The 72,089-nt window shown below is 36.3% G+C and overlaps 5 protein-coding genes across 5 annotated transcripts; 2 read left to right on the forward strand and 3 right to left on the reverse strand.

Annotated features, from left to right (window-relative positions):
* The first annotated feature begins 18,301 nt into the window (after window positions 1–18,301).
* On the forward strand, window positions 18,302–24,221 carry LOC107828285 (beta-galactosidase 3). The gene is made up of 18 exons (XM_016655567.2): window positions 18,302–18,838; window positions 18,917–19,012; window positions 19,126–19,238; window positions 19,356–19,422; window positions 19,660–19,752; window positions 19,962–20,105; window positions 20,321–20,409; window positions 20,497–20,602; window positions 21,099–21,186; window positions 21,284–21,402; window positions 21,763–21,927; window positions 22,307–22,485; window positions 22,561–22,670; window positions 22,772–22,881; window positions 23,106–23,216; window positions 23,292–23,405; window positions 23,560–23,762; window positions 23,856–24,221. The coding sequence occupies exons 1-18, from the start codon at window positions 18,683–18,685 to the stop codon at window positions 23,971–23,973; spliced, it is 2,181 nt and encodes a 726-aa protein (XP_016511053.1). The 5' UTR covers window positions 18,302–18,682; the 3' UTR covers window positions 23,974–24,221.
* A 1,142-nt stretch (window positions 24,222–25,363) lies between these two features.
* Window positions 25,364–32,624, forward strand: LOC107828284 (chromatin remodeling protein SHL-like). Its single transcript, XM_016655566.2, has 5 exons — window positions 25,364–25,563; window positions 25,661–26,006; window positions 26,603–26,671; window positions 31,497–31,632; window positions 32,224–32,624. Exons 1-5 carry the CDS (start codon window positions 25,491–25,493, stop codon window positions 32,248–32,250), a joined length of 651 nt encoding a protein of 216 aa, XP_016511052.2. The 5' UTR covers window positions 25,364–25,490; the 3' UTR covers window positions 32,251–32,624.
* A 230-nt stretch (window positions 32,625–32,854) lies between these two features.
* Window positions 32,855–40,882, reverse strand: LOC107828283 (uncharacterized). Its single transcript, XM_016655565.2, has 12 exons — window positions 40,455–40,882; window positions 40,011–40,120; window positions 38,792–38,861; window positions 38,290–38,446; window positions 38,071–38,208; window positions 36,114–36,253; window positions 35,667–35,714; window positions 34,491–34,601; window positions 34,220–34,401; window positions 34,006–34,127; window positions 33,272–33,348; window positions 32,855–33,194 (listed from the first exon to the last, which is right to left on the reverse strand). Exons 1-12 carry the CDS (start codon window positions 40,662–40,664, stop codon window positions 33,084–33,086), a joined length of 1,476 nt encoding a protein of 491 aa, XP_016511051.1. The 5' UTR covers window positions 40,665–40,882; the 3' UTR covers window positions 32,855–33,083.
* A 2,657-nt stretch (window positions 40,883–43,539) lies between these two features.
* Window positions 43,540–48,124, reverse strand: LOC107828282 (purple acid phosphatase 2-like; the record flags this gene model as incomplete). Its single annotated transcript, NM_001326197.1, is given in 8 exon segments — window positions 43,540–43,954; window positions 44,050–44,171; window positions 44,303–44,523; window positions 44,919–45,057; window positions 45,793–46,022; window positions 46,593–46,704; window positions 46,843–47,043; window positions 47,657–48,124. Coding segments are annotated over 8 exon segments (1,413 nt in total). The 3' UTR covers window positions 43,540–43,755.
* A 7,728-nt stretch (window positions 48,125–55,852) lies between these two features.
* Window positions 55,853–57,571, reverse strand: LOC107810864 (uncharacterized). Its single transcript, XM_075218793.1, has 4 exons — window positions 57,283–57,571; window positions 57,019–57,108; window positions 56,500–56,846; window positions 55,853–56,296 (listed from the first exon to the last, which is right to left on the reverse strand). Exons 1-4 carry the CDS (start codon window positions 57,569–57,571, stop codon window positions 55,853–55,855), a joined length of 1,170 nt encoding a protein of 389 aa, XP_075074894.1.
* Between the last annotated feature and the right edge of the window lie 14,518 nt (window positions 57,572–72,089).

Here is a 72,089-nt window from a genome sequence, read left to right on the forward strand (position 1 = left end):
ATTACTTAAAACATTTCTTAACTCCCTTTGCTGCTATTTTAGAATTTTTCTTGCATTAACGGGGTTGATTATATAATAAACTGTATAATTTTCCGGCAAAGGATTCAATTGGCCACACGATGCCATCGTCCTCGGGATGTGGCATTTCGAAATATCTATCTCGAAAATGTGAGGGCCAAAAATCAATTGAGCGTTTTGCATTGGACAATGTACATATGATTGAGGACATGAGCTATCACTTCCATGTGGTCAGAATAATGGGCACACAAATATCGTTAATAACATAACAACCTCATCTACTATTTTCTGGTTATCCTTATTTCGACGTTGTTGTATAATGACAGTTAGCTTATCCAATTCTCTCTTTGCTTTTTGTTCTGAAAACTTATCCATGAATCAATTGAAACTTGTAACGATAATTAGAGGTGGAGCCAGGATTTGAAGGGTAAATTTTATATTTGTCATTGAACCAATAATTTCATTTGGTTACTTAATTCACAATTAAATATTTATATTTTTTTATTAAATTTTATGATATAAATATAAAATTTAAGTAAAAGCTATAATGTTCGGCCAAACCCGTCTAATATTATAGAACAACTGAGGATAATCAAGCCACGTCAGAAGTAATAGCTTCTCAATAGCTCTATCCAAACGTTTTTCATATCAATTTGTCATCTTTTTCTGTCTTTATGAGACATATTGATGTTATATGATCATATTTAAAATGATGATGATAGCATTTAATATGTTCTTCAATTCCTTTCAATATATATAAGATATTATTTTTCCTCCACGTAATCCTTATCCTCCTTTTTCCAGCTGAAAACAATAAATTCTACAAAAACGAAGAAACAGAAAAATGAAGATAGTTTATTACGACACTCTATAGCTTTTCTTAGATAAATTTTCATGATAATTATGCATTATAATTATGACAATGACAATGGGGTGGGCTAGCTAGGCTAGAGGGTGGCTATCTTGTTAGATCTCATCTCGTACTGCTTTATATGATTTTTTTTTTCTCCACTTACAATCTGTTCTATCTGTCCTATTATATTAAATTAAATTTTTCTTAATTAATATCAAATCAAACTTTTTTCTTCTTCTTACCTGCTTATAACTCGTTGCATCTGATCATACTATGTTAGAATTTAGATCTTCATCTATTTTTATTAGCTTAATTATTTATTAAGTAATCTGTTTCCTTAACTCTTTTAGGACTTGACCCACCCACATGCACCTAAAGATTCCCCCAAGCCAACCCCAGCCCTGCCCCATTGCCACTGGCATATGAATTCCACTACTCGAGAGAAATATGTCACATCGATCTTTACCAAAAAAAAAAAAAAAAAAAAAAAAGAGATCACATTATGCTGTAATTTCGTTGTTATATTATCAATTTGCTCAATAAGATTAAATCTCCATTAAACTAGCAAAAACAAAATTGTTTTGCCACAATACCCTTTGCTTGTCCTAAAAAATTCCCTTCTTTTTTGGATTATGCATACATGATAAATGGATTCACTTTCAATTGATGTTCACGTATAATAAAAAATTAACTATGATCCCAAACTAGAGCTGATTTACTCAAATAAGGCTAAACAAGCTAAGATTTAGCTATTGGTCGTGTTAAAGTTTTTATATGGCCTTATCTATTGATGAGGTTAATAAATTTTACGTGTTTATCGTAACTTAATCAATTTTAGTAGGTTACACATTCTTTTTTAAAGTTATCTACTCATGTTTAATCAGAGGCGGAGCTATGATTTGAAGCTTATATATATAAGTTTTGAATTCGTTACCGAACTCATAACTCGTCTTAGTTATTCGGTTCACAATTTTTGCACACATATATTATGAATTTTTTAATACAGATACATAATTTAAGCAAAAATTATTAGATTCGAACGAACTTATAGTTAATGCTCTCTCTCTGCCCTGTGCTTAATGTATGTACAGTTCGACAACTAACTTTAGATGACATGATTATTGATACGATAAGTAGATAAAACTTAAGAGCTTGATTAAGATGTTTAAGTACTTGCTTGGGGTGAAGAGTGTACGCAAATGAAACGCAACAAACAAAAGAATTCCATCATTCTATCAAGAAAGAGAAGTACTTTAACCATTTTGCAACTACCCTACAAATTATTTTACGAACAGTCACATGCAATACTAACAGTGTTTCACGGAGCTGCCAAGTTGCCAAAGGCAACCGACAATTATACGATCTATTGTCGTTCCTTTCCTTTCTTTATTCCCCTTTTTACATTGTTTTTTTTAGCTTTTCCCATTGTGTGTAAGGAGACTATTGTCTACTCGAAAATTGTAATGTCTGAAACATTTTAACTGTCGAATTGGTATTAGAGTCATATGAAAGTGCAAGGAAAGTTCTCATTTTAATAATTAGAATAGATGCTAAGGTCTTTAATCTTATCATCCTAAACCTAATATCTCAGTATATAAAGGTGGATGTAAGCCCCCCCCCCCAATATGATAAGGAATTTAATATAATTAAATAAATTCATGTACTAATGACCACATTAGTTGATAGAATAAAACATTGTTTCCCTATTTGATACTCCCTCAGTTCACTTTTAGTTATCAAGTATTTTAAAAATAAATTTTCATTTTTACTTGTTGATGTTTTATACTTTAATACCACACAAGAGGTGAGTGATTTGTGTGATGTCCAATTTTTCGCTTAACCTGATTATTGAAGGACCTGGTTCTTCTATGTGTTCCAACTACTATTGTTGCGGAATAATAAGTACAGAAATTAAAGAACACAAAGATTTTACGTGGAAAACCCCTGACTCAAAAGATGAAAAAATCACGACCTACTTCCCAGTAGGATTTTCCCAAACTCTCTACTAAATCACTGAGCCAAAAACTGCATTTACAAAAACACTTTTGTAAACTTAAGATTAACTCTAATCCCGTTTTAGCACACAGCCTCAACTGTTGCAACAACTTCAAGTTAATTCTAACTTGAAAAACACTGAGTACCTAATACAATTGCTTCTAGATAAAGCTGAAAGGTACATTATGAAAATACCTACTACATTTGAACTAGAATAAACGACAAACACTTGGAACTGGTTCTTCTATCTGGTTCAAGTAGCTTCAGGTTTGCACGCTTGAATCACACACAAATTGCTTGCAAAATTGCCTTGCTATTTTGCTCTCAATTCACGTTTAACTTCTGCTTATGTGTGTTACCTGTAAAAGAGAACAACACTGATATTTATATAGTTAGTAAATAGAGATTGACTAGAATTCTGATGTTATACTAGAATTCTGATGCTACTCTTCCTTGGTGGAAGAGTTCTAGTTGATCTCAACCTCTAACTCTATCCTTCTCTTAAACCGTGTTCTCTTTGAGTAAGGAGTCATTCTCCTTCTCCAATATGCAACCTTTTCGATCAGGATCAGGATATATTACTTCTTTCAAGATAAGTTTATCTCCTTCACATGCATCTCACATGCTTAAGTCTGTCCATATCTGTGCTCGGATGGACCTGGTTCATATCTGAGTTCCTTTGTCAGTCTTTAAAACTAGCCTTTACTTGGGCAAATAAATTCTCCTTTTTTAATGATGACAAACTCTGTGCTTTTCATACAATTAGGCCCTGCCAGAACTCACCTCAACATCAATGCAAAGTTAGAAATTTTTTACTTATCATCAAGGACCAGGTTCATTAGGTTATAAACATCACTATTCAGAATATAAAATACAATATATTTTCCCCTTTTTGGCGTCATCAAAAAGTTGCATAAATATAGTGTGATTCCTAGATATAAAAAATTACTCATGGTCACTGGGGCAACTGCAAATGCATTCATGGATTAATCATCAGTAATCAACTACACATATTCAAACTATCAAGGAAAAATAAACAGTCAACAAGAGCAAAAGCAGCAAACTTCATTGATAGAGAATATGATTCTGCCACAATTCACAAAAAGAAATAAAAAAAGTTAAAACATGAGCAAAACAAGAAAAAAAACTCTAATCTGGGTCACTGAAGGGTCTAGACAAGGTTTAGGAAATGAAGGCTTGGAAGGACTAGAGAGTTGGGTTTTGACATGGAGAAGGTGCAACATGTCTTGAAGAATGACATCATTCTTCTCCTTTTCCTTTGTGAGCTCAGTTCTAAGAGCATCTCTCTCAGATTCTACTTCAGCCAAGCGAGTCTTCATCCTAGCTATCTCAGCATCCTTAGCCCCACTCTCCTGCAACAGAGCTCCGACCTTGCTATTGATAGGTGTCTTTATAGATGAACCAAGTTCATTTGAAATGTCATTGACCTTATAATCACAAGTAATTAGCGTATTGATTCCAAAATGGTTTTTGCTTGTGGCCATCTCCCACTTCTTCAGTGGCACCTTAAAACGAGCAAGAACAATAGTGAGAATAAACCATAAGGAGTGGCATGGGCCTTGGAGCCATTGATAACCCTATCAAGTAGCTTGATCATAAATGCAGGCCAGTTGATCTGCCGCCCGCTTTCAAGACACTCAATCAAAACCAAATCCATGTAGTTAGCAATATGTCTTCTTTCCTACCTAGGCAGTAAACACATGTTGACAAATTCAAACAGGATTTCGTGGCATGACTTCATTTCACTCTTATACACAACCTTGGGCTCATTCACTTCTGTGACATCACAGAACTACCTAGTAATGGCAAGGGCAGTAGGAAGGGAGTCCATACTTGGCCATTTTTGCCTCGTGTAGTCATCATACCCTTAAGAAGGAATGTCAAGGATTTCACCTAGCTCTTTTGCATCAAAAGTCACTTGAACCCCTTTCACCTGGCTGGTAACTCTGCCATCCTTGACCTCTGCATTGGCCAAGAACTCAATAATCTCATTTCTCGCTAGCCTGCCATCCAACTGAAGGACCATGTCCTTCCATCCATAAATAGTTAGAGCATCAACTAGTCGAACCATCTTTGGTTCCTCCAAATCCTTCAAAAGTCTACCCTTCAAGATGATTCATTTTCCAAACTTAGCCAGCTTATCTTGTTCATTGTCAAATTCACCCTCTTCTTCACCACTCCAATCTTCTTTCTCAGTAATCTTGACTTGTTTGGCTTTCACAACAGACCTTGTTCTTTTATCCAAAGAAGAGGGGTCGGCAAACTTGGATACATATGAAGACTTCTTTGAGGAAGTCTTGGTCTTCTTGGGCTTAGGGTTCTGAACCTCCACCTCCACAGTCACATGTTCACCTTGATGGACTAGGTCCATCTCATCCACATCAACATCCTCAACAGGCTCTGTCACTTTAGCTTTCCCTTTGTCCATTCTTTTCTTCTTACTTTCTTCCATAGCTTTTTGCAACTCATCCTCGCTCTGCTTAAAATTATTTCTTGTGGCGCTTCCTTTTGGTAGAGGAATATCAGTAGTTGTTAGAGAAGTAGCCTTCCTTTTCTTAGAGATTCTTGCAGTGCTAAGAACTTTTGGTGTTGGAGTTCTCCTTTTCTTGGTGCTATAACTTGCACACACCTTCTTCAGAAGATCTGCTAGGGTTTCCTCAATAGATGAACTAGGTTCATCTGTATGTGAAACTAAGATTGACAATCCCTTCAGCAGCTTCCCCTGAACCATTTCCCTCTGTTTTTTTGCTACTCTCTATCACCTTTTCTGGCTCAGCTCTACCGATAGCCAGTTTAACCACTTTAGAGGTGGGTGAAGAATCAACCACTTCTTTCCCTTTTGCCCTCACATCACTACAAACACCCTCACTCTCAGTTTATTTTCCTCTTTTATTTTTTTCTCCTCTCCTTCTTGACTCAGTCGTTTTCACATCTACAACAGACCCAACCAAAATAAAACGGTTCTCCAAATTTTCAACTAGAACAGAACGTACCTCATAAGAAGGATTTTGCACAGATGTTTCCTGCTTAGAATCAGAAGACCCAGTTCCTTTTCCCTCACTCTCAGACTCGAAAGAATCATCAGAATTTTTAGAATCTTGGGCTTGACTAGCCTTTAAGTTTGCATTTAGTTTTCTTGAAAGCGCACATGTAGCCACAGTTTTGCGAGCAAGCATCTTCACTCGCCTTCTCCTAGGTTGGGAGATTGTGCTGGGTTGAGGAGTAGTAAAGGAATCTAAGGGGGTAGGTGGTGGAGGTGTACCAGGGTTATCTTGGGGTTTGGTCATCTTCGTTAATTCAGGGAGAAAATTTTGATTAGAGTGTTAGAAGAGAGAGGAGTAGAGAACAAGAATTTTTTTGATGGTTTTGAGAATTATGGGAGTGGCAGTGATGATGATGATGGATTTTAAAGGGATAATGTTAATTAATGTCCAACGACCATTTTAGTCAATTAGAAATCCAATCACTCTGAAATTTTAGGTTGAATAGGCGGTTAATCTTCCCTAAAATCTAGGCATTTTAATATGATGAGGAATCTAATTGAAACAGAACTGGTTCAAACTCAAAAGGATAGGTTTTTGAAGTTTTTGAACATAGGTAGGACTCTGCTCATGAATTAAATATTAATATTTCTAATTGTGCAGAGTGTATAAAATATACCTCATTATTCAGATGAACCAGGTTCTTTACTACGAATCCTCTTGATCATGCCTCAATTTGCCAAAATAGAAGAAATTTTGTTAGAGATCAGTGAGTCATATCTATACATGGCACATGAGTATACTATTTACAGTATGAGAATGAGAAAAGATTAATCTAGATATTTACACAAGTTCTAGATTTCCTAACCAATTTTTTTTCCATTTTGTTATTGTGCATTCTGAACTGGTTCCATTAGGTGATCTTAATTATCCCTAGTTCTAACATGTTCCTTTCAAAGCTTTCTTTACTCAGTACTTTTGTAAAGATGTCAGCAATCTGTTTATCAGTAGCATAAAATTCTATAGTGATCAGTCCTTTCTCATAGTTGTCCCTCAAAAAATGGTGTCTAACATCTATGTGCTTAGTTCTCTTATGATGAACCGGGTTCTTAGTCATACTAATAGCACTAGTGTTATCACAGAAAATAGGGATGCAGCCAACTTCAATACCAAAATCCATCAATTGTTGTTTGATCCACAGCAATTGAGTACAACATGAAACATCATTAACATACTCAGCTTCAGCAGTAGATAAGGCCATTGAATTTTGCTTTTTAGTAGCCCATGACACAAGACATGAACCAAGGAAGTGTGTCATACCTGAGGTGCTCTTCCTATCCACAAGGAAACTTGCATAGTCAGCATCAACATATCCCACTAGGTTTAAGTTACTACCTTTTGGATACCAAAGGCAAAGGTCAGTAGTGCCTTTCAAGTATTTCAATTTTCTCTTGACAACAGTCAAGTGGGATTCCTTTGGATTTGCTTGAAATCGGGCACAAAGCCCTACACTAAAAACAATGTCAGGTCTGCTAGCAGTAAGATACAAAAGTGAACCAATCATACCCCGATACAATTTCTGATCAACAGATGAACCAGGTTCATCTATATCCAATTTTGTGGTTGTTGCAATAGGAGTGTCTATTTCATTTGATTCTTCCATTTTAAACTTCTTCATCAACTTTTTTGTGTATTTCTGCTGATGGATCATGGTTCCATTTAAGTTTTGTTTAATTTATAAGCCTAAGAAGAAATTAAGCTCACCCATCACACTCATTTCAAATTCACTCCTTATAAGTTTGGCAAATTCCTTACTTAGTTTTTCAGTGGTTGCCCCAAAAATTATGTCATCAACATATATTTGTACTACAAGAAGATCCTTACATTTTTCTCTCAAAAACAGAGTGCTATCAATTTTACCTCTCTTGTAGCCATGTTCAAGCAGGAATTTGGATAGTCGTTCATACCATGCTCTAGGAGCTGCTTGAGTCAATATAGTGTCTTGTCTAGTTTGTATACATGATCCGGACACTCATTGCTTTCAAACCCTGGAGGTTGTTTGACAAACATTTCCTTTAAGTAGCCATTTAGGAAGGCACTCTTGACGTCCATCTAGTGAAGAGTAAATTCCATGTATGCAGCAAAGGCTATGAGGAGTCTTATTGCTTCCAACCTTGCAACTGGAGCAAAGGTCTCATTATAGTCTATGCCTTCCTCTTGGCTATAACCTTGAACCACGAGCCTTGCCTTGTTTCTTGTAACAGTTCCATCTTCATTAAGTTTGTTTCTGAAGACCCATTTAGTGCTAATTACTAATCTGTTCTTGGGTCTTGGAACCAGAAGCCAAACTTGACTCCTTTCAAACTGATTGAGTTCATTTTGCATTGTATTTACCCAGTTTGCATCCTGCAAAGCCTCACCAACATTTTTAGGTTCAATAAGAGTTAGGAAAGCATCAAAAGCACACAGATTCTTTAATTGAGATCTAGTTTTAATTTCAGAAGTTGGATCAGTAATAATGTTCTCAATGAGATGAGAACTTTGATACTTGTAAGGTTTCACAACCAACTGGTTTCTGTTTGATGTTTCTCCCATGTTCTATTGCTAAGGAATAGGCTCATGGATAGGTTCCATTTGGGAATTAAATTCAGTTCTTCTTTGTTCAGTTCCCTCTGTTAGGTTGCCCTGGATGGAAGAACCTGTTCCATCACCTGTTCCTTCTTCTGGTGTAGCTTCAGCTTGGGCTGTGACTTTATTTAAACCTTTTTCCAGCCCAATAGCTTCATCTTCATGTTCTTGTCTCTCAGAAAGAATGTTAGTTTTATCAAAAACTAGATGTACACTTTCTTCTACACACATAGTTCTTTTGTTGTACACTTTATAGGCTTTGCTATGTGAAGAATATCCCAAGAATACTCCCTCATCACTTTTGGGATCAAACTTACCTAGGGAGTCCTTTCCATTATTGTGCACAAAGCACTTGCATCTAAATGCCCTAAGATGGGATATATTTGGTTTTCTCCTTTTAAGTAACTCATAGGGAGTATTCTCTACAAGAAGTCTAGTCATGCACCTATTAATGATGTAACATGCAGTGTTTACAGCTTCTGTCCAGAAGATATGGGACAGTTTAGTAGAAAGAAGCATAGTCCTAGCCATATCTTCAAGTGTCCTATTCTTTCTTTCAACTACTCCATTTTATTGTGGAGTTCTAGGGGCAAAAAAATTATGATCTATGCCACGCTCATCACAAAATTCAGCAAACGTTGCATTTTCAAATTCAGTTCCATGATCAGACCTAATTGATGCAAGTTGATTACCTAGTTGTTTCTAAGTTTTTCTAACAAAAGAAGTAAACATATCAAATGGTTTATCCTTAGATGTTAAAAATAATGTCCAAGTAAACTTAGAGTAATCATCAACAAGCACCATCACATATTTTTTACCATCTCTGCTTAATGTTCTCATTGGACTACAGAGATACATATGAACTAGTTCCATCGACCTGGTCGTGCTTACCACTTTCTTGTATTTAAAAGAGGATCTTACCTGCTTCTCCCTTGCACAAGCCTCATAAACTTTGTCTTCCTTAAACTTGATGTTAGACAGCCATATCACCAGGTCCTTGGAGACTAATATATTGAGTTGACTTAGACTTGCATGTCCGTCTTTTGTGCCAAAGGAAGGGATCATTGTCCAACACACTTAAGCAAGTGAGTTCATTTTCTGAAAGAGTGGGCATATCTACAATGTATATACTGTTTACTCTTTTTTCTTGCAAAACAATCTTGTCTGTGGTAAGATTTATCACAAACATTTGGTAGATGTGAATGCTACCAAGTTACCTCTGTCATACAGTTGTGATACACTGATTAGGTTATATTTCAAGCCATCCATCAAATAGACATTCTCAATGGAATGTGAGTCTGTCTTATCTACCTTTCCAACCCCAATGATCTCACTTTTCTTACCATTTTCAAAGGAGACATTACCACCTTTAGGTCCTCAAGTGAAAGGAACTGGTTCTTACTTCCAGTCATATGCTTTGAACGGCCACTATTCATGTACCATATTTGGATGCTCCCCTTCACTTAGACTTGCAAAAGGAAATCAGGGGTTAGTTTTAGGAACCCAAACTAGTTTGGGTCCCTTTCTATAGGCAAAAAGGTGAATTAAATTCTTTTTAGCCCATACTGGCAGCCTATTTTTTCCTTGAACAAAAGTTTTGTTCTTTTGAGTGGCCTTTTCTTTTGTATTACATTCACTTTTGTAGTGACCAGTCTTACCACAGTGTGTACAGATTTTGTTCTCAAGAAGTGTATGTACTTGCTTTTGGGATCCCACTTAGGTGCAGGGATCCCATAGCCAAGTCCTCTCTTATTGCTACTGTGGTGTTCTTGTAGCCATGATAGTGCATCAGAGGACTATTTCCATTTACAAGTTCTGTCTAGTTCATGCTTAACCTTGCTTAGATCTTCTTTTAGGACTCTTATCTGCTCATCCTTTTTGTACAACTCATCCTTCATTTTTCCTAGATTTTCTTGTAAGGTGAGATATGTGTGATCAGCTTTCTTTTTACCTATTCCTAATTTCGGTTTTAAATTTTCAGATCTAAGCTCTTGCATAGTGGAATCGAGTTCAAGAACCTGGTTCTTCAACTCAGCATTTTTGCTATCACTTTCACCAGCCCAGAGTTCCAAATTTTTGCACTTAGCTTCCAAGATTACACATTTCTTAGACATCGGTTCCTTTTCATTGTTTATGACCTTAGATTCATCAATGAAATCTAGTAGTACCTCAGATAGACTTTTTTTAGACAAAAATTTAATTTTGTCTTTGAGAAGAATCACACTTACATTTGATTCCTCATCAGATTCTCTAATGGTTGTAAGTGCTTGTCCATCTCCATCTTCATCTTCTGAATCCTCATCTGAGCTCTCTCCCCAAGCAGCAACCATAGACTTTGTTGATCCTTTGTTCTTCTTGGGACGAACCTGTTCCTTCTTCCTGTTTCTTCGTTCAGCCCTTTCCTTCTTCCATTCAATTTCCCATTGAGGATAGTTTTTGATCATGTGGTCAGTCTTACCACATTTGTAATAGCCCTCGTTGGTCTGTTTTTCAAGGGCCCTTGGTTTGTTGTAAGTTGCACCTCTTGAGGAACCATTTCCTCTCATTAGATACTTCTTGAAATCACTCATGATCATAGCCATTTCATTCTCCTCTAGATCTGCACCTTCAGCGATTCTAAGAGCCAGGCTTTTTTCCTTCTTGGGTGCATCTATCTTCATGGTTTACCTTCTAATTTTATAGGCAGTGAGATTTTCAATTAACTCGTCCAACTTGAGAGTGGCAATGTTCTTTAATTCCTGAATAGCAGTAATTTTGCTTTCCCAAGTAACTGGCAAAACCCTTGTCAGAATTTTCTTAACCTTGTCTTCTTCAAGGATAATCCTTCCAAGAGACTTAAGTTCATTTGTTAGTGTTGTGAAACTTATATACATCTCTTGGATGATTTCTCCTTCCTTCATGGTGAAATTCTCATATTGAGAGTACATCAGTGTTCCTCTTGATCTCTTCACTTGAGGAGTTCCTTCGTGAGCCATTTGCAAAGAGTCCCAAATTTTCTTAGCAGTAGTACAACTTTGAATTATGTTGTACTCATCTGGACCAAGACCACACACAAGCCATTTCTTGGCCTTAGTATTCTTTTCCCACTTCTTCAAGTCCTCAGCATTGCAGTCAGCTCTAGTCTTTGGCATATCCACTCATTCAGCATTCTTCTTCATAGTAGCCAAGGGACCATCAGTAAAAATGTTCCATAGTTCATAATGCTCTCCTATGATGTGATCTCTCATCCTATTTTTTCACCAGGAGTAGTACTGGCTATTGAAGAGTGGAGGCCTAGCAGTGGATTATCCTTTCCAGTTTTCAAGTGGTGCACTCATCCTGATCTATTCCTAAGATGTTAGTCTCTTTAAGGATAACCTGCTTTGATACCAATTGATGGTTTATACTTCAATACCACACAAGAGGGGGGGGGGATAATTTGTGTGGTGTCCAATTTTTCGCTTAACCTGATTATAGAAGGACCCGGTTCTTCTATGTATTCCAACTACTACTGTTGCGGAATAATAAGTACAGAAATTAAAGAATACAAAGATTTTATGTGGAAAACACCTGGCTCAAAAGGTGAAAAAACCACGACCTACTTCCCAGTAGGATTTTTCAAACTCTCCACTAAATCACTGAGCTAAAAACTGCATTTACAAAAATACTTTTGTAAACCTAGGATTAACTCTAATCTCGTTGTAGCACACAACCTCAACTGTTACAATAACTTCAAGTTAACTCTAACTTGAAAAACTCTGAGTACCTAATACAATTGCTTCTAGATAAAGCTGAAAGGTACAATATGAAAATACCTACTACAATTGAAATAGAATAAACGACAGACACTTGGAACTGATTCTTCTATCTGGTTCAAGTAGCTTCAGGTTTGCATGCTTGAATCATACAGAAATTGCTTGAAAGATTGTCTTGCTATTTTGCTCTCAATTCACGTTTAACTTCTGCTTATGTGCTTTACCTGTAAAAGAGAACCACACTGATATTTATGGAGTGAGTAAATAGAGATTGACTAGAATTCTGATGCTACTCTTCCTTGGTGGAAGAGTTCTAGTTGATCTCAACCCCTAACTCCACCTTCTCTTAAACCGTGTTCTCTTTGAGTAAGGAGTCCTTCTCCTTCTCCAATATGCAACATTTTCGATCAGGATCAGGAGATATTACTTCTTTCAAGATAAGTTAATCTCCTTCACGTGCATCTCACATGCTTAAGTCTGTCCATATCTGTGCCCTACTATGATGGACCTGGTTCATGTCTAAGTTCTTTTGTCGGTCTTCAAAACTAACCTTTACTTGGGCCAACACTTGTCACATTTTGCATATCAAGAGAAAAATAATTTATTTTTTTTGTTTTGTCTTTAGCATTAATTACTCATTCCAAATCATTTTTCCAATCCATTAAGACTATATACCAATTAATATGGGTATCATGGTAAATTATGCACTTTATTTATTGTTTCTTAAGGTATGTGTGTTGCTCCCCTAATACACATGCAAGTATACGTAGTTGACAAGTAATATAGGATTGTAAATCCAGATATCGTACCCACAGGGACTTGTAATTAACTATCAACTAAATTAAACCCAAACAATAAATAGATTCAAGCGAATCCTAAAGTATAAATTATTATCTCAACTAATGTAGAATAACAACCTAAGAGATTAAAGGAACAAATTGGCAATATTAGAGACGAATTCAATGGGCGACGATATTCTAGAGCTATGAGTTAGCTAACAATCTTGTTGAATTTTCTACTTAAATTGTCTAATTAATTTATTTGGCTTTTTGGTTGACAGGGTTAATATTACTCATAGTCTTCTCCCGAAGTACTATTCGCCTATTCAAGCTGACCTAACTCCGCGAAGTACTACTTGCCTATTTAAGCTGACATAACTCTTATATTCCTATGGAATCAGGATTAACAAGAACACATTAATAATTCATGTATAGTAACCAAGCAAGACGATTAGGTATATCTCTATCCTAATCGCAAATCCATTCCTGATGCTCGAGTTCAAGATCTTGCTCTATTCAATCTTTTATGCAATCTAAAATTCTCTCTCCCGAGTTCAATCTTAGATTCGTAGATAGTATTCAATTGGTGATCATACAATCAAATAATTAAGCACAAGATTGAATAAATAAACTAATATGATAAAATAATAAGAACAAATCAAGCTTCAAACTACAACGTTCATGCAACACCTAAAACTCTAGAACTAATAAACTATAAAACTAAAGAAAGAGAAGAAGAAGAAGAAAAGCTAGTTAGAAGCCTCATCCAATCGGTGTGTGCTTTCCCTAGGTCAAAAGTCTGTCCAAAGTCTCCAAAATAACGTTATTACATGTATTTATATTAAGTAGGATCGGCCAGACGAAAACACCTATTCGTACGCGAAATAGGATTTTTTACAGGCGAGGCGCCTCGCCAGCGTAGTTTTCTCAGAGTTTGATTTTTTTCTTGCTTTTTGATATCCAGATGTGGTTCTCGATCCCCGAATGTGATCCCTGCTTAATCCTTGTGGCTTTTACTCCGACTTCAAAGCTCCAAGTAGCTCGAATTCGTTCTATATCATCTATATATCTCAGAATCACCCTTATAAGGCATAAAACACGCAATTAGTGCAAAATACTAGCGATTAAAGCTCAAACTCAATTAAAGTGCAGTAAATTAGAGTGCGATAAGCAACTAAAATACGCAATTATAGCCTATCATCTCTGTATTGGTCAAAATTCGGAAACTCGGTAACTGAAGATAAGACGTTCCAAGAACGGGGTCGACCACGGTATTATAACGAAGGGGTCGTTCTCGTAAGGGTCATTACTGAGGACGAGTAACTGGAGTTGCAATTATAACGGTAGGACTGGCTTAGGAAAAAAAACCAAGAATATTCCCTTGGATATTCCTTATATTGTACTTTTTAAGATTTCTTGGGAATATCCCTTATAAATAGTAAGAGATAGAGAGCAAAAAGGATCTAAACTTTTTAATAAGAACACATTGTAAAGGTTGACTAAAGAGAATATACTAAAGTTGTCTTGTTCACTGATTACATTATTCAGGCACACGTTGTTCAATCTTTCTTCACAAGATCCAAAGATTCCATATTCACCTTCACTTCTCATCCTTCCACGTCACTGGCAGAAGAAAGGAACATCCCAATCATATAGTAATTGGGTGGTAGATCCTTTCTTATTACACTCATTGCCATTATCTACATTTATTACATATTCATGTTACTATATTCATGGCCAACCATTGTTTATTAAATCTGTTATTTAATGCTCTTGAACACTGTTTATCCTGCGAATATCTTGTTACATTTGATCTAGAATTTATTAAGTTCAACTAAGATTCGCCCTTTAATTCATCATTAATTGGTTTAACTAGAAGGTTTAACACTTTTTTGATCAAACAATTAGTGTGTCAAGTCTAAAGTGGACAAGTAAAAGTGAACAGAGGGAGTATTAAGCAATTTTTGAGATATTTTATAGCATGGTGTCAAAGTAACTTACATCTATATTCTTGATTTATCTGATGTTATTGTCTACGACAAATGTTCAACCATGAAATGTTAAAATGCCCCACATTAGTTGAAGAAATAGACTGTTAACTTTTATATGATTTTGGACAGTCTTATCTCATTACATTTTTTACCTCATTGCTAAATTGTTCCATCCGCTGTCCATGCTGCAGCTCTCAAGTTGTCTGTTTGTGAGTATTATTCACTCAGTAAAATCCCATTAGTAAAATGTGGGCATATCCTGAAATGCTAAATGAGGACAAAAAATGGTGAAGCTTGTGAACATGGAATGGTCACATGGGGCGTCGAAAAGTGGGTCATGTTAATTCGCTTAGCCAAAGTTTTCAAAAAAATAAAGTAATTCTCCCATTGTTATGAAAACCAACACACATATATGGGAAGCATCCTATGTCCACCCCACTTATCACTTATGGGCTATATCTCACTTTCCTCATGCCCCTCTTTCTTTATTCTAAAGTATATTATCACTTTGTCTGTCACACTGTTACAACTACCCCTCGAATATTAGGACATTAAGTAGGAGTATCAATTTTTGGCTTTTCATTGGGTATTCAATACGCATATGGTGTCCGATCAAATTTAGATTCACGTCGGAAAGTTTTATATTTGGGTGTAAAGCATTCCTTAACAAGGCGATCCTACACCAAAGGCTCGAACTCGAAACTTTGGTTAAGAATGAATAATACTTACCACTCTATCACAATTTTTTGGTTGGAGTAACAATTTTGGTACCCTATAATTGGATATTTTTGTTGACCTCTAACTACTACTCTATAATTTTGATATTTTTGTTGGTTATAATGACAGTGGGCAATCATAATATTCAATAGGAATAAACGAATGAAAATTTACTGTGTACGTTACAAAGTGTAAGTTTGACGCTTACTAAAATTTATGACTAAGGATTATGACAAGAAGTAGTTATTTGACGATTTGACATGAACCTATTCATACTTTGACGCTAGTATTACTAAAATAAAGACTACAATTTACGGTTATAAATTGAATGAGCTAGACTTTTTTACATTTTGTTGTAAATAAGTTATGTGTGAATCTGTTGATATCACAATATTTTTTTTTTCAGATGCCTTTATTACGTGAGGAAATAAAAGATTCCTGTAATAACCAATAATTCAGTTTACTTAGAATACAAATTTTGGTGAATTACGACAGGAAGGATCGACAAAAAAACTTGCTTTAATCGTTGAGTTTGATCCAAAAAATAGGAAGCAGTTGAACCCAATTACCTATTCAAGGGGACCTATTAATCATGAAATTAAGGATTGTCTAATGTGCTTAACTTGACAGCTCAGTTATTGATTATTCGAAATGAATTGGTTAACAAAACCATATCACACGCAACCTAGCCCCAAATCCAATAATCCCGAACAAAATTTACTCGCACATAATATTTATATTTTAGCTCAATAAATATTTCTTACCTCATTTTTACTTGGTCACAATGAACTTTGCACTCCCTTAAAGAAATAATAAATAAAGTATATATTTTACTCTGGTATCAGTAATAATGATACTTAACATTCAAAAATCATTTAGGAAATGAGTAGTTAGTGACAAGAATAAAACATAAATTTTTTTGTGTTTCTCTTGATTCCCTAAAATAAACAAGTAAAAATATATTTCTAGCATAAGGGATAAGTTGTTGTGAACGGAAGGGAGTATACGCTGTTACATAAATTATTATTATTATTTAATAATAATTAATTATATATTTTTATCTCAGTATTATCAATAATTATAATAAAGTACGTAATATAATTTGATATAAGCTTCGGTTTCGAGATATATTCTCAGTTTGGTCAATTTTGAAATAAGGTCAAAAGTTTCTTCTTTGTTAGCATAAATTAAAGATTGTACAGAGAAAAGTACATTTACATATCTTGCGTCTTTTATAATCTCTCAATTCCAATTCATTTGGCGTTGCCATCATAAACTAGATATAGATATTACTTTATTTAATGTCTGGTGGACCAAAAGAGTAAAGGCGATAATTTCAATTTTGTCTTTTTATTAAAGGAAATATTATTATATAACAAGTGTAAATAAAACTTACCCGATACCTTTTCTATTTTTATATCCAAAATGTATAATGCAATAAATAGTGGTAAAGCATTCATGAAAGGATACACTAGAAGTGGAAATGCTATTAATTTGGAATTGGAACTATTTTTAATACATTTTTTATTTTTTCTTTGGATGCATGGAAGGAAGATAAGAGGGAAAAAAGCTGGAATATAACTTCGGCACTAGCCAAAGGACAGAGGCAGATTTAGAATAGTAGAATCCAATTGAGCATATTATTTTTGTTATCAACTATTATATGTGTGTGTGAATACTCTAAAAAATAGTCTAAATATTAAATTGTGTAAATATTAAATTTTGAATTCACACTTTGGATGAACTCGAAACTTTTAATTTATCCAGTTTGAATTCTAAATTCACCTATTTCAAAGGGTAATATAGGATGGCTCTGAGCCCCTCTCTCTTTATCAAGCTCAGTATAGAGTGCGCCTTTGTATTTTTGGAAAGGAGCATTTGCGTCTTTTATATGCCAATCAACACAAATTTGAATTATTTGATAATGAGTTCTAAATATTACTCCCTCCGGTCCACAATAAGTGACCAATTTGTTTTGGGCACACTCAATAAAAAAATACTAAATTCTAGACGAAAATAGTTAGTGTGATTAAACTACCCTTCATTAAATGTTGCACCATAGTTATAGTAGCACTTACTTCTTTTCTCAAATGTGAGGAGTAAATGACTTTTTAAGAATACGTACATAAAGATAATTTTGAAAAAAAAAATTGAATCTTTTCTTGATTATATAAATGGACACTTATTTTGGACCAAAATAAAAAAGTAAATTGGTTACGGTGGACCGGAGGAAGTAAATGATTTATCACCGAAGGCAAAATTATTAGGTGGTTTCTTCCTGTTTGTCCAAACCTCGGTGAGAATTAATCTAGGCGCGCACACCAAGGTTATAAAAAAACTAAATGATTTAGGCTAAAAGGACATTAAACTCAACTTTGAATTTATAGCACTCCTAAGCTACCTTATTCTATGAGCTAGAATTCTTGCTTGTTTATACTTTATACTATGTAAATTGCGTGATAATTTTATTTGAAAGTTTTAAAATGTGAACAATAAATACTTTAATTTACTTATTTTAGGTCTAGACATCAGTAACTAGAGTAAGGACTAAAAAAAAACTATTTTTGGATGAAATAATGCGAGGACAGTGAGTGAGGATATAATTTCTTGACAAACCAGAAAGGGAGAGGTCGGCGCTGGCTGTATCTATAAAAGATGAAGAGTGCATTTGATACAAAATACAAAAACCCAAACATTCATTAACATTTATTACCCATTGTATTGTTAAATGCAGTAACACAAAATCCAAAATACTGTTACTTTTTTTCTGTGTGATTATCTGTCTGTCACAGACATTCTTAGCCTTTGAGGAGAGCTCTTGTCAGTACCTCATTGTTTGCACTTTTACAGACTCCCTCTCTCTCTCTTTCTTTATTCACATTTCTCATTTTCCACACTTTGCTTTTTCCCACCATTGTTGAAGATAAAGCATTTTTTTCATATTCTCTCTTTCCACTTCTCTATAATGGGTGCCAAATGGTTATTGCTATTCTTTGTTTTGATTTTTGCGTCTGAGTTTGGTTATTGCAGTGTGACTTATGACAAGAAGTCACTCATTATCAATGGCCAAAGAAAAATCCTTTTTTCCGGTTCCATTCATTACCCCAGAAGTACCCCTGATGTATGGCTTTTTCTTTTTTTGCTCTTTTTTTTTATTGGTATTTCGGTATTTTTTTTCTTGACAATGGAGAAAATGCAGATGTGGGAGGGGATTATACAGAAGGCAAAAGATGGAGGATTGGATGTTATTGAAACCTATGTGTTCTGGAATCTTCATGAACCTTCACCTGGCAATGTAGTTTGCTCTTCACTCCCTTTTTTTTAATGCATTAGTAGTTGTTTCTTCTGCTGAGGAAGTATTTGTGAAAATGGCTGTATTAATCTGTATATTTTTGTGGTTTTTTTTAGTACAATTTTGAGGGACGTAATGATTTAGTACGATTCATAAAGCTGGTTCAGAAGGCAGGGCTTTATATGCATCTTCGAATTGGGCCTTATATTTGTGGAGAGTGGAATTTTGGGTAAGTTTGATTCTTTTTTGTTCATATCAAACGACATTGAGCTTTGATTTTCGATAGTGTTTTCTTTCTAATGCTATGTGCTCTGTATAATTTTTTTTTTTTAATTTTTAATTGCAGTGGTTTTCCTGTATGGTTGAAGTATGTTCCTGGTATCAGCTTCAGAACTGATAATGAACCTTTCAAGGTCTCTCTCTCTCTCTCTCTCTCTCCCCCCCCCCTCCTCACACACACACACACAGCCTAATATGTAGTAGAAATTTGGTTAAAGAACAAGTAATAATTTTGCTCTATTTGGAAGTTAAATTACAGTAGACTGGCCCATTATCCATGGAGTTTTGAACTGTGCTGAACTGGTTCTCGGGGATTTCTCGTTTATCAGAAAAGTAAAAAATAAAGTGGACTGGTATTTTTTGTCTTGCAGAGGGAAATGCAAAGATTCACACAGAAAATTGTCCAAATGATGAAGAATGAGAAGCTATTTCAGACCCAAGGTGGTCCTATCATTCTCTCACAGGTATGATTTTGTACTATTCATTTCATGAACAAGTGAGTAAAGCTACTTCCTGTGGCATCTAGTGTGTACCTTAAGCAATTTAAAATTAATGATATGTGAGAAAGCTCAGAGATTGGATCATATGTTTTGTGTTTTCAGCCCATGTGCAGTATGGTGCTTTGCAATGATGAAGCATCATAGGTACTCATGTTTAGAAGTGTTTGATGCAGATTGAGAACGAGTATGGGTTAGAAATAAAAAAATATGGCGCTCCTGGTCATGCGTACATGACTTGGGCGGCTAAAATGGCTGTTGAAATGGGTACTGGGGTCCCGTGGATTATGTGCAAAGAGGATGATGCCCCTGATCCAGTGGTAAGAATTTTTTTGCCACTAGACAAGATAAGCGTAGCTTCATTTATTAAATAAACTGCGCATAGAACTCGGTTCTTTTAGCTCTTGTTATTTCCGTTGCCCATCTTAATTACCAGGATTGGAAAATATGCATACAAAAAGTCAATTATATAGGAAAGTTGATTCTAAGTGCTTATCTAATGTTATGCTGAACGTAATCTTCATCTTGGTGACAGATAAACACCTGCAATGGTTTTTATTGTGATTACTTTTCCCCTAACAAACCTAACAAGCCAACTATATGGACAGAGGCATGGAGCGGCTGGTAAATTCGTGATACTTTGGTATTTGCAGAGTGATTAATACTTTTCCATGTTGGGATGATTTTACTTACGTTTCTTGATGTATAAAGGTTTGATGATTTTGGCGGTCCAGTTCATCATCGACCAGTTGAAGATTTGGCCTTTGCAGTTGCACGGTTCATTCAAAAAGGAGGCTCCTTGGTGAATTATTATATGGTCAGTACTCAGTAACCAGCTTCTAAAAACTTGTTTATAATGGAACTTAACCGATAACTAGCTCTCTGAAGTTTTACATCGGTTGGAGATATGCCCGTTGCTCAAAAGTGCTTATCCATTAATCTGATATAGGAAATATTTTGAATCGAGATTGTTTGAATCTTAAAATTCTGAAATACTCGGTAAGTAATAGGAGTAATGAAAAATCTGGTTGGCTTAGGAAAAAATCTTGCATAACTATCTAAAATTTTCATCTTGACCTGTCACCATGTCTAAACTGTTAAGTTCAGTGGCTATTTATGTATTTCCCAGTCTCCCCAACTTTAAATATTAAATTTCCGAGGATGCCTGTTTGATGCTTTCTTAGGTAAAAGGACTCTTACCAAATGAATGAAAGGAAATAATATCAAGAGTTTTTCCATCTGTGGGATCCATCACGCCCAACCTGTAATGCTATTCTGTCCTTAACCGACATTCCTTTTTCCTCTTTGAACAGTATCATGGGGGAACCAACTTTGGAAGAACAGCTGGAGGGCCTTTCATCACTACCAGCTACGATTATGATGCTCCTATTGATGAATATGGTCAGAGACTTAGCTATGACCATTTAAAGCAACAACTTATGCATGTAACGCGACTTTCCTCGTATATACTAATTAGTTCTCCATGCTTATTTTATAGGCTTGATTAGGCAGCCAAAGTATGACCATTTGAAGGAGCTTCATAAGGCTATCAAGTTATGTGAACCAGCACTTATTTCTGCTGATCCTACCATTACTGCCTTAGGAAACTATGAACAGGTACCTTCCTATTTTTTTCCCTCTTTCCGTAAACTCTTTTAATTATCTTGTTTTGGGGGTAGGGGTGTTACTGCGAGTAGACGCAGATCCAAAATTTTAAGCCAGTGGTCTGCCAGTGGATGTGAGTACTACTCCTTTGTGGAAGTGGGTGGAATTTAAAGGGAGTGGGTGCAGGCTCACCGCCTATTTTGCATCCACTCTGACAACGAGGACGAGTATTCAATTAAAGTTAGATTTCTATTGATTATAGATTATCGATAACTCTTTGTTCTTTCATATATTACATTGATACGTTCTTTTACATATTCGATGCATCATTCTTTGGCCTTATAAAATTCTGAAATCTTCTCCATTTTGCAGGCACATGTATTTTCTTCTGGCTCTGGACATTGTGCTGCTTTTCTTGCAAATTTCCATTTGACTTCACCTGCGAGGGTGACATTTAGGCACAAACATTACGACCTGCCACCTTGGTCAATAAGCATTCTTCCAGACTGTAAAAATGTTGTATATAATACTGCCAGGGTATGTTATATATCAAGATAGTTACTTGCTCCTGTTGTATATCTTCTTCTTTTATTCATTGGTGCTGAAGAGTCATTCACAAGTAAATGTCGTCTTTTTCCATCTCCGTTGATCCTTCTCTACGTACTCCTTTACGTAGCTAAAATTAGGTTGTAATCTTTCTTCACATAACATCTACCCCCTACTTCTAACCAAATAATACTTAAGAGTAAGTTCACAATATTGAGTCTACTAAACAAGCCCTTGGTTTTCTCTTCCCATTGACATGATCTACTAAGATGAGAATTGAAGCTAAGTTATGTATGAAATACTCAATTGCCAACTCGCAATCTATTTACTGAAAATATTCTGTAATGAAGTTTTTTGCTCTTCAAATCAGGTTGGAGTTAAGACATCCAATGCACAAATGCTGCCCACAAACGTACAACTGCGAACTTGGGAAACATTTAGTGAAGATGTATCCACCATTGATGCGGATTCAAAGCTCACTGTTGTTGGTCTCTTGGAGCAATTAAATGTTACCAGGGATACGAGTGACTACCTTTGGTACACCACTAGGTATGAACAAAAATATTTTTACACGCCTGCTGACAAACGTGTATATTCATTTGACCATATCATTGAACTTTTCAGTGTTGAGATAAGTTCAGCCGAATCATTTCTACATCGAGGGCAACATCTGACTCTTACTGTCCAGTCAGCAGGCCATGCCTTACATGTGTTTATTAATGGACAACTTTCAGGTGCAAATGCTTTTCTCTTTTAGTTAACTCATTTTAACTTTTTAATGTTGAGAAACGTCAAAGGTTGGATTCCTTCTAAGAGTTTCAGTGTCCAATTACAGGTTCAGTTTATGGAAACCGAGAAAACCGAAGAGTTACCTTTACAGGAGGTGTTAACCTGCATGCTGGAATAAACAGAATTTCCCTACTCAGTGTAGCTGTTGGATTGCCAGTTAGTCTCATATTCCAACTCGCACAATCATTTTAAAACTGTAATATGTGTGGAGAATGAATCGCAAATTTATAGTTTATAATAAACATTAGCAGCAACAACTTGAGATGGGGCAAGGATGGTGGGGACTGGGGAGATATCTCTGCATTTCATAAATCACTCATCATTTTCTTGCTTGCCAAAAGTGGTTTTCACCTTTGTGTCTTGGTTTGTTTTATTTGAAGAACAATGGAGCACGTTATGAGACGTGGAGCACGGGAGTCCTTGGACCAGTTGTTCTTCATGGGCTAGACAAGGGACCAAGGGACTTATCCTGGCAGAAATGGTCCTATCAGGTGCTTGTCCTAATTTCTTATTCATGCTTTGGCATCTTAGAGGTCCTTACCACAACTTTGAATGTTTTCGCGCAGGTGGGGTTGAGAGGTGAGGCAATGAACTTGGGTTCTCCAAATGCAATTTCTGCTGCTGATTGGGTGGGAGGCTCTTTGATAGCAAGACAGCGACAACCTCTTACTTGGTACAAGGTAAATATGTTTGCTTCGGTCTTAGAGTTAGATAAGTGATGTTCAAAGAGAAGATTGATGATGTAGAATAGATCTGTAATAACGAGAATTGAAAAGGTGGAATCTTGATCTTGATCATGATCATGGATACTGAGATTCTTCATGAAACTTTCAGGTATACTTCAATGCACCACGAGGAAGTGATCCGTTAGCGCTGGACATGGGTAGTATGGGAAAAGGTCAAGTCTGGATCAATGGGCAGAGCATCGGAAGATACTGGACTGCTTACGCCACTGGTAACTGCAGCCCTTGCAGTTATATAGGGACATTCCGACAAGGAAAGTGCCAATCCGGTTGTGGCCAGCCAACTCAAAGATGGTATGCAGATCACAGTAGTATTTTTGACCCTTAGTTGATAAATGAGAAGATTAAAATGGTTACTAACTCTTTTAACCTATTGGTTTCTTTTAGGTACCATGTTCCTCGATCTTGGTTGAAGCCAACTGGAAACTTGCTGATAGTTTTTGAGGAGATAGGTGGTGATGCATCAAAGATTTCTCTTGTCAAAAGGTCAATTACATATGTATAGACATGATATCATTTAGGTATTATTATTTAAAAGAAAAATTTGGTGTGAGATTTATCTCATAGAAAAGAAAGGGTTCTACGAAAAGCTCTTATGCTAGTTTTTTTGGCCAATAATTAGCTTATTTGATTTGCTTTCCCATCATCTTCATTCAAAATGTGGCTGCAGTGCTACTGCTGGTCTTCCTCATCGATGTACATATTAAGAAGTTATTAATGGAAAAAGAACTCTATTTGTTTCATTTCAGAAAAGAGAGATCCAATTTTCAATTTCTCTTACTTTATATTCTTATCCGTCTTAAATTCTAAACCATTAGATCTTGTGTTACAGAAACGGGTCCTTTGTAGTAATTATTATATTTCTCCTTCACAAAAATAATTTTGCCAAGTAAAATTTTATTTTGTTGGCATGAAATTAACCTTGAATTGAATGAATGGTTAAATGAATTTAAGAAATGCTAATACAAGAGCTGCACTAATTTCATTGTGAAGGTACATATTTTACTTTCGAGTTAAGTTCAAATTTTAAATGATTTTACATTTGGCACAAAACCTGGAACCTATACACCACTTCTCTCTGCAATGGACTTCCATTATTCCAATATTTACGCCTAATTGTTAGTAGTACTAGTAGCTTATTAAGTTTTGAAAAGATAAATGCGTGCCCCATTATTTACGTGAACTTGAAACAGTATTTTTTTTACCCATCGCATCAACTTAAGGGGCAATCAAGTAGAAAGAGTGCTGCAGAAAGATAACGATTTGTACTCTTTTTTACCACATAAGTAGGACAATATCACGGGTGTTTACATTAATCAACAAATTTAAGGACACAATATTTTTCATATATATATTGTTTACTTAATCATAGTTAAATAATATATATTCTCACTTTAATTTGGGGTAACTACAAAAATTAGATTATTTAATTCGACTCATTCACAAAATATTTTTTAAGTGTTTTCCTAAATAATAGTCCTTCAAATTGATTGAGCGTGTTGCATCCCAAATTAATTAAATCTAATAAATGTATATACTTAGTCCTTACTAATACATTAAAATTTTAAATAAAGTTATCCAACAATTCAACAGTTTCAATATATAGTTATTGGAAACAAGAAAAATGAAGGTATTCAGAGCCTTCTATTCAATCCCTTTTAGTTTATACCCGCTGCAAATTTGAGTCCGGAAACAAAATGACGTCATTTGCCAATTTTTGACGTCATTTTGGTTCCTGACTCCTGCAAATTTTAACACATTTGAACTTTGATCAACAAAACTGCAGCGCACCAGAACCAAAACAGCAAAAAACGCGCGAAAGCGCGAAACATACTATCAAGTCTTTCTCCTTCAGCAAAAGAAAAAAAAAAAAACTCAATAAAAGAAATCTTTAAAAAAACAAAATGCACCTGTGACACACGCTGGCTCGTCTCTCTCGCTCTTTAACTCTCCTATTTCTCTCTCTAGAAATTTCAGGCGCATGACTTTTGTAGTTTGTTCGTCACGCTCTTCCTTCAGTCCATGGCTAAAACTCGCGCCAATCGTCGAACCCTAGATTCTTACACGGTCAAATCCATCAACAAAACCGTCCGAGGTAAGTTCAATTCCACTCTTCTCCCAATTTTCCTACAAAATATGCAAAAAAATTCGCCGGAAAATCTAACTTGCGCCACCTGTCATCGTTTCCTCAGCCGGAGACTGCGTGTTGATGCGACCGTCGGAGTCGTCAAAGCCGTCGTACGTAGCTCGAGTTGAGACGATTGAGTCGGACAGCAGAGGCGGTAACGTCAGGGTTCGCGTCCGGTGGTACTACCGGCCGGAGGAGTCGATCGGCGGTCGACGTCAATTTCACGGCTCAAAGGAACTGTTCCTGTCCGATCACTACGATACACAAAGCGCCGACACAATTGAAGGCAAGTGTACGGTCCACACATTCAAGAGCTACACAAAACTCGACGCCGTTGGCAACGAAGATTTCTTTTGCCGATTCGAGTACAATTCTTCTACTGGAGCGTTTAATCCCGACAGAGTTGCCGTGTATGTTTAAAGCTTGATGAAAATCCTGGCTTTTTTGCTTACATATCTATTTAATTACACTTAAAGTTGGTTATAATAGTAACTTGACCTCAGTTTTCGCAATTGAATAAAACTATCTGGCTACAACACCTAGCTATGTGGTCTTATTAGGAAAGAATTTAAGTTCAATACAGTACAACTGTAAAAAATTATTTACACAATCAGGTCAAATATAATGTAATTGTGCCGTTACTGCTTACAGTTTCAATTTAATTACATCTAAATGTGGTTATAATAGTGATTTAACCTCTTTTTTTGCTGTTGCATAAAAATATCCGGCTACAATATCTAGCTATCTGGTACTATTATTTACACAATTAGCTCACTTATTAGGTAATTACATTCAAATCTCTTGTTAAACATTAATTGGTAATCTGTCAAAGATGGTAAGTAACCAGCTGTCATAGGTTAAAATTCACCATTAGTGTGATTGGTGGTGTATATAACTTAAATCATTAGGAAATATATCTTTTTCTTAACAAGTTCTGCCACATATTTGAATTGATTATTAACCTGAATTTATTGGTTGAGTGTTCTCCTTGGTCCAAATTTTGCAGGTATTGTAAATGTGAGATGCCTTACAATCCGGATGACCTCATGGTTCAATGCGAAGGCTGCAGTGACTGGTAAGTCTGATTCTTTACATTTTTATTGTGGTAGGTTGTATTATAATATAATTTCATGTTTAGCCATCCATTGCACTATGTTTCAAATCTTGTTAGATTTTATAGTTTCTACTAAGAGGCAAACTAGTGCCATTATAGCACCTGATAAACAGTACAGTTTATGCAGTAGTTTCCATTCTCAAAGCATATTCCTATGTTTTATTGCATGCTACCTCTTTTTTGGGGATAAGTCAAGATATTGTGCAAAAGCTAACTCAAAAAGAGAAGTGGCAATTAGTTACTCCAGGATATGCGACTCAAGCCGTTCATGATTATCTGTAGTTCATGTATTTGTGTTGTGTTTCAAATAATCTTGTTCTTAGCAGAGTTACTTAGATATTTCCTGATGGAGGATCATGATTCCTTTTAACACGTTATGTGCCGTCTGTTCAATGTTGGGAGCAAGTTTACCGACATATGTGAGGAGAGGTTTTTCTCTTGTACATTCTGCGTTTGTGATAGAGTTGTAACCAATCCTCAGAGTCTAGTGAGCTTTCATGACACGAATAACATAGCTGACATTGGTTTTCTTCAAGAAGGTAGTGATTCCTTTAAGTTTTAACTAGGCCGTTAGCTCATGAAACCGGGAGAAAGCAACTCTCCCTTTCTTTTGGTTGATGGGCGTTTCTAGTTGCATGATGCAATGCAATTGATGTCCTTTTTGGAAACGCTCTTCTCCTTCTCCTTCCTATTTGTGTCAGAAAAAACTTTCCTTGAGGTGATAGTAGTAAGTGCCCTATTACATGGTCGTTAGATCTATGTATTATCATTTGCGTTACTGGTGTATTTTTAATTATGTATGCTGATGTGTTATGCATATTTATATGGCTTGTGTTTGGATACTTAGTTTATGAAGTCTAATAATGGATGGAGGATTTATATTGGTGATATTAAGGTACTTATTATAAAGAAGATATTGGTGATATTAAGGTGATCACCATCGTTGCATCTGGAAATCTGTAATAGGCAGAGCAGAGCTATATATGGAGCCATCATTTTGTATTTCAATATTTTTTGGAATCTTCTTGAGCCGAGGGTCTCCCGGAAAAGCCTCTCTACCCTGAGGGGTACACTCTACCCTCCCCAGACCCCACTAGTAGGAGTATTACTGGGTTGTTGTTGTTGTTCTTTTGCCGCCTCCAACCCCCCTCTCTGCCCCACAAAACAACAAAAAGAAAAAACAAACAAACAAAAAAGGGTGAAAATCAAAATTTGCATTTGATCTGATACACATCCCTCTTCCCAATCATAGTGCTCCCTGACACATCCCTCTTCCAAATCATAGTGCTGCCTGATCTTAAATGATCAGTTGCAAACTTCTTCGTTTCTTTTATTGGTAATTATTTTTGTTTACCAGATAAATGATTTTCATTCACTAATATAAGTGGTCATACGCGTCTCTTATGGCTATGCAACTATGATACTTGGTTCGCTACTTATATTGAACTTTTTTCTTCCTATCTATCCGCAAAATAGGTTGGGCCAATGAATGAACGTAAGAAGAGTAATCTTCATAATTCTCTGCTCGAAATGATATAATCAGTTCCAATGCAAAGATGGCATTATTTAAGCTTCTTAGGTTGTCAAGCCTTTAATAACGCTAGGTATGTACCTGTCACGAAAAGATTGTGGAACCAAAGTGACGTGGAAAATTGACAAAAGAACCATATTATTATTACCTATAGCACATAGAAAATGTGCATTATGTAGATCCAAGTACATACTGAAGGGTTTTAAATTGGCACACATGTGGTACTCAATTGTTTTTAGAAACTAAAAAGCCACGAACATGGTTGGAAATGGATGGCTGCGGGAAGGCTTCGGAAACTGTGTTACTCTACTCATTTTCATTCTTGTGTTCCAAAACAATTATTTTTAATTATTTTCGAATATTAAAGTTATAAAATCTTATCAAATCCCAGTGGAAACAAAAAATACTAGGTGAATTCTTCTCATATGTTCATGCCGTGGTGGATAGAGTTAGTACATGTTATTGGAGGGAGGTAGCAAGTATCCCGTGGAATTAGTTGAGGTGCGTGCAAGCTGGCGGGGACATTATGATTATCAAAAAATAAAAAAATAAATTAAAAAAATTATAAAATCTTATCTTGATGTTTTTCTTAATGATTCCGCTATGTAACAAAAAATTTAATTATTAATAACACATCAAAATTAGTTTAACAAGTGCCTCCATTTTCCTTTGTATATTATAAGTAAGAATATCTAATTGAGTTTATTTCCATCCGGAATTGCAGATTTCACCAAATAATTTTCATAGAAAGCTTTTCATAAAATTTAAACCGCGTGTGATATTCCTTGTAGTATCCTAATCTAATTAGGACTTAGTTCAACCTAATTCTTATATGAAAAGGGAAACACTTCTCCAACCTGGTTCATCACATGGTCCAGCTCATACGAGCTATTTGGCTCAATTAGTAATAATCAAAATAAAATTACTAAGACTATATTCTCAAAATAATTTAACAAGTACACTTTGTTTGTTGATCATCAAAATAGCACATGTATCAACATGTACACTGCGACAACATATTTTGTTACTTCTTTAGCGAAGATCAAATTAAGACGCTTAAATGAGAGGCACAAAATGTGCTTTTTTCGTTTTTGTAATTTGATTTGTGAATGGAAAAAGTAGGAAAGAAGCAGTGGAACTCGAACTTGGACATTTTCAGAAATATACTCCCACCAATGACTTTGAATGAGATTTTCGTGGCCACAGATCATGAGAGAATATGATTATGGAAGGTTCTTTTGTCAACTTTGTGATTAAGTTATTTGCCTCCCATCTCTCTTTCATGTTTACTTCTTCCTCTACCATTGGAAAAGTATATTAGAGGTTGTAGGCTTTTACATGGATATTGTATCAGTTGAAATTGACCTGCACGCACTATATTAATTTTCATGTGGATATGCTATTGATTTAGTCGACTGACCTCTGTGCATTTTACCTTTTTGGTTGTATATTTCAAGAAGCGAGTTTCAAACATGATACCTTTTTTTGTATGTTATTCAGTACGAACAATTTATTTAGTAAAATACCTTTATCGTGCCAAGGAAAAGAAAGAAGGAAGCAAAAAAGAAAGGGGAGTAGAAGAAAAAGATACGACATTTTCTTTAGCATCATCACGAAGTCATTAATCATTGGCACTAAAAAGGTTGCAAGAACATGTTTCTTCCTAATGACTTATTGTTGGTGAAATTACAAGTAATTACAGTTGAAAAATAAGATGAAGAAAAATAAATAAATATTCTTTAGGCTGAGGCGCGGATATCTCGCTCTCTTTAAGGAGATTCAAGCCCACTGCGGTAGCATCTTCACTGGTCCAGCAGTAATACTCTTGACTTGTCCCCTCGAGGATACAACAGCCTGACAACGTTGTATGACTCGAACAAACTCTGGACAAGTTGTTGAGTCCAAAGCTCCACCAAAATGAACACCTTCCTTCAACAAAAATAATATTCTCTTTTGTAGAGAATAAGTTGGAGACCTAGATTTTCTCCTTCTCTTAACTCTCTTTTTCACTACACCAAGTTCACTTTTTTCATACACACTACCATATTTTCCCACACCAAACATAAGGAAGAAACACCACTATTTATAGGTGTAGAATTTCTTCCATGAAATAAATAACAAAGTAGTGGCATAATAAAGTTATAGAACATGGTTTTGTGGTTACAAACTTTAACATTTAGTGGGTAATTAGTGGTAGATCATGGCATTAGTGGTTTCAAGAGTTACACCAAAATAATGGCCACTTTCTTGCCAATTTATAACCACTATCTCACAAGAAATAATGCAATTTAATATTATAATTTTAATATTAAAATGCACAAATACCAATAGTTATTTACTGGTGGGCACTATAAGGGGGAGGAAGTTTTCAACGATAATAAGTATTATATGAACTTTCTTAAGGGAAAGCTTATTGAATGAGCAACAGTTTCATAAGGGAAAGTATATTGGTCACTAAATCTTTTATTGGTCACTTAAAATTCTTGAAACTTTAATATCCGAAAATAATTAAAGCAATTGATTTGGAATACATGAATCGAAATGAGTAGATGGACAAGGTTGCTCCCTTTCGTGGCTTTTTTTAGTTTCTAAAAATAATTGAGTATCAATCAGTAAAGAGTGATGACAAGGTCGAGGAAGAGATGACCCACATGTGTGCCAATTTAAACCCCAAAATTGTGGCGCAGAGAAGAACAACATAATGCATTATTTATATGCGCTATATGCGTCCGTGTCCCTAGTAATGGACGTTAACTTTGATTACGCACTTGGATCTATATAACACATATTTTCTATGCGCTATAGGTAGTTCTTTTGCCAATTTTCCACATTACTTTGGTTCCGGACTCTCAAAAATGTTATGCTAGATATGTACTTTTCCGCATCGAAAATCTTGCTCTGGAAGGATGCCAATGTGTGGGAGAGACCTTTGAAGGATAATAGTATATTCAATGCTAGTCAGGGTTAATGCAGTTCATAAACATGTGACAGACTTGCAGCTTAAGTTTCAGGAGCTGAATAGAGCAGATTCTTGATCAGCTTTCCTGGTTAGATTCAAATGAAAATATCATTTGTTTCAGCTAGTTTGAGGGCTAAATCTGCCGTCAATTAAGTTTTGTGCAAGCATATTTACATGATTCAAAGTCATTAAAATAGGAAGATTCTTAAGCAACAAAGCATATTCCTAGTAACGTCATTTGTATCCACTTGTAACATCTGGATGACCGGTACCAACTGTCTGTGATATTAATCCAGGTTCCACCCTGCTTGCATAGACATGACGCCTGAGGAAGCCAAGAGACTTGACCACTTCTTTTGCCAAAATTGTTCCTCTGAAGATCAGAAGAAATTGCTAAATTCTCATGCTACTTCAAGACTTTCAGATACAAAGGTGAGCCGATTGCTAGATTAGCACGTCCACCCTGGTTACATTTCTGTATTCATCTTCCACGATCCAACCTCCTTTCAGGTGATGTATCTTGCTGTATTCATTTGCAAACATGTTGGGGGAAAAACAAAGGCAAAAAAGAATGATTTTTGATTTTACATGCTTAGCAAAGCTGCTTTATCATACCGTTCGTTACATATGACAGTATGGTAGGAGCTTTGGTATGTTACCCTGTCATTTCTTGCAACATATTAGTAATGCCAAAGAAAAGTAAATACCAGATGATGTTTTGAATAAACTAAGCAAAAACAGATGTGCGTTATTCATTGGTTTTTGTTATCAAAAAGACATTTTCTGCAAGAGTAAACAGCTCTTAGCTGGAGTTTTATAGATTTATTTAATATTTTTTGGCTGACTGATCATTTTCAGTGGGAGTGAACTTCGGATTATTACGTGGTTAAGAATGAGAACTCTGACAAAATCAGCTCTTAGCTGGAGTTCTATAGATTTTATTTAATATTTTCTTTGGTTGTTATTGTCCTATAGATATGTTACTGAAGCCTCAATTTTCAAACTTTGACCTGAGTATTTCAGGTTGAGTCCAAACGCCGACGGAGGTGATACTTCTGCATATGCTGGAGGAACTGTAACATTTCTCTTATTTAGCCAACGGATGCAAGCAAACACTGAGGCTATTATAACTGCATCAGAAACAACTATCATGTGGACTGATGTAAAGGGAAACTGGGTGAAACTTTGTGTTTTCTACTGGTTTGATAGGCATGCACCTTGTTTCCTTTAAGTAGGTCGAGGAAGTGTTTGGCTGTGTGTAATTATGTACTGTAGGTTTTCTCTTCTGTTCTTCCACGTTGGAGTATATCTTAATAGGGTGTTTATAATAAAGTAGTTTAGTGTAAATAGGTGCTGCCATTTCCACGAGCAATAACCCTGCTGTTAACAGCTCCCTTATGGAAACTACTGCTGGGTGTTTGGTACATGTGTTAGATTAATGTCTCTTTTCTTTTTCTTTTTTTGGCCTTTTCTTGGTCATTGCGTGTTGTGTTTCTTCGTTGTGCTGTGTGTGCGCGGCTGATTAGTCAAGCATTCTCACTTCATTTGTTTAGAATCCGTATTAAGGTTCCTGGTATACACAAATGTGTACGACCTGTACTGTTAGGCATCACTTTAAACTGGGGAAGCATTTGACATATGCACTGAAAGGTCGTTTCTGACTGAAAAAAAGCCATTTAATTCCTTCCAACTCACTGACATACAGATATACCCATTGTACAAAGTCAGTGGAAGCAGTCGGAACTTCTCCTGATAAACTTTCAGTTAGCAACACTGATATGGCTGTGTAACAATGACAATTCTCACAAATTCCACACCAAAACCAAACAGATAAACTGCTTGCAAACTGCTTTTAGCTCTCATCTGTATAGAGCACTTTGGTATTAAGCTGTTTTTGCTCTCTTCCATACTATGACTGTACCGCCAAAATCAGAGGAAGCTAACAAGTTCTCTCCATGATTCCATGCAATACCTATGACCGGATAGCCATGACCCTGCAGTCATACCTTAGTGTGTTAGTTCCTTTTTCCTTGTGAGAGGAGATTGAAATTTGCTCCACACTTTTATATACCTGAAGCTTGTTAACACATGTATTCCTTGGCCGAGTTAAATCATAGAAGTAAACATTTGCATCTTCACTTCCAGCAACTTCAATTGTTAGAACAGATAAATCAGTTGGGAGAAACTCATAAATAGCAGAGACCGAAAACTTGTTTACATCCATGAAAGCTTCGGGGAACACAAATGTTACCATAGCACCCCAAAGAAGTGAAACACAATTTATAAACTCATTGGAACTTTCTTTCTCCAAAAAGTAAGATGCACGTAGGAAAACTCAGACAGTTTTTAGAACTTACTTCTTGTATGTTATACAACAACAAACCCAATGTAATCCCACAAAGTAGGGTCGGGGGTCCCGGGGGGATAGAGTGTACGTAGATCTTACTCCTACCTTGTGAAGGATTTATTGTATGTTATCTACTTGAGAATTCTTAAATAAGCTGGGTACCTAGGAATTTCTTTTCCTCTTATAGTAAACTCCTCTTGCTATTTTCTTCTTTATTTTGAGTATCTTCTTGATGGTAAACTAAATTAGTAAGTGGAAAGATTGGAAATTAAAGTCAACAAAACTAGGGATTTGTACCAAAACAAATCTCTCCACGAGAAAACGACTTTCCAAATTGGCTAGCCAAACAGACTACAGTTTTAGGACCTCAAGAGGGATAAAAAGGAAAGCAGAGGTTTACAAATTGGAGACAGCTTTTAAAGAGATTAAATTTTTTTATTAACAAATCCGATACATACCTATGTACTCTCCCTTTTCAAGGGAAAGTAAAGGACAGAAAGAAGCACGAATGCTGTGTAGCCGTGGAGCCAGTTTCAGTGAGCACCTAAGTGTCAAATAACCTTTCATCTCCAAAGAGACGCTGCAAGCCCATAATACACTTCAATGTGACTTGAGAAAAAAATTCAGAAGAAAGATAAACCAAAACAAGAGACAAAAATATTTCAGTTTGACCTGAAAAAAGATAAACTTCCATCATGAGTAAAAGCCAGCAAGACAGGGCCTCGTGCCAGCAGAGAAAATGTCCTGTACTGAACAGTTGTAACAGCAGATCTATGCTTGCTGCTACTTCTATTCCGATGAGTTCGAGATAGCACACCTGTATGGGAGTTCATACTAACTGTGTAAATAGATCCCTGTAGATAATGAAGCTGAAAATAGTAAGACTTGGCACAGAGAGGACCAGAAACTGTAATGAAAGAAGAATAGGCACAAAGCAGGCAACCTGACCATCACCGCAGAAAATAAGCTGACCAGTGTGGTCATGGTCCATGGCAGTGACTTCACCATCGACGACAATTTTATTCACTGTTCTCCCAGTGCTAAAATTGAACACCTGAATGTTAGTTTAAAGGTTTAGTGCTTGATGAGGTGAGAAAATAAAGAGTGAAATGAAGGCTGTGACATATTCTATATGGCGAAACAAATATATACAGGGATAATTGAACATGTGTATGAGTCTATACATGAAGGCTGTGACATATTCTATTTGGCGAAACAAATATATACAGGAATAATTGAACATGCGTATGAGTCCACTGACACGGTTTCTTCACGGGTGTAAGTATGAAGTAACCTACTTTTCAAGCACACAATATCCAAATCCTAATTTAGAAGCAAAAGAAATACTTTAGTAGGTTAGAATGTCAGCCTGAATAAAATTGTACGTTTTCTTGGTTCATAAAATACAAGCTTATGGTCAATCTTTGCTTCATTGTGTAAACCACCATGTGATTTATGTGCTTCTCAGAAACTGTTTAACAACTTATGATACTCCAGTGAGGATTCAAGTCAATGACTGCCACATTTCATCTGAATCTTAATAATCAGCAGGTTTCATCTGTTCACTTTCAGTTCGATGTGAACTGCTTGTTTTGTGCTGCTTCATGAAAAAACTATTGTATCTTCATTTTAGACAGTCGTGTCCTCGTCAGCTTGCGTCCACCTTAACCACTAGAGCCCACAAGCACAAATGCCAGATCAACCTGCACAGCATGGCTTGGGCACTGTTGTGATGGACTCGAACCTAAGATCTCCAGATTATTACTTCTATGCCTCAACAACTCAGCCAACACCCGGGGATGAAAAACAATTGTATCTTAATGCATTGTGTTTCAGAAACATAATCTCTCCCAAATCATCTAATCATGATGATTGCTGTGCACATAAAATATCCTTTCCTCCTTTCGTTGCTCTATTCTCTTTCTTTGGAGGTTAGATAAATGTTTATCGTGTGCCCTTAGCTATTAGTTTTTCCTTATAAAAAAATATTTATCGTACACGCATGAAGAAGTATTCCCTTAATTAAAGCAAATAAATCTAACATGGATAAGTACAGTATATCTATAGAGTAAAATCTAAACAATTAATATGCGTTCAGCAAAACAGAAAGGATAATTACATTTATTTCTTTCTTTGCATTGCCAGCAGAAAGAAAGTTATTGTTCACCTGTAAAAGAAGAGAAAAAGCAACAGAGAAAGAATCAATTTTAGTCAGTTGTTTAAATGCATATAAATGCCAAGCCAGCTGTAAAAAAAAGAAATTTTTAAAGGTGCTTTGATACAACATGTCATACAGTCTACCAATGGAATAACAATTGCAAAATATAATAGAAAAAGAAAAAAACTGAAAAGCACATGGGAGTCAAGAAAGACGTAGATGGTCTAGTGTTACTGCCAAGCACGAACTGAGGTGGACACACATGCAAACATCATCCACAATAACACAAGAAATTTGCATGCAAGCATGTCTTTCAAAAACCTATCAAGAATGTCATTCAGGAAAGTCTACTCTGGTGGTTGCAGAAAATGTTTACCAAAATCAAAAAGTACATCTTTGTCCACTTACAGGATGAAATCGAATGCAAAGCTGTGAAGAGACTCCATATATCACCCTAATGCAAAGTCCTCTAGAAATATCCCACACTCTGACAGTTTTATCCATTGAAGACGATGCAATGTACTGATTGTTTGTTGAAAAGTCAAAATCTGGAAAAGGACAGATTTGAAAATGATAACAGTAACATGGTAAACATATATAAAGCTTAGCTAGCATTACATCGCCCTTGACTGAGGAACAGACTTGCAATTTGAGTCACCAAAAGGCATGTTAACCACATTAATAGTAAAACTCCATAAGAGAACAATAGTGTGGTTTTTGGCTTTCTGGATACTCAGTTTAGACCATCAATAAATTGGGACAGGAACTAAAACAGCCTCAACATGTTTTCATTCTCCATATATTTGGTTATTGGGTTCATTGGGCTTTGGCTCCTACATAAGGCAATACTCCACCTTATAAAGAATACAATAAAATAAATAAGGCAAAACTCTGATATTCGCCACCACAATACCAATAGGAGCAGAATCAGCAGTGCTAACGCCAAAACAACAATAATACCATCCAAAATGGATAAGAATTCAAAATGATTGAGGGACAATTTTATGCTTTTAACTTTCAACCAATAAAAAAAGAAATTTTAAAAATGAATTTAACGAAAAAGTAAAGAAAAATGATGGAAACAAAAAAACATAGAATAACCTGTTCTTGAAAGTACTAGGTCGACCTTGAAAAGTCCGACAAAGGCATCGCAAAAGAGACCATGCTATTAAAAATCACAGTGGTATAGAAACAACTACTGCAGGTGCTAACACCTACTCTCTCCATTTTGGTATTAAGCATACTTTGGTATTTTCTACAAATTTATTGTGTCAAAAGCCTTCTTTTCTTCCTTAAACTCTGTGTCCATATCCAGTCAAATGCTCCCACTCATATTGGGAAGGATAGGTATTAAACAACTCCCATGACTCACAGTGTCCTCGTTTCAAGGTTTCAAGGTTTTGAATCAAATGCTAATCAGTTGAATGGGAGGAAAAAAATCACAAGGACAGAAGACATAAGGTCTACTAAACCATTTCCATTTGGACATTGCAAATGTCAACTGAGGATTCTGGACTTGGTTAATGTTCAGAACTTTTACTAACGTTTTTTGTGTGTTAAATCTTGTCTATGCTTCTACCAACTTAATACAACCAATACTGGAAGACTCATTTCTCCATTCCCATACCCCTAACTCTTGTAGGGAAAAGAAGAAACTACTCCAATGACAATCATGGACAATGAATAGTGTCAAAGGTGTGATTGAGACTTGAAGTGTGAAGCAGAGCAGCGCTAAGCTTCACATTGCTTAGGTGGTGCTTCAACGATGGTGAAGGACGTGCACCTTAGCAAAAACTAGCAAACCAAGAATCAATGAAAAACTTTAGTTGATTTCAGGAACTCATGACTCTATCTTGTAAGATAGAACTAAACAATAAATAGAGCCATCAAAATGATTAGTACTCATACGGAAACATACTGAATGGATAAGTTATGGATTAAAAATAGGAAATTAGAGATTTCGATTATGAAAACATAGGCACTATACTGAATTAGTAACTTAACATTTGCATCTAATCAAAGATCTATGAGAGTTGTTGAATTCTTCCACATGGTTTGATACCAATACTTCACCAGTTACATTTTTTAAAATTCTCCTAATATTAGTTCTACAGCACTTCTTTCGCTAAAGACCTGAATTGAGCTTTCAGTTTAAAACACCATTAGATTTTGATGCTTTTCTACACTTTTTGCATTTGACAACATTGACAGCTCACGCTGATTGCGACTTAAATAAGACTATGGCTACAAATTTAAGCCACTATTTCTAACACATTTAACAAAGGAAAAGTACAAGTCAAACAATTCCGATATATGAATAAGAAGTTAAAGACAAGACTGCAGAATCAATACCAGTTAATCCAACCTGTGACATCTTTTGAATGCCCTATTAACTGCTTAATGACTGAAGGGGGCATGGAGACATTGCACACTGTCAAACTGCCATCTGATGCTCCATATGCAAGTAGATCAGAACTCATATGCCCAAACTTTATAACCGTAACTAAAAAATTAGATTAGTTAAGTTAGTAATACAGCTTGATGAAGAAAGAGACCGACTGATTCTGCTTTGCAAAATAATTACCCATGGCCTTGCATTGGTCAAAAATGCAATGCATCCCAACAAAGGAATATGCAGGTTCCGACCTTCTACGTGGCCGATCATCAGTATCACTCGCATTTGAACTGTAACTAGTAGTCCGGCTCAATGCTTGACTTGCTTGACTGGGACTCCGTAAATCCTGCATAAACATGAGGTGGTGAAAGGTGTGCTAAGAGAATTCTCATTTGTCATGCAACTATAATGTCCAGAAAGAAACTCTTCCGATCTTCTAGTTGAGTCGCACGCCAAGATCACTTCGCATATGGTTGATGTTGGACCTAGACTCGACCAATTCATTTGGCACTAACCTTAGCATCAACCATTCAAACTTAATTCATAGGGCGTCGACACAATCTATCATCCAAACACTAGTTCGATGACATGTCATGGATAGTCAAATATTCCTCATAAATAGCTGCATGCATAGGCTAAAGTAAAAAGTATGAAAAAAGATTAGTCATAGATAACCAAAAGCTGCACATACCTTGAAAGAATTCCAGCTATCCGACTCAAGCAACTGGGAAACTGGACTTGGTGAAGGCATCCATCGCCCACTGATGCATCAACCAGTAAATTATCCTGATGTCAGATTGTATGCAGTACGAACTTCAACAAATGACATAAAAATGATAAAATAAATAAATAAAATGCTTCACGTTGGAAAAGCTTTACATTCCCCAAAGTTCCATGATGTCAAAATAACTCAAAAGCAGTAGAAGGTACATGCAACAGAAGATAAATAAATCATGTTGCGTCTCTCCACAATCAGTAATGGGCACATAAAAAAATAATAGGCATATAAAAAGGATTATTCTCCCAGCATCTCATGCTCTTATAGTGCCTAAAGAGCTGAAAATTTATTAATAACCAGTACTTCAAGCAAATAAAAAACACATTCTTGGTCCCCTCCTGTACAGTGATAAATTCATAGTCTGACAGTTCCAGATTAAGAAGCAACGTCATCATATTATCGTCAGACTTCTGCGCAAGCCCTTGTATAAGGCAAACATGAAATTTTATCGGTTTTCTAGAGACAGCTGAATTGAAGTATAGCCCGTGTACGTAAAGACTATGAATTTGAAACTTTTTCCAAATTTTGCTAATCTGTACAGGTATAAAAGCGCAGCCCAGTGCACAAAACATTCTGCGTTCACGCAAGGTCGGGAGAAGGGCCGCATCCCAAGGGGTGTGATGTAGATAGACTACTCTAAACTCTAAAGCAAGCAATAGTGGCTGCTTACAAGGCTTGAAGCCGTGACCTATTGGTCACACGGAGATAACTTTATCGTTGCACCAAGGTTCCCCTTCCAATCTGTCCAGGTACCTTTACATGGAATTCAAGTGAAAAACTCTAGGCTTCATATGATGATATTATTCCATTTGAAGCTTCATATGATGTTTCTTACTATTTCTAGTTTCAAAAGCCACTGCTTGCTAAGTATTGTTGAAAAGACGTCCAAAATACAGATCTGTGGAGTTCTCAAAGCAGCAGACATTTAAGTCAACCGAGTAATTCTTACTAGCAAGCTTAAGTTTCCGAAACTCAACCTCTCAACAGTATTCTTAGTCATTTAACACAACAAATGAAATTTACACAAAATATAATAATTATTAAGTAAACAACCAAATATGAGTCTTAATCATGCGCCCTAAGCACTTGAGATTGCAATCTACTAGAGGAAATGAAGATAGATCTCAACCACCTGTTCCCTGGGGTGCTCGAGCGGCTTGGTATTTGCAAGTTCTCCCAATTCCTTGGCCTACTAATATAATTTCGATAAGCCACGTATCCTTTTCCATTGCATCTCCAGTCCTTCAACAAGCATTAAAGTCCAATCAGGTTACTTCTTTACTAATTGCAACAAATAAATAGATCCTACTATCCAAGTGTTCAATGAAATGCATCTCGTTTTACACCTAAACCATAAAAAGTAATTTGAACTATGATAAACTGAATAAATGTATAGAAGCAATGAGATATACGTAATATTTTTTTCTGAATACAAAAAAAGAAGCAAATATGCGCATAAAAATATAAATACGTACAATAAGTATGTATCCATTTGTAGTGAAATCAGATCATGCTCACAGCGATGTTGCAGTTAAATATAATCATGTATTAGTGAAAACGCGTGAAATAACCGCACCTTGCGGCGAAGTACACCGGATTCGGCTTTGCGATGAAGAAGGAATCGGCGAATTGCAATGTAATTAGGATCCGAATTGGCAGGAGATGGCTGAAGCATACAACTGAAGAACTCGGGATTTGCAGTTGAGTCCTTTTTCTTCTCAATATTCTCCTTCAGCTCATTATCATGATCTTCAGGCGAGCTCTTCGAAATTGTCGGTTCCGCCATTTCGGGGAAATTCAGGTGAACTCTTCTTCATCCAAAAAATAATATCGCCTCCTCCGGCAATCAGATCGTGGAGGAAGCGTTTTTGAAAAAAACAAAATCAGATGATGGATGAAACTGGAGTTGTGATAATGTGAAATTGTGAAGACTGATGAGGTGAAATGGTGAATCGAGGATCTCGTTTCGCATGTGCAATTACCAGTGTCCGTCAACTGCGCCATTTTTTGTTGACGGTGCATCTTATAAATTTTTGAGTTTGTAACGAACAACTCCCTTCTCCTTTTGTTATTACCGCTTTCTCCCCAAGTTTCTAAAATTATTAACGAAAAAACACCCTTATTTTATGTTCTTATCATATTCTTCCTACAATATTTCAGTTCTTTGTTGCCTTCCAAATACTATTGCGAATAAGTCGTTTTACTTGTCCCAAAATCTCATTTACACCCCTGAGGTATTCAAATGTTTCAATCTTTTATTAACTCACGCATGTACAAAGTTTTGAGGGTTGAATTAGAAAACCCCCCCAACCCCCCCCCCCCCCCAAAAAAAAAGATAACATGTGTCCCGGTGTTTTAAAAAGCTTTTTCGGGACTCGCTCTGGAACGGAGCACTATCAAAATGCCCTGAGACTCACGCGTGGGGCTTAGTTTTATGAAGCTTACGCCTCAAGCGCCCAACTGTGCGCCCTAAACACGGCTAATGCCCAACACTCGAGACCCGCCCAACAATTATTACTCAAATCGTGCGTCAAATATCCTACTTAGCACTATTGACCTTCAAAACTCTTTAACGAATGAATGATTAAAGTTTTATTCATTTATAGGAATATGAAGATTGAGAGTAACTTAATTAAATGACGAGTCATAATATTGCAGATTTAATAATTGAGAACAATGTGAGGGTGAATATCTAAAATAGATAGCCAAAATTTATATCTTCATTTGTTATCGGAGGAAATGGGCCTTCTTGGTCATTTACAATGCTGAAATTAACAGAGTGTTCTTTTTAAATCTTTTATGTGTAAAAGTGGCAAGCTCGACTTTATTTATGGCAAAAAGAAAAAAATTAATGAAAGTTTGATAATAGCAAAAGGAGTAATATTCTAAATTACAACACGGGTAAAATTTATTTATTATTTACTTTTAGGAAGATAGAATACTACAACAACAACAACAACAACAACCACCCAGTATAATCCCACAAGTGGGGTTTGGGGAAGGTAAGATGTACGCAACTTTACCCCTATCCTAGAAGGGCAGAGACTGTTTCCAATAGACCCTCGGCTAAAGAAGGTGAAAGAAGTCATAATAGCAAGTAATAGCAAGATAAATAATTAGAAAACTAAATCGAAAATAGCAATACGAATATGAATGGAGTACCGATAGCAAGAAATAACAAGTTAGATATTTTGATTTTTTTATATTTGAAATTTAAGACATTATAATTGATTTTTATTTCGTAGTAAAATTATTATTATTGATTGTTTATGCCGATAAAAACATGCTAGAAATTCTATTTTTCATGAGCTTTTTTAATTATTTGTAATTTTCTTAAACTTGTAATGTACTTCCTATATTTTTATGTTGTTATGTTATTTTATTAATTTATAAATTAATAAATTTAAAGATCTATGAGACTTACACCCCATGCCTCGGGATGTGCTCCTCGCCTAATAGTAATTAAAACGCTCCGCCTTTTAAAACACTGATGCGTCGTTCCAAATCTAGAAAAAGGAATTTAAGTCGAACAATTGCAATAACATTTGGGGAGTTGAAAGACAAAAACAAAGGGTTTTCGAATACCAAATTTTTTCCTAAAAATTGCATCTCCATCCTTTACTTTCCTTCCTTCTTCATTTTTCCTTAAATTGCAATCATCTAAAACCATTTACGAGGTTTTAGAACTTCAATAATAGTTTTAATTTTCATTACTTTCAAAACTAATTCTTCCAATACAACTTAAAATCAAATCCAACCAATTTCTTGGGGAAGTGCACAAACAACTATTCTTAGGGCTTCTGTTTAGGATTAGCTAGTATTCCTCCGGTCCAAAATAAGTGATTTTTTGGCTTTTTTTTGTGGTTCAAAATAAGGGATTTTTCCAGATTTCAATAATGAATTAATTATTTTTTTCCTACGTTGCCCTTAGAGTTAATAGTGTTGGAGTATGTGTTAGGAATGCTTATGTAAAGAAATAGTAAAGGTTAATATGGTCAATTTTATTGTTAATTAATGTTAAAAGATGAATTTTTTAATCTGTGTGAAAACAACAAAAAAATCACTTATTTTGGGCCGGAGGGAGTACTTACTTGAGAATTTTGACTAAAAATTTTAATTTCATGACAATTCAGGACATTTGTGTCCGAAAAAAAAACTAGAAAATTAAAATTCATAACATATGAGGTAATTCCTAAATAACAGCCATATCTGGTGTCATTTCAAATAAATTCAATTTTCCTTTTTGACCATTTCTCTGGACGTTGACCAGAATTGACAAGTTCAGATGTTGAGAAGATAGCCAAAAAGTTTAGTTTTTGTTTCGACATCTTTGAACTATTGGTTGACAATAACTTTTAGATGCTAACAATGTAAAGGGGAAATAGGCAATTATATTGTAGCTTGTAGTATAACGTGAAGGACTACTTGGATTTCATGCAAGAATGAATGGATAATTTTGTCACTTAGTACCCTGATATTGCCTTTTCTACCTTACAGATATGTTTTGTTAACACATTCTATGTGACCAGCTACATATGGAAACTGTGCACACAACAGCTTGCTTTGCCTCTGTATGTCTCATTTAGAAACACATCCGCAAGTGCAAGGCTTAGAATTACGTTTGCAACTCAAATTTGACCTCCTCAACCACATTCACGTTTGGAGAAGTGAGTAACTATGAAGTAATATAAATCCTTCAATTTTCTTTTACGACATTATTTTGTTTTCCTCATAAGGCCTCTCCCACATCCCAGGATGGACATTGTACACATTATGAAACAGCAAGAGCCTGAAATGACGAAATTTATTCGTTACAGACCAAGGCATCAATTACACAATGCTGACGAGGAAAATGAAAGAAAATCTCTTGTATATCATCACGATTTGGTTACCATGGACTCATCAACTGGATTCCAAATACGATTGTTAACCCATATCTTATCAGCTTCCACAGCATATCCGTCCTGATTACGGTGCCAACTATAATAAGCATGAGTTCTATTCTTGATAGCAAGAGTGGCATGTCCAAAACTGGCCTCTCGGAACGCAGAGTAAGCTGGTTGTGGCTCTGTCATGCTGAAATTAGAATAGAAGATATCTGATTATTAGTTCTCTGACACAAGCACAAGTTCAAAAGATACAACAAATTTCTAGAATTGGATTAATCTTACTTGGTGGCGAGGCCTTCCAAATTTCCTCCATCTCCGATAGTTACATAAATTGGGGCAGACTGATCACGAATAGGAGTGCATTCTCCATTGACAACGTTGTAGGCCACATTAGATATCCGTTCCTGAAATACAATAGAAAATTAGATCTTTTTATAAGAATTGCCACTACGATTCTCACTGCAGCTACATCGAACTCGGTGAGATGTTTAAAGATCAAATGAAAAGAAAAAAGAACTCTGTGATTTGTGCATACCGTTCGCTCATAAGCATGAACATGACCTGCAAAAACAATATCCACTTTGTACTTTACAAACCATGGTTCATACATTACTCTCATGGTTTCCCCTTCCATGTAGTGATAGTTGTAGCTGTTATACCATGGAGAATGTACTAGAACAATCAGCCATGGAGTCTCGGTCCTGTTAACTTTTGGTAGCTCTTCCTCAAGCCATTTGTATTGAGGAGTGTATTTACCTAATAATTGGAAAGAGAAAAGGAACTTAGAGAAAATAGACAAATCAATGGTCCTGAACTTTCAAAGTAATTGCCTCTCCTGAATAATCTTTATCAGAGACCAAGAAAATGCACTCACATATTATTGGGAAGCATGGTGGATGTGAACAAAAGTTAGACATCAATAAAATGCCATTATGACTCTTGACTGAAATTTGATACTATACTAAAGCTACTCTTGTCTCTTAAGATGCATGTTAGAAGAGGACATTCTTCAAGAACTGGAAAAGCAGCAGACTGTTGATCATTTTTTCTGGTCGAATACTTCTATGTCCATGCTAAAGGAGAGAGAAAGAAAGAGCAAACACCAGTGCATAATTGAATCTCGTATTACTCAAAGAATGCCATATCCTTACCATATGCAGAATATGAGGATAAAACGATGATATATGCTGAAGCTCGCTTGACTGAATACCACAAGGGAGATGTACTGTTTGATGCTCTATATGGAACATGATACCGATGAGTGTAGGGCTTGAAAGGCTTTGTTTCCCCCTGCAGGCAGTATTAGGATGTATTCATCAAAAATCCAGTACAAAACTATCTAAAATCTAGGACATCAAAAAGTATAACATTAGAAGAATGGAAAAGCACAAACAGTCTTTTTTGCTCCGGAGCTCAATTAATTAACTATATAACCATATCGGTCCTCTAAGGTGTGGATGCTTGCTCATTATTAGTCACTCTGAATATTTTGTAATGTTGCATGCGAGATGAATCTCATGCCATTTCTTTTGCAAAGCTGAGCAAATGTCTTTTCTCTCTTATTTTTTTGTTGAACAGACAGAGATGCCAAATTGGAAACAACCTCTCTATCCTCACAAGGTAGGGGTAAGGTCTGTGTACACACTATTCTCTCCAGACCCCACAGTGTGGGATAATACTGGGTATGTTGTTGCTGCTGTTGTAGACAGAGATGCCAGGTTCAACATACTCAATATACTCAAACTAGCAGTAGAGAGCAGAATCTCTGGCTGAGCTAAGATAAACTAATTATTGTGAAGACTGTTGAATTCGAGCAACTAAATATTCTTTCGGTTCATCCACTTAAACAAGAGTGTGTTAACACACAGTTTCTGTTTAATGGGATGAAGGTCCAGAATGAGCTAATATTTCGCAGTTTGCCGTCAGTAAAAATTTACATCTAGCTGAAAATAATAGCTCAAAGCATCCATGAAATATACTAGAAGTCAATTTAAGCAGGAAGAGAACTAGTTCAGTATCACTTACAATTTCAGGAGCAAAATCTATCTCATGATTTCCTGCAGTCCAAATCCAAGGTTGATAAGCAGTACTTCTCTCTACAAATCTTCCCCATGTATCCCATCTTACATTATCATGATTAGGATAGTTATCAGCATAAGATAGGTCACCTACAAACAACACTGCTTGTCCCTTGATTGGATTTAATTCATAATGTGTGAGTGTCTTGTTTGAGTCGAAACTCTGACCAAGATCCCCTGTAATGAAATGCAGGTCGACTGAGAAATGGAACACAAATGCTAACAACAACATCAATGTTTTTTATCTATTATTTTCCTTTTCCTTTGTAAGTATGCAAAGAAGTTTGCATTGTGCTGCGTTCAAGATTTGCACTTAAGGAGAAGTATATTGTATGTATGACGTCCATGTAACAATGTTTATGCTACATGCAAATGATAACACTCCTCCCTTTCAGAAATATGCTGTGAATATGCTGTTTCACACAATTAACTAGAGAGTACGTTATCTCTCAAAGCTTAGATGCAGGGTCTAGATTATATTGTAAATAGTATATCAACATGCCCATAACTTTCTATGCGGAGTCAAAATTTGTATGTAAAAATTTACTAAAATTGCAAAAATAGTAGATATGAACCCATATTATAATGGGTTCAATGTGAAAAATATTAAAATTGAACCCATATAATTTAAATCCTGGATCCGCCTCTGTCTTTATTATAGTATAAATGAAACCTCAAAGCTTGGGTAATATAACCTAAGCAAGCTCTAAGAAGTTCCAACAGCAATGATTTGGTTGAAATTGTTACCTATAAGACCAAATGTATAGGGTACATCAGGCCCGACTGGTGGAGGAGTTACAAACCAGAAGGTTCGCGCCGTGTGCCCAACCCCAATCTTATAGTAGTATTTGGTATTGAACTGCAAAAGAAATATTACATCCATTGTAAGTTTCAACATAATCTCAGAGGGTTAAATAGTTTACCATGAATAACAATGAGCAAGGAGCCAAAATTACCCCCAGAAATAATAAAAAGGAAGGGAAGAATGAATGTTCACCTCCAAATGCCTAATAGTGGAGTGATGGATGTAACCAGAAGTGTAGTTATAAAATTTGTAGGTTGTAACCTTTCCCTTGGCCGTATTCTTTTGCTTGCTTTTCTCACTCCAATATAGGACTGTACTTGAACCAGGTTCATCCATAGTCACCCATGAAACAATTACGGTCTTTCCCTCATGATCTCCTTGTGTTATGTGAACCTTATACAAAACCCCAAACAGAATCAATTAGCAAATAAACCAAATTCCATGAATGAGACAAGCATAAACAGAACTTGATACACTTTATAAAACTTTGTACACTATCCGAGAGCAGAGGCGGTTGCATCATTTGTCCAATGGGTTAATATGAACTCAGTATTTTCTACACTTATTTTATGTGAAAAACTACTAATATTTTGACAAAATATTCAATTTTGAGTAATTTCAATTTCAAGAGTACAATGAGTTCATTGCTAACAACTTTAAGGTTGAAACCTATCAATTTTAAATTGTGGATCAGCCTCCTCTGTCCCAAAAATATCCACTACGTTTTTGTCTGGCAAAGATATCTACTTTTCTTCTGGCCCCTCTAGCCCATTAACAAAATCATAAAGTAAAAAGGGAACAGTGAATCCCATTAAATTAAACAGAAAATCAAAAGTGAAAAGTGCATCAAGATATACATAAAAAAATTAACACTTCATAGCAAGCTCTATAATGCATCAAAGATGTTCGTTAAAAGCTCTATAATGCAGCAAAGGTGTTCGTTAAAATCTTTAACTGAAAAAAAAAACATATCGAAAATAGAAAACGACCGTCACTTTAAACATACCTGTTGAGGCGCATTGTAACCAGGAGGGGCACGGAAGACATCACTATCAAGAGGCATATCGACTGTCTTCTCAACTTTCCTAATAAAACTACTGGTAACTCCACCATTGCATAAAAGTGACTCGTTGAGAAGTAAACCCAGAACAAGAACGATGCAACGCCCGAAAAACTCCATTTTTGACACACCCATTTTTGCACACCAAAAACACAACTTTCACATTATAGGAGGTCGTATATATATATATATATGTATCCAAGGAGTATTTTTAGATACCAGTATTCGAAGGATATACGTCTAGAATTACGGGGAATATTCTGATTTTGTACGATAAGTATCAAGTCAACGATTTAAGTAGTCGACAATCGACATTTGGATTGGGGTTTATCTGAGATTTCACATGTAAACGAGTGGGAAAACCAGAAAAATAATGAAGAAAAACTATGATGATATATATAGTAATTCATAAACGACAATAAATTGAGAGGAAAACCAGAAAAAGAATGAAGAAACAGTATGATCATATATATATATAGTAATTCCTAAGCTACAATAAATTGAGTTGACTTCTCAACTAACGAGAAATTCGGTGTATATCACATTAGATACGTCGTTTGAAATAATGTGCTTGTGCTTGTGCCCTCCGCACGAGGCGGATCATCTTAAACCAAGAGAGGTTCCAGCCATACAAAATGATTCTATAAATCTAGGGGGTGTAAAACGGGCGGATCCGGTTGGATATGAACATGTCAAAATAGGTAATTTAAAAAGCGATAAATTATCTGATCTGACCCGCATTTGAAATGGATAAAGAACAGGTTTATCCGGCGGATAATATGGATATCCATATTATCCATGACTTCTTAAATATGATCACTTATGAGAGAATTACTAGTCTTCCAAACTTGAGGAACCCCAATTTGAATCTTTACAAATATAAAAGTTAAACACATTAGTTATCCATTTGGTTAACCATTTTTAAGTGGATAACATGGTTCTTTATCCAATTCGACCCGTTCTGAAATGGTTAATTATCCAATCCATTTTTTGATAGATAATATGGGTAGATAACTGTTTTCTTTTGACCATTTTGCCACCTCTAGATAAATCTAATAGAGTAGTCGATATTAAATTGTTACGTCCATGTGTTGGTGAAATAATAAAATACTCATCCCAACAAATTAATTGAGAGGCGCATACGTTAACCACACTTATAGGTGTTGGATGGGCGGACTGAAATGATTTTGGGCAGGTCAAAATGGATTGAATCAATAAATGGGCGAGTCATTGTTCCCCAAAAGTAACTTGAATTGAGATGAGTTGGATCAAGTTGAACCCAACCCAACTCTTACCAAACTTTAATTAATGTGTATTATTTTCTTATGAATTATTTAATTATCAAATAAATTTTTTTTATGGTCATATATAATATATCAAACAAAAAAAAATATTTTAAAGATATTTTAGCAAAATTACTCGTGAATCAATTTAAGCTAAAAATTAAAACTGGACTTAAATGAAGGGATTTTTACCTATCTATACCATATATCAAACCTTATTACCTTCATTGTTTAAGGATTGTGTTAATTACATTTAAGCATACCAAATTACCATTTATATACCATAATTCAAATTAAGGGTATAATTATTCCTTCATTTATTGTAGGCGTGATTTTAGGACCGTATTTTCACGTTATTTCGTTTACCCGCCTCTCTCTCCTCCCCCCCCACGATTTACCTTCAGTTTTTCCCCCATTCTCGTACAATCTCTTCTCACCCACAATTACCATCACTTTATTCTCCACTTAATTACCTTCAGTTGTATCCCCCACGATTTGAATTCACTTCCATCTTTGTCTTCAACTCCTAAATCATGAAAAAACCAACACTCCCCAAAAAAAATCATCAAAAGCTATATTAGCTGATATTCCAACCTTTGATTTGGGTGTTTTAACACTAAAATCACCACCCAAAACCCCACAATCGACGCATGCAAGTGAACAAAATACTGGTATTTCATCTCCTAGACAAATTCGTGCGGAAATGAGAAGCAAGCATTTGCACGATGTTGATGCTGGTGGAGTTGATAAACTAGTCGAGAAACAACTCAAACGCAAGGGGAAAGAGTTGAGTGTAGATGACGATTTTGTAGATGATTCCCCCAAAGTTCCATCTGTGAAAAAACCTAAGGTCTCTCCTTCTTCATCAAAACCAAAAAAGAAGAAACCCTCAAAAAAAGTACCAAAATTGGTTCACCAAAAAATTTCAATAAAGGTAAACACTATTTATGTTTCCTCACTGTTTTGTAGTTTGATTTTGGTTGTAAAAATCTGTTGTTCAAGTGTTAATTTAGTGTTCAAGTGTTTTTTGGCCAAATGTGGTATTGTCCTAATTTTGTAGATTATTTGTCGCAATTTTATAGGTTTAATGGAACTGTGATTATTAGACAGTCTATAACTGTAGTTAGTTTGTAGTTGATTTGTAGTTTGATCGTTAAATTGTAGAGATGGTATTTTTCATTGCAACCTGTATTGCTGCTACATTTAACTTCATTCTAAATACAATTAATCTACACTTTGTGAGTTACTTGAAGTAACTGTTACATTCTGTAGATAATGTTTACACGTGCATTGTTCTTCTTTGATTGTTCAAGTGTATTTTGGTAAAATGTGGTGTTGTCCTAATTTTGTAGATTCTTTGTCTCAATTTTGTAGGTTAATTGGAACTGTGACTCTTAGACAGTGTATAAATATAGTTAGTTTGTAGTTGATGTGTAGTCTGATGGTTAAATTGTAGATATGATATTTTTTATTGTAGCTTGTATAGCTCATATATTTAACTTCATTCTAACTACAGTTAATCTACATTTATGTGAGATACTTGAAGTAACTATTTTGTAGATTCTTTGTCTCAATTTTGTAGGTTAATTGGAACTGTGACTCTTAGACAGTGTATAAATATAGTTAGTTTGTAGTTGATGTGTAGTCTGATGGTTAAATTGTAGATATGATATTTTTTATTGTAGCCTGTATAGCTCATATATTTAACTTCATTCTAACTACAGTTAATCTACATTTATGTGAGATACTTGAAGTAACTGTTACATCCTGTAGATAATGTTTACACGTGCATTGTTCTTCTGTTATTGTTTTGTAGTTATAGGTGTGGGTAGGCTATTCTTCTTCTAGTTATATTTTGTATTTGTCATGTAGTTATATGTAGATTACTGCTTCCTTTTTATGCAAACTACTAATGTTCATTAATTTTATATTTTCTACAGAATGGACCTTACTTTGCACAACAAAATGTTGATTATGGTGTGCTTAGATTCCACAGTTTGTGTGATCCTAGCATACCTAGCCAGATACAAGCTTTACTCTCTCTGAATGCTTTAAGGGTTTTCAAAAAAACTTGTTTTGGTTACTTATTAGGTCTCCCCACAATCTGTATGCAAAATCAATCACTTCATCTTCTGATGAAGTATGAATTGACAAAGTCTACTGACTCATATTTTTCAGTACTATTTAAGGGAGAAAAATTGAATTTTTCCTTGAGAGAATTTGGGGTGATAACTGGTCTTAATTGTGTGAATAAATTTTTAGACTATGGTTACACTTCCACCTATGTTAGCCCTTTAATGAATACATATTTTCCGAACAAAGAAAGGGTTGAGAAATGGTATTTGAAAATTGTAGTGACTAATAAAGCATGGGCAAACAATGTGAATGCGGTGAAGTTGTGCATTCTTTATATGTTGGAATTTTTTGTTTGTCCTTCTGATAAAAACCATGTGACTTTCATAGACAAGTTTATGTTCTTTCTAATAGAATCTGGTAATTTTGAGTCATACCCATGGGGTATCAAATCTTTCAAGCAGGTTATTGAATCTGTCCGACATCGTCTTAATCCCCAAGTACATTCTTATCTGATACGGGGATGCTCATTAGCCTTGCAAGTGTGGCTATATGAGTGTTGCTCGTCCGTCAGCACCGAGCTTGCTACGAGATGTTCTGAATCTATACCTCGCATTTTAAGATGGTCAGCTACAAAGGGGCAGATTTGGTTAACTGCAATTGAAGAGAAGATGATCAAGCCTGAGTGGATCAAGGTATTTTTTTCCACTTTTGTATGATGCTACAATTACATTCATAATAACTACATTGAATCTACATTTTTTTGTCACTTGAATTAACTGTTATTTTCATCATTCAGTTCACAAACATGATTGAATCTGGAGAAGAGCTTGGAGTGCTTAATCTGCCAGACAAGATTCAATATGAAGATGAACATGGTGCTCAACCATCACATGTTCCAACTGCTGCTTCTCCATCATTTGAACCCAAATATACAGATTGTCAAGAGGACATTGAATCTGTCAGTAGCAAGCTCATGAAGTTGGAAAAGGGGATTGTGCAGGTATTATGAATAACTACAATATATTGACATAATTTGCTACATTTTGACTTCATTACATAACAATTATAGTATGTTATACATTGTAGTGAATTTGTGGTATAAATCTATAACAGTTATAGTTTGTTGAATTGTAGTGTAACTGTAGCAGTTAGAATAAGATTACCAACTAATTATATATTTAATTTTTAGGTTGATGAAAAGTTAGATGCCTTTAGGAAGGCTGTTTTTGAGGAACTCTCAAGCCTTCGAGAGTTCATAGATCAATCTTTGAAGAGTGTTGTGAATGTGATAAACAAGAGGTTTGATTTTGACGAGTCAAAGGTAAGAATTTACATATAATTTTGTACTAAGACTAATTAAGACATATGAATAAAGTAGTCTCAAATATTCCCCAAAATTGTAGTTTGCTGGTAGTTCAACAAAAAATAATTACCAACATCAAGGAGAGAAAAACCAGCAATTCCAGTTCAATGCTGGTGATCAACTGCATGGAAGCACAAGCAATACAGGTATCTACAAAATTCCTACATACATATCTACAAATTTCAAGACAGTATTATTTAATTATACTAATCATTTTTTTACTATGTGTTGCAGCTACAATTTCTCCAGAACATTTTTCAACCACATGTTGACTTATATCCTGACTTCCAAGAAGCAGCTGAGGCATATAAAGCAGGTACAGAACCATTCCTTCATTACAATAAGATTTTTATGCAAAATTTTAATAATTTACACCTTAACTACATATTCCTACATATATCTACAATTCTCATTTCCAATTATTCATTCAAGATGAAGTTTCAGCAGAACATCTACAAGGAAATATTGAGGAAGAACCAGTAATTGATGAAGTAGCTGAGGCACAACAAGTAGGTAATATATTCTTTATATTCTCTATAACTCCATAATACTGTTCATAACTACATAGATCTACACTTATCTACAGAAGGTGAAGTTCCACAGTCGCCAATTCACGGTGTGACTGTGACTGAAGTTGTTCCTGATGGCATTGATAAAAAAGTTGTTCCTGAAGGCATTGACAACAAAGGTTTGACATTGGATGACTTTGAGCTGCCAGAAAACTTATCACAGTTGGTCATGTATGGCGAGCCCATACCAGATGAATCAACCCCTGTTCATCCCGGTAGAACCAGGCAACCGGGAAAACATGCACGATCACTTTCACATCTTTGTATAGTTCTGGAGGCAGCACATCTGTTGGACCTAAATTTTTTTACCTCAAGCACCCCTTCAGAAGTGTCATAGGTGAAAATGTAGATCCCGAATTGACAGAAAGGTTCACCAACTGGTTATACATTCGTAGTGATAAAGTATCTAGGAGGTATGAATGCTTCATTTTACACTGTCTGTTCACCATTTTTATACTTTAAAATTGTAATTCATTTTGTCAATTTTTTGTATTTGATATTTTTTTGTTATTACAGGAGGAAATATTACTTTTCCAAGAAGGATAACCAAATCAAGCCCTGGTTGGATTTTGGTTGTGAAAAGATTGATAAGGACTGGTTTTATGCCCTTGCTCACCCCGAACAAGTCATCAATAACACAGTAAGTATAAAGAACAGAATCATTCACAATATCTATTTTGTCTTCAGCTGTGTAGTTTATTTTTCAGCTATGATGTGTAATTGTAGTAATATTGTAGACAACATATATATGTTACTATATTTATGTCTCAGCTGTGAAATTTTGCTTTTTATGGACCTTATGTATCATATGTGATGATGATTGTATGTACAAACTGGAATTTTGGTACTTTTGACTGACTTGGAATCTCTGTGTACCACAACTGTAGTTACCTTGTAGTAATATTGTAAAGCTTGTGATTGTGCCTATTAATATTAACTGTAGGTTGAACTTGCTGATTATTGGGACCTTAAGTTAGGTGGTATGTTTCATTTGTTCCTCTGTATAGTGAATAAATGTAGACAGTGCATAAATATAGTTAATGTGTACTTGTTTTGTAGTCTGATGGGTCAATTGTACATATAGTACTTGTTCACTATGGTTCATACAAACTACAATTAAATTACATTTTGTGAGGTACTTGGACTAACTGTTATATTTTTGTAGTTATAGTGTAGCTAATTTGCAGCAATCTGTTAGAGTTTTTAATAAATTCAAATTGTAGTTAATCTGTAGCTGTTTTGTAGACAAGTGTGGTTACACCGTAGCTTATTGTATATGTTTATTCTATTTTGGCAGCACATTGATGTTATTATGTATTATCTGCGAAAAAGAGGCAAATATGGCCCCAACAATAATACTAGGTTCACAACCACGGATTGCTTGTTCAAGACAAAGATTGAAAGAATCTATGACAAGTTCATAAGTTCTCCACCGGAACAAAGGTATTCGGTTGTTAAACCCGAGGATGATGTTGGAGAATATATTCCTGGGTACAGAATTCTTGCTAATGTTGTCTGGGATCTTGTTGACTATGTGCTCATACCTGTGAACCTTGTAGAGAACTTCCATTGGTTGTTGCTAGTTTTTGACATAAAGGACAGACAACTTTATGTTTATGATTCCATGGTGAGAGCAAACCGTCATAAAACAGTTGAGACATTGGTTGACAAGTTTTCAATCATTATCCCGTTGTATTTGTCATGCACTAGTTTCTATGGTAAACGTAAAGACATTAACTTCAAGACCACAAAGGCATACATCGAGAAACCAGTTACGGACCCTCTCGACATACAATGGATGGTTGCTGAGATTCCACAACAAAAGGAAGGCTCAGTGTAAAAAAATAATCTCCCTTTCTATATGTTTAATTATTTTATTTTAATCATTTGTTATATAACTAAAAATTCTCATCTTATGCAGCGATTGTGGTGTATTTGTGGCTGCATTTGCGGAGTATGTTAGCCTTGGAGATTTGGCAATCCCAAAGGAAGATCTTTCTGTTATTGACCAACACCGTAGACGCCATGGAGCTCTACTGTGGGACTATGCAACAAAGAAGCAAGAAGATGGGTCAATCAGTGAGAGTGAGGTACTGGCAGGCTAGCAAAGAGGAAGGGTGCTCCGGCAAAAAACGAGAGGACTAGAGTGCAACGAAAGAAGAAATAGACTATTGTGTTCCTAGTTTGGTCTGTGAAATTTGGTAGTTGAATTGGAAAACAATGTAGGAAATATGTCGTTTTGGTTTTCTACAACACTTTTTGTTGATTACATTATACTCGAGTACTCTGATTACATTTTTACAGCAACAGCTTTGTCTTACAATTTGACTTTAATCTTCAAGTTATTTTTATAAATACCTTCAAGTGCCAAGTAATATCTGTATATAACTGTCATTTGTTACACATCATAAAGATAAAATAAATACAGGAATCATATAAATAATTTAGCCATCTTTTATCAACAAGGTTTATCAAAAAATTCAATTTATCTACATTTAAACTACGTTAAACTACATTTTAACTACAACTCCTCTACATATGAATAACAGGACTACAGTTCTAACACAGTTAAACTACATATTCACTACAATCTGGATACAATTTACGTTGAATGCATTCTTTATTAATATCAGTTTTTTTGTATACAGTAAATATTAAAGTTTAACTATTCTATAAAAAAAGACAACTTTAGATGCTTGACAGAATACATAAAAACATAAATAGTGCAGATACACAAATTGATGTTTATACTTCTTATTCATCTTCAAAAACTTAAACAATTACACAAGAAAATCCGATAATTTGAGCTCACTAACATTTATTTTGAATAACTATTCTAACTACATGATATTCATTTTTTTTTCGGCGCATTCTTGCAAGTTCTTTTGTTATGCCCTTCACCTCCACAATTGCCACATGACACATTGTATTTCTTTGACTTTATTTCATCAAATGTTTTATATCTTTCCTTGTGAGGTCTCCCTGGCTGCCTTTTATCTCCCGCCGGTGGCTTTACTACCTCATCCAAAATATGTTGTGGCACATCCCATTTACCTTCATCAGGAAGAGGATTTACTGGCATTTCATAGGTAAGCAGAAGGCTCTTCCTTGTGTAATACGGAGAGCAATAGTTTTCGTATGTTTCATTCCTATGCCTTAATGCTGTCAAAGCATGCGCACATGGAAGTTCATCAAGTTGGAATTGTCCACAGCTACATTTCTTGTTTTCTAGACACACAATGTACCGCTTCACACCATCTAACACAGTATGTATATGATTTGTTGAAGCCCTCACCTACAATTGAAGACCAAACAGAAATAATAATACATCAATCATTAAAATGGATTATCAACAATTTACCTACAAATCAGCAACAAATATATTACAGCTCATCTACAAACTATTATTACCGACAATTTGACTACAGTTTAACTACAATCTGGAAACACTGCAGCTAGTACTTTTTTGATTCTACTGCACCAAAAAAAATATCTTACCCTTAGTTTCTGAGATAATGTACTGTTGTCTTCCAATTCTTTGTTGTATTTGTGACCAAGGTATGTGAAAGTACCCTTTGCCTTCGATAACTTTTCTTTTGTCCAACGTTCAAGAAGAGTCCTTATATACTCAAATATATCAAATATTGGCAGTTCTCTTGCGTCTTTTGTTACAGCATTCAACGACTCGGCAATGTTTGACGTCATAGTAAAAGTTCTATTCACCGTTGCATGTACTCTTGACCATCTATGATAGCCAATATCATATAGGTAAGACTTTACACGCAGGTCTACCTTTTCAATCTTCAACATCCTTTCATTAAATTCATCCAGAGTGTATGACCGTGCTGTAGCAAAGTACAATTCATGTAATTGTAGATGTCTCTTCTTGAATTTTGACCTTATATTTGTCCATATATGCCACATGCAAGAGTAGTGTGCCATGTCCAGATAGACAACTGATGTTGCCTTCAGTATACTCTCATGCCTATCTGAAACAACACATTGAAGGTCTTTCACCATATGCCTCCTTGAATTGCTCAAAGAACCACTTCCAAGACACGCCGTTTTCAGAATCAACCACAGCATATGCCAAGGGAAAAATAGTACCTACATTTTTAAGACATAAAATATGATTAAATAACAACTACAATATATATTGAGAATATAGACAAGTTAACTACATTCTTTTATATAACTACAAAATAACTACAACATAACTACAATTTAACTGCATTTTAAAGACTGTCTACAAAATAAGTACAAAATTATTCCATTATTTACCTGCTGCATCCATGGTGCTTGCTGTCAGCATAATCCCCTTGTAGGCTGACTTTAAGAATGTCCCATCAACCACTACTACCGGCCTACAATGTTGCCAACCATTTATTGATGTACAAAGAGCAACAAATGCGTATAAGAAGCAATCATCTGCTGCCTTCTTCAATTTAACAACAGAACAAGGATAATTCTTCTCAAGAATATAAAAATATTTGGGTAATTTGTTGTAGGAGTCACACGGATTCCCTCTCAAAAACTGTAAAGCTTTTTCCTTTGCTCTCCATGCTTGCATGTAGCTTAGGTTCAGTCCATGTTCGGATAACATGTCAGTTTGTATGTCCTTTGGTGTGTAAACAGTTTTAGGATCACAATACTTTGGAACGACCATGCTACCAAGTACTGCTGCAGTACGTTTGCGCTGTATGAATGTTTCGTCCATTAGGCAGCATGTGTGTTGACGGCTGAAACTTCTTATCTTGAACATTGCCGAATCATTAATTGACGTTGCCTTGAAATGCCATTTACAGCTTTCAGCAACACATATAAGCCAGTAGCTACAAAAGAAATACAATATTTACACAAATTTATGAAAAACTACAATTAACTACAAACTGACTACAATTTATAAAACCCACCTATCTTCAATCATACACTGATTTTGCTGATATATTATCCACAAATAACTATATACCTTCTATGACTAGATCTTTTTACTCTGAACTGGAACTTGTGCATCACTGAATAATTCTTCATTGCAGCAGTTACTGTTTGCTTGTCCTGATAAACTTGTCCTTCTTCAATATATGTTTGCGTAGATTCAGTTATTATTTCACTTTGATATTCCTCTATAGCTGGTAAGGATGGAAATTCAAGTAAGTTTAGGGATCCAGACGAACCTGCAAACAATAAATTCATAAATGTAGTTTCTATGTAGATAATTTTGAAAGCAACATTGCTTTATCCTTTTCAGTACTATGTGAGCTTTGTAGTTTAATTGTAGGTAATTGTAGTAATATTGTAGATAACATAGTAACACCATAACTCTCTGCAATGTCGAATCAAACATACCTGCACTGGTGCTTTCATTGTTGATTGCCAATTCCATATTGAAATCTCTTACGCTTATACATAAAGGATACGAACCTAAGTTTTTATTCTCCTTTTTGGTTTTCATGTACACACGAACCCCTATAACATTCCTAATCTCCATTGGAGGACAATTCTCGTTCACAATGTATTTGATTTCTATAATTTTATCCGATATATCAATCGATAATTGTTCTGCAATTGTAGAACTGAGAATTCCGTAGCTTGCATTATCATCTACCACAATGGCATCAACTTCAAAATCTCTAAATCTGCCATAGTTATCCCAATTACCATTCGATTTCAGCATTATTGGGATTTTTGACATGATTTCGTGTAGTTGATAGGAAAAAAGACGAAGAACAGATATAGTTTCTACAATTTGAGTACTGATATCGACGAAGAGAAATTTTGTATTCTACAATTTGTATTGAGCTTCAGTAGCTTGCGTTTTTTTAGAAATGTAGTTGAGTGAGAGAAGAGAGATCTCTTTCTGTTGAGGAAGGAGAGAATTACGCAACTGGTGCCTTCATCAGATCTGGTGCCTTCATCAGGAAGAGAGATCTCCTTCAGTTTCAAAATTCGAATAAAATCGTTGACAGAATCACATCAGATCTGGTGCCTTCATTTTAGGGCTTTTTTAATGGCAAAATCTACCTATTTTTGGATTGGTATATAATTTGTAGTAAAAGTGTGGACTACACGGATAAATAACAAATTATGAATATTTTTGGTAATAAAATTTGATATATGATATAAATAGGTAAAAATTCCTTAAATGAATTAGGTGAAGATAGGTTGAGTTCAACAAATAGGCGAGTCAATGACCAGCCAAACCTTGAGCGGATAAAATAGGTTTGAGCTCAAATTGTTACTCCTAATCACACTGTCATAGAAAAGGAAAAAAGGAAAGTTTTCAGGAGAGGTTCACGTTTGGTTTAGGAGGGAGAATCAAATCTTTTTAAACGAAAATCTATACAATTAAATAACAAGACTACTCCTTAAGCCTATTAGTTGAATTTCATATATTAATTGAGCTAAACATAGTTAGTCTCAAACCCAAATAAATAAAAAATATGTAAATTAACATCAACTTACAAGTCTATTAATAAAGCTTAAATCGGGCAAAATTTGAGTGGAATTTCAATTGTCAAATGTGTGGGATCTCAAAAAATTTCGTTGAAACGAATTCCTTTACTGGCGTTTACTCACGTTCTTAAGGCTGTCCCACCTATAAAAGCAACTTGCACCCTTTTACTTCTTTTTGCAATTATTGCTATTTGTGCCGTAAAGTATAAGTTGGTGGTTGACTCGTTGGCCGATTATATGAGTAGTAATAGTAATATTGGACCGTCGTTTTCTAGCAAAGTTCTTTTTTCTTAATTAAAAAGAAAAAAAATTGGAAGTGTTCTGTTGCGAAAAGTTTTCTTTAATTTAAGGAAAAATACTGTCCATTTATAAGTAGTTTATTACAAAAATTATTCAATTCATAAAATATTATTAATATTAGCCAAATATTATCAATATTAGTCAATTAGATATTTGTAGACAAAAAAAGAACAAATTTTTACTTTCTTTTGAGTGGGTGTTATTAGAATAGATTGGTTGCATCTTAAGGAGCTTGAATCTCAATTTTGAGATGATTTGGTGGAGTTTTGTGGTGGTTTGAATTGAAAATTCGAAGTACAAGATGAACATGAAAAATAATAGGTGTATCACATTGTGTATCACATATGTATCATATTTATATCAAATGTGTATTGTCACACCTCCTTTTTACGCACCCGCGAGGGCGCAAGGGAGTTTTTTCCAATTAAAGGACAATAGAAACGGGATTTGCTTATTTATTTCAGAGTCGCCACTTGGGAGATTTTAGGGTGTCCCAAGTCACCAATTTTAATCCCGAATCGAGGAAAATAATGACTCTATATTACAGTCTGCGCACCAGAAATCCGGATAAGGAATTCTGTTAATCCGGGAGAAGGTGTTAGGCATTCCCGAGTTCCGTGGTTCTAGCACGGTCGCTCAACTGTTATATTCGGCTTGATTATCTGATTTTATACAAGTGTGAACTTATGTGCAAAATTTAACTTTTAACCGCTTTTATCATTTACTGTTATTTTATAAGACTTGCAACATCGTGAAAACATATCTCGAACCACGTTACATCAATGCACCCGTGGTTATTGACATATCTCGACTCGGTTGAGATTTGGATTTGGGTCACATAAATGTGCACCCGAATTAAGGAGAATAAATTATTAAGACGCGCCTAAAGCAACTAGCGTATTGTTGTTTTGGGGAAGGCCGAAAAATTCGCTAAACGGCCTGTCCCGAATTCTAAGTGTTTTAATATATATACAGTTAGAGGGCCCCGCAGCTGTGTACATTTTTGTTTGACGAGGCTCGTCTCGTTCTACTTTTAAAAGGAATTTGCGACGTCATGGACATGCATCTCGAACCACGTCACAATCAATGTACCCGTGATTAGAAATACATTTCGAATCCGTCGAGATTTGGATTTGGGTCACATAAATGCGCACCCGATTTTAAGAAGGTAAAATCATTAAATACGCGCTTAAAGAGGCTATCACGTTATTATTCTGGGAGGGTTGTGAGATTTGCTAAACGACCCGTCCTGGAAACTGAATGCTTCGATAATATACATTTAACGAGGGCCCCGCAACTTGTGCAATTTTATTTATTTTTGTCGAGGCTCATCTCGTTCTTATTTTAAAAAGGTATCCTATAGCAACTACGTTTCTTGTCGTGTTTGTCTCTACTAATTGAAAACAATAGATAATCCTAATTAATTACATGCTTGCAAGTTATTCATAACAGAATTCCGAGTGTTTGAGCAAAATCAGAAGCGCGGCCACGCACACAGTCAGCCGAGCAAAATTAAAGGCCCAATTCCAGCCCACGTGTGATGGGCCAGACCTGGGCCATTGTTTGTCCGGGGCAGGCCTGCTGGGTCTGTTTTGACCTGGGCTCGACCTGCGCGGGGTTGAGATTGCAAACCCTGTGTTTTTTTTTGTCTTAAATCATGGTTTAACAGTTATGTATGACAATTTATCGGAAAGGAAAGAACTTAACTAGTAGTGTACGATTGTCATGCTTGGCATACATTACAGGCTTATACCACACCATTGAACTAAATCTGAGATACAACCTACTGCCTTGGGCGTACTCTTATCCCCAACCTATATGCACAATCTAACATTCAACTACCATTCATTGACATTTATTAGGCCTGAAGGCTATCTCCAGCATCCAAAACAAGAATGCAAACTATTACACATTACATGAATATTTAATGTAACAATCTATGTATAAAAGACATTCTTCAGGACTTTTCATTTGTATTCATGCTCAATTTTCCAATTACATTTTTGACAGTGCATTGGTTGTGTACCTGGTATAGAGGACAAAGAAGAAAGGAATGATCAGCTGGGCAGTATGCAGTAAACACAGCAACAGCAGATACACAGCAACAACACAGCAACAAATCAACAATCCAAGTGTTTTCCACAGTCCACAGACAAACAACAATAATTCTCAGAACAAAGAGAACCAGCAGATGATCGAGTACCAAACAAGCAATCCCAGGAAAGAGTAAGGAAACAACAGAAGTAACAAAGTGTTCAATGCAGCAACACCAGCAGTTTGACAATCACAAGCAGCTCAGTCAGTGCCAAAGAACAGAACTTGGCCAAGACAGCTTGACCAATATGAACTCTTATATAGCTCTCAGACAGTGTTTGGTTACAGTGTTTTACTGAAATTTTCTTATGTTTTTAGTCTTTTCTTTAAACTCACAAGACCCCTCTCAAGACTAAAAATTTTCCAGCCTCTTTTAAGTTCTCAAATGGCCTATTTATAAGCCAAACCCTAGGTCAGTCCAACTGCCTGGATTCCTGCCAGTTGCAATCTGCCCATACCCCTTAACTCCCCATGCCTAAAGGCATCTTTCTCGGAATCCTTAATCAGCCCCCATTCCCTGTCTTATTACTCTAATCAAGGGTTATGAGTTTAGTTAAGTATTCAATTAATTCCCATACTCTTAGGTCTGGTCCCCCCATTGGCATTAATTTAATTCTAATTCAGTACCCCATTTGTCAGCTCACTTAAACTAATTATTTCTGTTCTTTTTAACACCCCAGAATACCCCTATTTAACCTTGATTATTACTGCCCTGCCCATTGTAGCATCAGGGCATTTTGAACTCAAGAAAGTTCAAATTCAGGACTGCCCTGGACTGAACCTTTTCAGTCGTTTTTGCAATGCAAACAAACTCATTCCAAACGATGCCGGGCATTCAGTCAGTGACAAGGTTCGATTAGTCATGTGAAATTATTAGCTCATTTGATTCATTAGTCATAGAAAACTAATCGACGACGTTTATCGAGTCGACTATACTAGATATAACAGGTAATAATCAGTCGCTCATATAAACAATACGTACAGGGTCCCGAATGTCTTAAAACATTTTTGTTCAATTACTGGGAACCTATATGAGTTAACTTATTTGACGATTAATCTAATCGACGAGCATGTATATCACAGAGTACATTCAGAACACACACATAGAAAATCAACCGACCAAATAAAAGGTCTTTGCTAGAGATGGGAGAAAACAGGGAAAATAACAGATAATAACAAATAATCACAACAAATCATGCTGACAACTCAATCAAAACTAAAAAGGAGAGAGGACACTTACTGGGGAAGTTTAAACCGAAATGACCCAAGTCCGACTCAGCTTTGACCATTTGAGGCCGAACAAATTTTAACCAGGGTGTCCTCACATGAGAACACCTTGGTCAAGATCCATTAAACCTCAAACCCCTTTCAAGACCGGCTGGATTCCCCAGGTGCATGTGTTCTAAGGTCTGGATTTTCAGATCTGGTTTTTTAGGAGTTGTGGGTAGATTCGGACCAAACCAAGTCTGGTTTGGTCACGAGGAGGGTCCGAGGAGTGTCTGGTATGAAGATGGGGTGGTTTGGTATAGGTCCGGGTTCGACTCGAATCTTCAAATGAAGATTCGAGACGAAGGAAGGTGATTCGAGGCTAGGGGGTAACCGATCCATGTTCAGGAGAGTGAGGGGGTCTTAGGGTGTTCAGGAGGTGGTCACCGGCGTTCGTGCTGCCGGGCTCTAGTGAAAGGGAAACAGGGCGGCTGCTAGGGTTTCGGGGGGGTTCAGTGTTTGGTGAAGACGATGAGTGGAGGGGGTTCGAATAGGGGGCGTGGGGTACGAGGGAAGGCTTATATACGATCTGGGGGTTTAGATCCTGGCCGTTGGATCAAATGAGATCTATGGCCAGGATCTATTCACTTAGGGAAAACGGTGTCGTTTGGGTTTTGGTAGTGGGTGAGACCGGGTAAGGCTGGATCGGGTCAAAACTGGACGGGTTTAGGGGGGAAAACTTGGGTCCGTTGGATCAAGGGGTTGGACGGCTCAGACCCATTGCCTAAAGCGACGTCATTTGGGGTTGAATGAGTGGCTTAATCAGGACCGTTTGTTTGAGTCAGATCAACGGCTCCAATAAGGACGCAGATACGACGTCGTTTGGGACGTACCTGGGCAGCTTATGTTTGGACTGGACTTGTGTCCTGGTTTTTGGGCCTGATTTTAATTTACTTTTGGCCCAAACTAATTTCATTACTCTTTTCTTTTTGTTTTCTAATTTTAAAGGAAAATAAAAAAAATGAAATTAAAAACCATCATTAATTTAATCACTTAAACCCATTATCACGCACATACGAAAATATTTAAGTAGGTTAAATCACAACCTAGAATAAAAGATGCATATATTTTTTGAATTTTCTTTTACTGACCGAATTATGGTTTAATTACCATGACATACATACTTTGTAGGATTAAATGCAAAATGGACAGACCCACAAATGACTAACAGCACATGTTACGGAAAAATGACAAATTGTACAGTGAGGCCATTTGTCACTATTTTTGTTTTCTTTTTGGAGTGATTGTTCGTGAAGCAAAAATCGCGTGCTTACATGTATCACATGTATATCCATGTATACCTGCGTGTGAGATACATGTGTCGCAAAAGAATTTTTTGAACTCGAGTTTAACTACAAATTTTGATACCAAATTAGTCCAAATTACCTCCAATCTTCCTCAAATTTGTATATTGACTCAGCTATATGTTTTCAATGAATTTCAACCATACACATTAAAAAAGTCCTTTTTTGTTTAAATTTTTGGAATCTTGTATATATATATATATATATATATATATATATATATATATATATATATGTATGTATGTTCATCACTTTATTTGCTACTTCATCCGTGAAAATTTCTTCTCGTCTTGCATCTTATGTTGCTAATCACGCTTAAAATATGGAAGGAGATCTTTGTGTGTGATTCTTGGAGAGAAAGAACCTTATTTCCTTAGGTTTTTAATTTTTATATGTGTTTAGCTAGTTTTGGTAAGTCTATAACTAAAGGTTAAGGTTGGTAAGTTAGGAATTTTTTGGGAAATTTCTGTAAGATTCCCAACTTTAAATCATCGGTCATAACGGGACCCACCTAGGCCTCAGCAACTATGATAGGCTGGGCTGGTAGTACCCCGATGTCTAAAGTCCCTGCATCACCTGCTCTGGAGTACGGACGGCGGGAGTTTGGGTACCTCCCCCGGCCTGAGAAGTGGTTGCTGCGGCCAGAACTGAGACCACCTGAGCAAGGCTAGTGCAAACAGTTAATATCTAGGCCGGATCCTCCTGAAAGGCTTGGAATTACAACAGGCACAGCTGGTGCCTGAGTTGGTCCCACCGACTCAACCTCATCTGGAACCTGCTCCTGAGCTGGGGCAGTTGGTGGATCTGCAGGTGCTACTCTAGCTGTTGTACGAGCTGCACCTCTGCCCCTACCACTGGGGCTGTAAGCACGTGATTTTTGCTTCACGAGCAATCACTCCAAAAGGAAAACAAAATATAAAAATAGTGACAAATGACCCCGCGGTACAAATTTTTCATGACATGTGTGGATCTGTCCATTTTGCATTTAATCATTAACAAACAAAATACAAAATATATATGCATCTTTTAGTCTAGGTTGTGATTTAACCATTTAGATTTTTAGTATGTGTGTAAATAATTGTGTTAAGTATTGATTAGTTGGATGTGGCAAGGTCATTTTTTATTTAATTGTATTTTTTAAGAAAATATTTTGGAAAAACAAAAGAAAATGCATATGATGTAGTAAATCGGACTTGGGCCTATTTTGAATTGAGGCCCAAGTCCATTCCACTTCAGCCACGACCAAGGACCCGGTCCAGACCAGGCCTGCCCAGGCACCTCCCGAAACGACGCCGTCTCAGGCAAATCGATCTGAGCCGTCCAAGCCTCTTGATCCAACGGTCCACACACGCGCCCGTGACCCGACCTGGTTACCCGGTCCAACCCAATCCGTCCCTTAAGCCCAAACGACCCTGTTTAACTATCAAACGACCCCGTCTCATTTCTCACCATCAGATCCAAGCCGTTGAGATCATCTGATCTAACGGCTCGGATCCAATCCCTTACCCCGTATATAAGCCTTCCCTTACACCCCACGCCCCCTATACCAACACCCCATCCCATTGTCCCCAAGCTCAAACCTGAAACCCCCCAAACCCTAGCAGCCGCCCTAGTCTCCTTCGCCATTAAAGTCGGCGGCACGAACGCCGGTGACCACCCCCTTCACACCCCTGAGGCATCCAGCCATCCTGAACACGAATCCACTAACCTGGTACCTCGAATCACCTCCCATCGTCTCGAATCTAGATTTGAAGATTCGAGACAAAACCCGGACCTATGCCAAACCACCCCATATTCATACCAGACACTCCCCTGACCCTCCTCGTGACCAAACCAAGCTTGGTTTGGTCCGAATCTACCCACAACTCCCAAAAATCCAGATCGGAAAATCCAGACCTTAGAACACATGCACCTGGGGAATCCGGCCGGTCTTGAAAGGGGTTTGAGGTTCAATGGATCTTAACCAAGGTGTTCTCATGTGAGAACACCCTGGTTAAAATTTGTTCGGCCTCAAATGGGCAGAGTTGAGTCAGATTTGGGTCTGTTTGATTTAAACATTTTCGGTAAGTTTTCCTTTCCCTTGTTTAGTTCTAATTAAGTTATCAGCATGATTTGTTGTTGTGAGTATTTGTTATGGTCTGTTACTTTTTCTGTTTTCTTCCATCTCTAGCAAAGACCTTTTATTTGGTCGATTGATTTTCTATGTATGTGTTCTGAATGTACTCTGTGATAGACATGATCGTCGATTAGTTTAATCGTCAGATAAGTTAACTCATATAGGCCCCCAGTAATTGAACAAAAATTGTCTGATGCCCTTTAGGTCCCTAAACGTATTGTTTGTATGAGCGACTGATTATTACCTGTTATAATTAGTATAGTCGACTCGATAAATGTCGTCGATTAGTTCTCTATAATTGATGGATCAAATAAGCTAATAATTTCACGTGACTAATTGAACCTTGTCACTGACTGAATGCCCCAGCATTGTCTGAAATGAGTTTGTTTGCATTGCAAAAATGACTGAAAAGGTTCAGTCCAGGGCAGTCCTGAAATTGAACTCTCAGAAGTTCAAAAATGCCCTGATGCTGCAGTAGGCAGGGCAGTAATAATCAAGGGTTAACAAGGGTATTCTGGGGTGTTGAAAAGGACAAAAAGATTAGTTTAAATGAACTGACAAGTGAGGTACTAATTAAGATTAAACTAATGCCAATGGGGAACAAGACATAAGAGCATGGGAGTTTAAAATGAATACTAAAACGAGCCCATAACTCTTGATTAAAGAAAACTAGGCGTGGGGAGCAAATGGCTGGCATCAAAAGATGCTTAAGGATGGGTTTAATAGGGATGGGCAGACTGCAAGTTGCAGGGGGGAGGCAGCCTAGCTGCACTGGGTGTTGGCTTATAAATAGGCCATTTGAGAACTTAAAAAGGGCTGGAATTTTTAGTCTTAAGGGTGGAAAACTTTTAGTCTGAAAAAAGGTCTAGGGAGTTTAAAGAAAACTGGAAAACACAAGGTAGCTTCCAATAAACACTGTAACCACACACTGTCTGAAAGCTATATAAGAATCCATATTGGTCAAGCTGTCTGGGCCAAGTTCTGTTGTTTGCACTGACTGAGTTGCTTGTGATTGTTGAACTGCTGGTGTTGCTGCATTGAACACTCTTTTACTTCTGGTGTTTCATTACTCTTTTTCTGGGTTTACTGGTTTGGTACTCGACTATTTGCTGGTCCTCTTTGTTCTGGGAAATATTGTTGGTTTTCTGAGGGTTGTGGAAAACATTTGGTTGGGTTTGTTACTGTGTTGTTGCTGTGAATCTGCTGTTGCTGTTGTTTGCTGCGTACTACTCAGCTGATCCTTTTCCTTCTTCTTCTGTTCCTCTACATCAGGTACACAACCAAGGCACTATCAATTGTAATTGGAACATTGAGCATGAATGCGAAAAGAAAAGACCTGAAGTTGATTTTCATACATAGATTGTTATATTAGATATCATGTACTGTATGATAATTTTCATTCTTGTGTTGACAATAGAAGCAGTCTGTATGCCCAGTGTATATCAATATAGGTTAGCTAAATGATAGCTTACATATGTATGCTGATAGGTGATAATATGCTCAATGAAATAGGTTGCATCTCAGATTTAGTTTACTTTGCAGTATATGCTGTAATGTATGCCAAGTATGAAAACTGTACATCATGGGTTAAGTTCTTCCTTTTCTGATTAATGGTCTCATATAACTAGTAAACCCCCTGTTAAGACAAAGAACACAAAACTTGCAATCTCAACCTCGTGAAGGTCGAGTTCAGGTCAAAACAGGCCAAGCAGGCCTGCTTCGAGCAAGCAGTGGCCCAGATTTTGGCCCATCACGCATGGGTTGGATTTGGGCCCGTGATTATTTATTCGACTGACTGTGCACGCAGCCTCGTTCCTGATTTTTAAGCATTTCCGAATTCTGTTATAAATAACTTGCAAGCATTTAATTAATTAGGACTATCTACTGCTTTCAATTGATAGAGACAAACACGACAAGAAACGTAGTTGCTATAGGATATCCTCTTAAAATAAGAACGAGATGAGCCTCGATGAAAAATAAACAAAACGCGCAGGCTGCGGGGCCCTCGTTAAACGTATGGTATCGAAGCATTCAGTTTCCAGGACGGGTCGTTTAGCAAATCTCACGGCCCTCCCAGAATAATAACGCGATAGTCTCCTTAAGCGCGTATCTAATAATTTTACCTTCTTAAATTCGGGTGCGCATTTATGTGACCCAAATCCGAATCTCGACGGATTCGAAATGCGTTTCTAATCACGGGTATATTGATTGTGACGTGGTTCGAAATGTATGTCCATGACGTCGCAATTTTTTTTAAAAAAATAAGAATGAGACGAGCCTCGCCCAAATAAAAATACAATTTGCGGGGCCCTCGGTAAATATTTGCTTTTAAAATTGTTTAGACTTCGGGATGGACCGTTTAGTAAAATTTCACGGTCTTACCCAAAATACATACGCTAGTCACTTTAGGCGCGCCTTTAATAATTTAACTTCCTTAAACTCGGGTGCACATTGATGTGACCCAAATCCAAATCTCAACGGAGTCAAAGTGTGTCGACGACCACGGGTACATTGATTGTAACGCGGTTCAAGATACATTTTCACAACGTTGCAATTCTTGATAAAAACAGTAAATGATAAAAGCGGATAAAAGTTAAATTTTGCACATAAGTTCACACTTGTATAAAATCAGATAATCAAGCCGAATATAACATTTGAGCGACCGTGCTAGAACCACGGAACTCGGGAATGCCTAACACCTTCTCCCGGGTTAACAGAATTCCTTATCTGGATTTCTGGTACGCATACTGTAATATAGAGTCATTATTTTCCTCGATTCGGGAATTAAAATTGGTGACTTGGGAAACCCTAAATCTCCCAAGTGGCGACTCTGAAATAAATAAATAAATCCCGTTTCGATTGTCCTTTAATTGGAAAAACTCCCTTATACCCTCACGGGTAGGTAAAAAGGAGGTGTGACAGCTCTGGCGACTCTGCTAGGGAACATAAAACCCAGAACCACTGGTTCAGGGTTAGAAATTCGAGCTTAGATAAATTGTTATATTTGGTTATATCTGATTTTCACATATTTGAGCCTAATGTGCTAAATGCTGCTTTTACCGCTTTGATATTATCTGAACTGTATATAAACTGTGCCGAAATCCATCTCTTCTTACCTCCGGGGAGAAGCTCGCTGGTCGAGACTCCCTATTCTGTTAGTGTCAATACCCAAAATAAGAAAGAGGACGGATAAGTTACGAAGTCGGACGGCCTTTTGGTTCCCGGTAAGTTGTCCCCTCTTCGACTCGAGTTGTCCGCTCGGGTGCACTGTCTAGAACACTGACCCAGGTTTTTTGAACATAGAATAACGTGACTTCATGCCGGATCCCTAGTAGGAACGCTTATTTGCATCACGTTGCATTTGACTTAGAGGGCTCAACACAGGGGTTGGGTCCGTCTAGGACTAGCAACCTGATATGAAAGGACCATCCTAATGCATCCTATCTGTTTTTCGTGGCATTTATTTGTCTCGAGCCCGCATGCTGACCGGTGTTTGAATAATGTGAATGCCAAAAATGAAAAGAAAATTGTTTATTTTTGAAAAAAAGCCAATGCCAAAATACCGTCAAAACTCTGCCGAAATTTTGAGAAAATGAAAAGAAAATGTCTTATTAGTTTTGTTTTATTAAAAGCAAAGAAAAAAAAGGGGTCGTTGTTCTGTTTTGTTTTTTTAAAATATATAGTTTGTCCTGTCACAAAAATGAAGATGAAAAAGAGTCTTATTTTTAATATATATATATATATATATATATATATATTTATATATATATATAAATATAAATATATGTCTTTATTTGTGGCAAAATTACTTGTTTTGCCAAAAGTCATGAAAGTTTTTAGACCCTTAATTTTCAAAAAAAAGTAATAAATGTGCAGGGTTTTTCATAAAGTTTTATAAAAAGTATACGTCTAAATAAAGTTTTATTTTTATTCACTTGGCATAATCACCCTAATAAATGTGCAGGATGAGCACGGTACAAAACGAACCTTTTTCAGTAATGACCAAGATCCCGTTTGAGGTGCGGTTATGGTGGAACGACCTAGGCAAAGAAGGGCAAGACAAAGTAAGGAAATATCTGAAAGGTCTCCCGGACCTACTAAACGTTCAGCCTCGAGGTGATATCATCAAATCATTGGTCACTTGTTGGGATTCCGCACACAACGTGTTCCATTTTTCGGACTTCGAGCTCACCCCGACGTTGGAAGAAATAGCAGGGTACATCGGGAGTGATGAAGCCCCTTTTAGGTTCAAATACTTGATTGCACCTAGAGCTGTCACGGTACACAGGTTTCTGGATTTCCTAAAAATACCTCGAACGTTCCACCATCCAGATCTTGCCAAAGGATTCTGCAGTCTCCACCTCATATATGCTAGATACGGCCACGTGGGCGGGTTCAACAAGCCGGATTTCAAACTATGTAGTAGAGGCAACCGACAAAAGTGGGACGAACACAGGCTAGTGGCTTTTATGACAGCCTTTCTGGGTCTTATAGTGTTCCCTAGGAAAGACGGAAACATTGATCTAAAGATAACCGGGGTCGTCAATACTTTGCTTACCCAAGATAAAAGTACTCTGGCGCCTATGATTATGGCTGACATTTTCCGGGCTCTCACTGCTTGTCGAGCCAGGGGCGACTTTTTCGAAGGATGTAACCTACTGTTGCAAATGTGGATGACCGATCATTTATGCCATCGCTCCTCACTTTTGGGTTATGGTTCGCCAGAGAAAACTTGTATTGGAGAATTCTACACGAGAATCAAAGGGCTCAATTTACCTGAGGGAGTCACATCATGGACCTCATTTCTCCGAACTCTCACTGCCAGCCAAATCCAATGGACGCTCGGATGGTCACCTATCGAGGAAATCATATACATGCCGGCAACCCGGCCTCACTTTCTGTTGATGGGACTGAAAAGTATCCAACCCTATGCACCGTATCGGGTTTTGAGGCAACTTGGGAGGTACCAAGTGGTACCGAAAGATGAAGATTTGAGTACCCAAGTGATTGAAATCAGTCCGAACGGTCATTTCCCTGAAGAAGAAGTTCGCCAAATCTGGAGTGAATGCCAACATCTGACAGCAAACACTTGTGTGATTGATACGGCAAAAGGGGAAGTCGCCCCAGGATATCACGCTTGGTTTAGAGGTAGCCTGTCCTACGAAAGACCGGCTAAGAGGCCGCATCTCAAAGATTTCGTAGAATCATCCCAAGGGCAATGGAACTGGTTAGCAAAAGAGAGGGGTTATCGGGCAGAGATTGGCGATTTGAAGCTACAAATGGACAGTCTGAAATTCGATAACAGCGTACAAATCGCGGCAGATCGAAGCGAAAATAATAGATTGATCCAAGAGAATGAAGAACTTAAGGCCCAAGTCCAAAAAATGAGATTGTCTCTTGATGAGCAGCCCAGAAGTCGATCAGACCAGCAGTTGATAAAGGGTTTGAAAAGAGAGATCACAGAATGGCGAGACAGGTTGGAAGAATCCGAAAAGGTCATGACAGAGTTCAAGTCACGGTGGGGAACAAGAGTAGATAAGCATCGCCGATGTTTG

Source organism: Nicotiana tabacum, chromosome 7, assembly GCF_000715075.1.
Source record: "Nicotiana tabacum cultivar K326 chromosome 7, ASM71507v2, whole genome shotgun sequence".
Lineage (NCBI taxonomy): Eukaryota > Viridiplantae > Streptophyta > Magnoliopsida > Solanales > Solanaceae > Nicotiana > Nicotiana tabacum.

Excerpts from the sequence above, each read along its gene's own strand:
- LOC107828285 (XM_016655567.2), top strand. The coding sequence starts at position 18,683 with ATGGGTGCCAAATGGTTATTGCTATTCTTTGTTTTGATTTTTGCGTCT. Across the intron at positions 19,239-19,355 it reads TGTGGAGAGTGGAATTTTGG|TGGTTTTCCTGTATGGTTGA; the intron begins GTAAGTTTGATT and ends TTTTAATTGCAG. Across the intron at positions 20,106-20,320 it reads ATGATGCCCCTGATCCAGTG|ATAAACACCTGCAATGGTTT; the intron begins GTAAGAATTTTT and ends TCTTGGTGACAG.
- LOC107828284 (XM_016655566.2), top strand. The coding sequence starts at position 25,491 with ATGGCTAAAACTCGCGCCAATCGTCGAACCCTAGATTCTTACACGGTC. Across the intron at positions 25,564-25,660 it reads CATCAACAAAACCGTCCGAG|CCGGAGACTGCGTGTTGATG; the intron begins GTAAGTTCAATT and ends TCGTTTCCTCAG. Across the intron at positions 26,672-31,496 it reads TGCGAAGGCTGCAGTGACTG|GTTCCACCCTGCTTGCATAG; the intron begins GTAAGTCTGATT and ends ATATTAATCCAG.
- LOC107828283 (XM_016655565.2), bottom strand. The coding sequence starts at position 40,664 with ATGGCGGAACCGACAATTTCGAAGAGCTCGCCTGAAGATCATGATAAT. Across the intron at positions 38,862-40,010 it reads TCGAGCACCCCAGGGAACAG|TGGGCGATGGATGCCTTCAC; the intron begins GTGGTTGAGATC and ends TTGATGCATCAG. Across the intron at positions 33,195-33,271 it reads CATGTGTTAACAAGCTTCAG|GGTCATGGCTATCCGGTCAT; the intron begins GTATATAAAAGT and ends GTATGACTGCAG.
- LOC107810864 (XM_075218793.1), bottom strand. The coding sequence starts at position 57,571 with ATGCAAGCATGGAGAGCAAAGGAAAAAGCTTTACAGTTTTTGAGAGGG. Across the intron at positions 57,109-57,282 it reads AAGCACCATGGATGCAGCAG|GTACTATTTTTCCCTTGGCA; the intron begins GTAAATAATGGA and ends TTAAAAATGTAG. Across the intron at positions 56,297-56,499 it reads CATTATCTCAGAAACTAAGG|GTGAGGGCTTCAACAAATCA; the intron begins GTAAGATATTTT and ends CTTCAATTGTAG.